This window comes from Coptis chinensis, chromosome 8, assembly GCF_015680905.1.
Source record: "Coptis chinensis isolate HL-2020 chromosome 8, ASM1568090v1, whole genome shotgun sequence".
NCBI lineage: Eukaryota > Viridiplantae > Streptophyta > Magnoliopsida > Ranunculales > Ranunculaceae > Coptis > Coptis chinensis.
The window spans coordinates 67679776-67751181 of NC_141463.1; the positions used below are offsets into that span (position 1 = coordinate 67679776).

The 71406-nt window shown below is 36.3% G+C and overlaps 5 protein-coding genes, 1 long non-coding RNA gene and 1 pseudogene across 15 annotated transcripts; 4 read left to right on the forward strand and 3 right to left on the reverse strand.

Moving 5' to 3' along the window:
* Positions 1-2964: 2964 nt before the first annotated feature.
* Positions 2965-16709, forward strand: OMR1 (L-O-methylthreonine resistant 1). Of its 2 annotated transcripts, none has more exons than XM_086580435.1 (9): positions 2965-3555; positions 4062-4241; positions 4337-4606; positions 5198-5404; positions 7452-7700; positions 7776-7849; positions 8020-8137; positions 8982-9061; positions 15898-16026. In XM_086580435.1, the coding sequence occupies exons 1-8, from the start codon at positions 3133-3135 to the stop codon at positions 9045-9047; spliced, it is 1587 nt and encodes a 528-aa protein (XP_086436561.1). In that variant the 5' UTR covers positions 2965-3132; the 3' UTR covers positions 9048-9061; positions 15898-16026. The 2 variants fall into 2 exon arrangements, with proteins under 2 accessions (XP_086436561.1, XP_086436560.1); XM_086580434.1 differs by lacking the exon at positions 8982-9061 and adding an exon at positions 16208-16709 and having other exon boundaries at positions 2969-3555; positions 15898-16038.
* Positions 16710-17957: 1248 nt separating this feature from the next.
* Positions 17958-20115, forward strand: LOC147482576 (GDSL esterase/lipase At5g22810-like). The gene is made up of 5 exons (XM_086580436.1): positions 17958-18326; positions 18417-18547; positions 18630-18863; positions 19376-19628; positions 19738-20115. The coding sequence occupies exons 1-5, from the start codon at positions 18086-18088 to the stop codon at positions 19929-19931; spliced, it is 1053 nt and encodes a 350-aa protein (XP_086436562.1). The 5' UTR covers positions 17958-18085; the 3' UTR covers positions 19932-20115.
* UPL7 (ubiquitin-protein ligase 7) lies at positions 20082-36762 on the reverse strand. Of its 9 annotated transcripts, none has more exons than XR_015206013.1 (14): positions 36711-36756; positions 36447-36569; positions 35523-35763; positions 32345-32934; positions 30031-31032; positions 29606-29940; positions 27495-27773; positions 27132-27384; positions 26468-26595; positions 26297-26389; positions 22632-22739; positions 21143-21259; positions 20724-20813; positions 20082-20624 (listed from the first exon to the last, which is right to left on the reverse strand). XR_015206013.1 is itself a non-coding variant. In XM_086580430.1 (14 exons), exons 2-14 carry the CDS (start codon positions 36527-36529, stop codon positions 20541-20543), a joined length of 3492 nt encoding a protein of 1163 aa, XP_086436556.1. In that variant the 5' UTR covers positions 36530-36569; positions 36711-36762; the 3' UTR covers positions 20082-20540. The 9 variants fall into 9 exon arrangements, 5 of the variants coding, with proteins under 5 accessions (XP_086436556.1, XP_086436555.1, XP_086436557.1 ...); XM_086580430.1 differs by having other exon boundaries at positions 26468-26638; positions 36401-36569; positions 36711-36762; XM_086580429.1 differs by having other exon boundaries at positions 26468-26638.
* A 702-nt stretch (positions 36763-37464) lies between these two features.
* LOC147482578 (uncharacterized) lies at positions 37465-38389 on the forward strand. The gene is made up of 2 exons (XR_015203472.1): positions 37465-37714; positions 37779-38389. It is a non-coding gene; the product is annotated as an uncharacterized LOC147482578 (long non-coding RNA).
* A 1604-nt stretch (positions 38390-39993) lies between these two features.
* Positions 39994-40856, forward strand: LOC147482579 (chlorophyll a-b binding protein, chloroplastic-like; annotated as a pseudogene).
* A 1547-nt stretch (positions 40857-42403) lies between these two features.
* LOC147482580 (metacaspase-1-like) lies at positions 42404-45385 on the reverse strand. The gene is made up of 5 exons (XM_086580230.1): positions 44747-45385; positions 44115-44451; positions 43773-43893; positions 43437-43631; positions 42404-42645 (listed from the first exon to the last, which is right to left on the reverse strand). The coding sequence occupies exons 1-5, from the start codon at positions 45201-45203 to the stop codon at positions 42586-42588; spliced, it is 1170 nt and encodes a 389-aa protein (XP_086436356.1). The 5' UTR covers positions 45204-45385; the 3' UTR covers positions 42404-42585.
* A 323-nt stretch (positions 45386-45708) lies between these two features.
* Positions 45709-48901, reverse strand: LOC147482581 (putative glycosyltransferase At5g03795). The gene is made up of 4 exons (XM_086577201.1): positions 48424-48901; positions 47668-47891; positions 47241-47589; positions 45709-46629 (listed from the first exon to the last, which is right to left on the reverse strand). The coding sequence occupies exons 1-4, from the start codon at positions 48751-48753 to the stop codon at positions 45934-45936; spliced, it is 1599 nt and encodes a 532-aa protein (XP_086433327.1). The 5' UTR covers positions 48754-48901; the 3' UTR covers positions 45709-45933.
* Positions 48902-71406: the final 22505 nt, after the last annotated feature.

A 71406-nucleotide genomic window follows, 5' to 3' on the forward strand; every position in this document is an offset into this window, starting at 1 on the left:
TTCAAAATCCATTAACTATAAAATTAGAATGTCTAGAACTAAAGACAAAGCAAGGAAAACAGAAAACACTATCTTTTTCTTCAGAGTATTCTAGCCAAGGAAAATCATCAAACCAATGACTATTAAAATACTGGTTTTGTTTTCCATCAATGGTGGGCAGATATTCGTCGAGTCTAGAATGAAGTGGCCCCAATGTGACATAAACTCGTCTAATCTTGTCACACTGATTAATAGGATATATATTCACTTATTTGACGGCATAACCCCGGATCATGTACCAAAGGACTAGTAATACTGGTTTTGCTAGATTCCATCCCTTGAGAGTTGGGACAAACTTGTTTAATGGGTTCAATCCCTTGAGGATTGGGATGAACTTGTTCAATGGGCTCAACTCTTTGGATCTTTGAACGGCCTTGATCTTCATTTTCAATAGTTCTAGCAACATTGGATGTCTCAGTTTCTTTTGGTTTAAAGAATAAATCTATCTTTCGCACTCCCTTTGGCATTTTAGACGTCTGAAACATTAAAATAAAAAGGTAAAAAAACTCACACCTTTATCCATACACTCACACTTTTCGATTCTAACAAGCACCAAAATTCAAATCCAAAGAAGTGCATCTCAACACGATGACACATTAACACATAACATACAAAATTTCACAACTAGCGAACCATATTAACATTTCAATTTTCAAACAACAATTTTCACATATCTAAACCTACAATTCATCAAATCAAGCAATGCAATTTTTAAAAAATAACCAAAATCATTTCTTTCCACAATTTCACAAATCCACAGTAAACAAACTAGCTTACACTAAAAAACTCACCTCTTAAAACTTTATGCTTCTTCCTCAGTTAACTGACCACCAAACAAGTAAACAACACTTTACTAATCTTATCAAATGGCTGCAAATAATCAAAACCAATACCAATTAACCATCAACATTTCATATTTTAAAAAACAATAAAAACTAATAAAAAATAAATAAAAACTAATATATATAAAATATTACCTTAGGAGAACGAATAGTCGAGCTGTAGAAAAAGTGAAGAACGTGGATTAGAATTAGGCAATTAGAGTTGCTAGTTGCCTAGTTAAAGGAGGAATGAAGAATCAAGACTTCAAGTCTTCTGTCTTCAAGACTCAAGAGAATGAAGAGATATCGTCTATATTTCGATTGCTAGTTTATCGTCTGTATTTCCATTTCTTTTGTTTTGGAACTTTTGGGCAACTGCCAACTGGGCTGGGCTTTATAATTTAGATACATACAAATTTTTTTTAACCCAAATAGACTCTGAGCTAAAGCCTGGTGCAGCCCTCTCCTAAGTCCGCCCCTGATCAAAAGTTACTTATGTAGAGAAACCACTGCCATTAGATAGTTCTCCATCTACAACGCTTCCTTTTAAGATTCTTACAGCTGATTCTTTGCAGTATGAAGCTGGATTTCTTGGTGTTGTACTAGAAAAATCACAAAAAGATAGAAATGAGAGTCCAAATTTATTATCTTATCTGACAAATATATTGTCATCCAAGGTTTACGATGTCACCATTGAGCCTCCTTTGCAGCATGCAACTAGACATTCTAAAAGACTTGGTGTAAATTTTCATCTACGTAAATTTTGTGGCCTTTCACTTTGTGCAAAAATTTATTTATTTTTGTGTCCATGATAAGCTTGAGCCACGTATATTTGTAAATTTCAGAAACCATGGGCCAACTGTAAATTTAGATGTCTGAAACATTAAAATAAAAAAGTAAAAAAACTCACATATTCTTCTATACACTCACACACTTCAATTCTAACAAGCACCAAAATTCAAATTTAAAGAAGAAAAACAGTACATCTCGACATGACAACACATTAACACTTAACATACAAAATTTCACAACTAGCGAACCATATTAACATTTCAATTTTCAAACAACAATTTTCACATATCTAAAACCTACAATTCACCAAATCAAGCAATGCAATTTTTAAAAAATAACCAAAATCATTTCTTTCCACAATTTCACAAATCCACAGTAAACAAACTAGCTTACACTAAAAAACCTCACCTCTTAAAATTTTATGCTTCTTTCTCACTTAATTGACCACCAAACAAGTAAACAACACTTTACTAATCTTATCAGATGGCTGCAAATAATCAAAACCAATAACCAATTAACCATCAACATTTCATATTTTAAAAAACAATAAAAATAAATAAAAACTAATATATATAACATATTACCTTAAGAGATCGAACGAATAGTTTAGCTGTAGAAGAAGTGAAGAACGTGGATTACAATTAGGCAATTAGAGTTGCTAGTTGCCTAGTTAAAGGAGGAATGAAGAATCGAGACTTCAAGACTCAAGAGAATAAAGAGATATCGTCTATATTTCGATTGCTAGTTTATCGTCTGTATTTCCATTTCTTTTGTTTTGGAACTTTTGGGCAACTACCAACTGGGCTAGGCTTTATAATTTAGATACATACTAATTTTATTTTTACCCAAATGGGCTCCAAGCTAAAGCCTATTGCAGCCCTCTCCTAGGTCTGTCCCTGATCAAAAGTTACTTATCTAGAGAAACCACTACCATTAGAGAGTTCACCATCTACAATGCTTCTTTTAAGATTCTTACAGCTGATTCTTTGCAGTATGAAGCTAGATTTTTTGGTGTTGTACTAGAAAATTCACAAAAAAATAGAAATGAGAGTTCAAATTTATTATCTTATTTGACAAATATATTGTCATCCAAGGTTTACGATGTCACCATTGAGCCTCCTTTGCAGCATGCAACTAGACATTCTAAAAGAATTGGTGTCCATCGTAAACTTGAGCCACGTATATTTGTAAATTTCAGAAACCATGGGCCAACTGTAGTTCTCCTTGACCTGACCCACTAATGCCTACTTGTCAGCTGGCGGCTAATTTAAAACATCGCATCCAATCCCCGAATCAATAAAAAAACCCTAAATAAACTACACTGATGTCAACCTTTATCCCACCACCAATCTTTCTCGAAATCCACATTGAATGAAAAACATTTTACTTAAACACTCCACAGGTGTATAGTATCACTATTGTCTGCCAACAAAAACAACAGTAGTCTCCTCCTCTTTTCAGTTTCTGCCCCGCCACCAATATGAAGACATGCACAACTTTCTCTTCTTCACCACTCACACGTGTGCATTCATCACCTTCTCTCTTCCTTCACAAACCAAGAGTGCTCTCCATTAAATCAGCAATCACAAACCCGACATTCAAGACATCATCTCAAAACGTAACTGCAACTTCTTCTGTTGAGAAACTACCAACGCCATTATCATCTGCTTCTTTTAACAAGGTTGCAGCTGATTCTTTACAATATGAAACTGGTTTCCTTGGTGCAGTACCTGAAAAGTTAAAAGAAGATGATGATGATTGCCCAAGTGCATTGTGGTATTTGACGAGTATATTGTCTTCAAAAGTTTATGATGTTGCTATTGAATCACCATTAGACCATGCTAAAAAGCTTTCTGATAGACTTGGTGTTAAGTTTTTGCTCAAAAGAGAAGATTTGCAGCCTGTAAGTGTGTGTTTTTTTGCTTAAAGTTTGGTTTTTATGTGGGGCTGTTACAAATGATGGCTTTTTCGCACCTTTTTGGTGTTTACATGTAAATGTCTGCGAGTTAGTCGTAAATTGTTTCTTTGGTATGGAAGTAGTTTCGGGTTGTTGTTAGATGTCTTAACCTATTTGTTTTTGGGAAGTTTTGCTCTCTTTTGTGTTTGCTTCGTGTAAATTTTGTTTCTTTTATTTTCAATGTGGAATTTAGTTCTAATCTGTCGAGAAATGTGGTAAATTTTGTGATTTTTTTTACCCGTTTGCATTGTTCAACTTTTGGTCTTTAATGTTTACTAGTATTTGCTCTTTAACCTGGGATCTTGCTCTGTTTGCAAAAAAGAAATGTTTCACATCTACGTTTTCTATAATACTTGAGGTGTTTCTTATTATTTAAGGAATCCAACTGAATTATTGTATAAGATTAGGGAATGTAGTTGGGTGCAATGGTTGTGTGATTTTTGGTCTCGCAGGTTTTCTCATTTAAGCTGAGAGGAGCTTATAACATGATGGCAAAGCTTCCTAGAGATCAGCTGGACCGTGGAGTTATATGTTCATCTGCTGGAAACCATGCCCAAGGTGTTGCGTTAGCTGCTCGTAAACTAGGCTGTGACGCTGTGATTGTAATGCCTGTTACAACACCAGGGATTAAGGTTAGTTTTGGTTAAGTTGCATGTGTGTCTTATAATTAGTTTGTTTTTCTTATTCTGAGCTGCCTGTTTTATTCTTATGCATGTATTTGTTTTAGGTGGAATCTGTTCAGAAGCTAGGCGCAACTGTTGTCCTTAAAGGCGACTCCTATGACGAAGCACAAGCACATGCTAAACAACGGAGTGACTTGGAAGGTCGCACATTCATACCTCCTTTTGATCATCCAGATGTCATTGCAGGGCAAGGAACAGTTGGGTTGGAGATTTTGCGTCAGGCAAATGGCCCACTGTATGCAGTTTTTGTGCCTGTAGGAGGTGGCGGGTTGATAGCTGGAATTGCTGCATATATCAAGCAGGTTGCACCAGAGGTTTGTCAACTGCAACGTTTCTAGTTCTGATGAAGAACTGTTATATCATATTTTAGCATTGATATCTAATGATAGTACCTCATATTTATTATATTATTTTTTTATTTGTTTTGGGGAATGCCTTTCTAATTGTTTAAGAAGATTTGGTCCAGTAGAATTGTGGCGTCTAATTTGGTAATACTATGATGGGAATAGTTTTTGGAATGCACAATTTTGTGGTAGTCTGCTTGCTTCATTTTGGATAAGGTTCAGTTACGTGAAGTTTGATGGTTGAGGATTTGGCTCGTGCTCACAATGTTTGATTATGATTGCGTTATCTGTGCTTGTTGGTTTTGGAGTCCTGTTAAGCTCTTTGTAATGTTGACATCTAGCAATCTGTAACTGTCTTATGTATTATTGTAGTACGCGATTCTGCCTGTTAGGATAAATTTCCGAATAGGTTTCGGGGAAATGTATGGTGATCATTTGATGCTTGAATTGGCAATAGTTTGTTATGCACATTAAGTTCAGGATTAATCAGCTGCAACATAATTGACTTGCATATTTATGTTTTTATATCATTCCTTAAAATATATTTTTCGTCCTTTGCAGGTAAAGATTATTGGAGTGGAGCCAGCTGATGCAAACGCATTGGCTTTGTCCTTCCATCACGGGCAGAGAGTCATGCTGGAGCAGGCAGGAGGCTTTGCAGATGGTGTAGCTGTGAAGGTTGTCGGAGAGGAAACTTTTCGCTTGTGCAGAGAGTTGGTTGATGGAGTAGTTTTAGTCAGCAAAGATGCTATTTGTGCATCTATAAAGGTTTGTCTCTTTTTATTTGTTAGCTAACACACTGTATTATCACTCTTGAATCGTTTATTTTCCTTTCCACTTGCATGTGTAGTTTAAATTTGGATTCTACATATCATTATTTGAGAAATTTCATGATTACTGAAAATAATGTATATTGGTTAACTATGAAGCACCAGTACGTCCCTAAGGGTGAAGTATCCGTGTCTGACACGGATATGCCCCAATACGCGTCCGATACGTGTCGGATACGCGATTTGGAGTATCCGATTTTATAATTAATTTTTTAATTTTCGACACGCGGGGGATATGCGGGGGACAGTAATCTCACACATACAAAATTTTTTGGAACTTCAACAAAAAAAAAACAAGTGAAATAAAATTCAAGTTAAGAAGAGATGCAAGAGAAGAAAGATGAAGTGAATCCAAGTTATACATGTAAGTTGCTGCTTAATGTGTTTGAATTGGTCATTTTATGAAGTAGAATTGCCATTTTAATTTGAATTTGGTGAAAAATGCTCAATTATATAATATTTATATATATGTTATTCAAATGTGTCCATGACATATCCGTGTCCTATATTTTTGAAAAATGCCGTGTTGCGTATCGGTATCCATGCTTCCTAGTTGGTTAAACATCTGACTATTGCTGCTGGTTCTTGCCAAGCTTTTAGGTATATGGCCTAAGACACCTGCTGCTTTTTTATCGAATTTTGTGATGTTAAATGGAACATGCACTGAAATATTGTGTCATAGTGGATGATTTCTATATACTCAAGACTCATCGAGACCAAACTCTGATAGGACAGTATCTTTTATTATTATTATTATTATTAGTTCACTGAAAAAATGGTTTGTATTATTCAAACTAAATTCAATGGCTGTCAGTGTATAAAATATGATGTTTTGAGGTTTTTAATGGAATTGATAAATCTTCCCACCACTAGTGCTATACAAATTTTCCATCATTTGTATGGTCACAGTATTTAAGTGAAACCCCTCTGCTATGATCTGTTAATCACAATTGCAAGCGTATAGTTTAAGACATTAAGGTATAGTTTTTGGTCTGACTTATTACCGCTTCTCAATAGTACGCTGGGCTAGGTTGACTATGTACATGATTGTATAAGTGGTGTATAGCAATGTTACTTCATCAACAATATGTTCTGCTCATCAATATCTTCTTATCCCTTGAAAGTGCTACCACACTGAGTGTTGTTTTTTATGGTGCAGTTAACAAAGAATGCGACCTTCTAATGCTATAGGTGGTGTAATAACTTTAATAGATTATGTTCCCATGGATTATATCTTACCTGTTTCCTTGTCAACTTGCCTCTATTTCCTTTATCTCCCTGATACGCAAACAAGTTTGAAATGGTTGGGACGTTATGGACCTGTAGAGGGGAAGTGCTGTCTTCCCCAGATTGCACTTAATTAAAGCTTGTGCCACAGGGAAGGAAGTTTGATTTAAATCACCTCCAATACTAGGAAGAGAAGAGATGTAACTTTCTTGTGAACATATGTGAATTTGTCCAATATGAAAAATAAATGAAATAAAACAAAGGACTGTGGTGGAGGAGAGAAAATTCTCTTCCATGGGTGTTACACCAAATAAATGCAATTTCTGTCAGCTCCATTAAAGCATATCTTTCAGATATAGTTTGCTCAGGTTCTTATATATTAAATCCTCTTTGTGTGTATTGCCAAGAGTTTCTTTTGACTCATTTTTTTAATTTATAATAACAGTTGATTATTATTTTTATTGTTACTTTTCTTAATAAAACACAAGTTATTATACCATGGCAGTGTATGTATAACAACCTAGTCTATACTTGTGGAAGGTCAATTTTTCGAGGCTTTCTGTTTTTGAGTTTAGCTCAATGGAATAATGGGTGCACTACTTTTTGTTATGTAATGTGTTGGATGCATGTATTGTATGTGTCTTTCATACCGAAAGTCCTAGAAGTGCAATGCCTTTGCTAGATAGACCAATAGTACTATTGTAGCCTGAGCACGGCTAACTAAAATGAAGGTTAAATGTATGTATGTCACATTGCAGGACATGTTCGAGGAGAAGAGAAGCATATTGGAACCGGCGGGGGCTCTTGCTATAGCTGGAGCAGAAGCGTATTGCAAATATTATGGCCTCAAGAATGAAACTGTTGTTGCAATAGCCAGTGGAGCAAACATGAACTTTTCTACACTGAAGTTGGTAGCTGAACTTGCCGACATTGGTAGGCAGAGAGAGGCTGTTCTATCTACTTGCATGCCAGAGGAGCCAGGGAGCTTTAAACGGTTTTGTGAACTGGTACTTTATATTTGATCTTTTCTGGATAGTAATATCTTGTTCTTTACTTGCTCTAAACTCTATTTCCGTTACCAGGTAGGTCCGAAGATGAATATTACTGAGTTTAAATATAGATGTGATGGTACAGACAAAGCTGTTGTGTTGTATAGGCAAGTATTTCACACTCATTAGAAAGGGAAACTAAATGCAGCAGTCGTTCTGACAATTTTCACTTCTCAACTATTGAGTACATTTACCGCGTTTATATCCATTCTAGTATCGCACCCTTATTGATCTTGTCCCCTATCTTCTTTTAATTTTTTGTGCATCTGTTTTGCAGTGTCGGACTTCATACGGTATCTGAGCTTACAGCACTGGTAAACCGGATGGAATACTCCCAACTTGAAACAGAAAATTACACATCAAATGGTTTGGTTAAAGATCACCTCCGGCATCTGGTAACCTTTTATACTTGTTTTACAAGTTTAACTATGTATACTCTTTCTTTGGCTTCATAATTAGAAATATGTTTGACAAATGATATTTTGCAATGAAAAATGTCCTTGCCATAATGAGAATCACCAGAAGTCTCTATCCTTGCTCAGGAGTCAGGACCAAACACGAAGTTGGTCTAAATTATAATGTTTCATCTTTCCCATGAATTATAACTTTGATGCACGAGTTTAGAATGTCTGCATGACTACTTCTAGTGCAAGGTTTTCCACATTATATACAACAGAGTGTTGTTGGATCATCTAACAGTATTTGCATTGGTGTGACCACTAGGATGAAATGGTTGCAATATTTGCATTCACCCGGAGTCGTTTTACCTATTGTTTATATTTTTATCAATTCGCCATTTTTAAGACAAAATCTCTATTACTCTAGAGCTCTAGGCCCTAATTGCATATAGTAACATGGTTTCTATGCAGTCACTCTTTCAAAAGTTGCCATGGTGCATATTTTACAAATTGGTCACCCCCTATTAGAAACTTGCTCTTCTCCTAATTTATCCTCCCCGAATATTTGCAGCTCCTTTTCTATCCCAAAAGTACCCCAAATTTGACCCCTCATTTTATCGAGTTGAATTTCTTCTATCCTGGAAGTCCACAAGTCCAATTTGCACCACCATTGGTTAAATTCGTTTTTTAACCCAAGTATTTAAAAGTCCAAACTTCCCGCCAAATGCGAATCATTCCTTATCTGTCTCAATCTTTGTCTCAACAAATCAAATTCCTTATTTGTTCATTTCCATGTACTTTATGAAGTAGCTCCTCGACGTGATCATTTCCATCTATATAGGACCATGCACACATCATATCTACACACAATTGGACAGAAGCGTGTGCGGCAACTCATGCAAGTTAGGCGAAGACATGCCCGTAAGTACTGCCTTTTCCAACTCTTTGATGCTCTGCCTTAGTTTTATTCTTCGCCAACTTTCTCACTTTGAGGCTGTGATGCTTTGGTGAATTCTCTGCTTTATCAGTCACTTCTGCAAACTCATCCAAAGGCCATCTCTCGTCTCCTTCACAAAATACTCTGATGTGAGGACGCAATAGATTATCATGTGCACATCACATGCATAATGCTACAGCTAGAGTTTATATTTTATTCTATTTCTATTTTAAATCCTTAGCTAATTAGAATTAGACTAGCTTCTATTTTAGTTTCCCAAGTTCTATTATGATTAGGATTTGTTAACTAGTTCTCTATATAAGCAGATGTAAACCTTAAGATTTTCAGACTTGATTATTATTATTGAATTAAGAGAATTCGTTTTTATTCATTAAACCCTAGTTTTGGGTATTTTTATATATTGTGTATCTATTGTTCTTGCTTCCGCGACAAAGATACATCAAATTGGTATCAGATTTTTAGGTTTTTCCTGGTTTGCTCGTCATGGACACTCAACAAAGAGGACGCGGATGACCACTAACAGTAAATACACGACTACATCGTGTAGAAGAAGCACTACAAGGTAGCAAGATGGAATTGCAAGAGATTAAGGAGATGTTGTCGCAACTCGTACCTAATTATCGACGTACTGCAACTATTGAAGAACAACTCGTGCCAAGGGATGAAGACGATGCCCCTAGTGATCACAGTTTGCATAGTTCCAGTTCCGACGTATACGCGACCCTCCAGCACCTCGCCAACGTAGCCACGCACCTTCTAGAAAGCATTCACCCCCAGTTTCTAGTGATACGGAACATCGTATTGCTCAATGGGTGGCTGCTCCCCCACAATCGCAGCATATCAAACCCACCATCTCCAATTCGTGGAATTCAAACTCCCTACCACACCTACGGAGTTAGAGAGAGAAATCACAGCACTTACAACAACAAAAATCTTGATTTTGAAGGAGAAGGAGAAGATCTAAGAACTCACCACCGCCAAGTTCCGAATTTGGTTCCTCCAAATCAAGTTGGCAACCACCACCATCCCCGTAAGAATCAAGGAGGTCGCCAAGAAAATCAGCAAGCTTACCTCACGGATCAAGCTTTTTGCTCCAAAGGCGGATCATCTTCCACGGCCGGTTAGCCGGGAAAGAAGACCTCTTTCCTTCTATGCGTTAGGTGAGATTGAAACCCCAAATTGGGCTTCTCTTGACCAAGCCCAATATGCTACTAGATTTGGACCGGGTTCTAATTTAGCACCTAATTTCCAACCGTGGGCTTCTCGGACCAGGCCCAAGGCTGAGTTAACCTGGCGTGCTTCGGCCCAATCCTCATGGTCCACGCCCCACAGAATTTGAGGCGCCACCGGGGTGCTACCATAGCCCGTGGTCAACGAGCTTCACCACCAAGTTCTCCATGATGAAATCGGCGACAACCCCACCACATTTGCTCCCGATTTTGATCCACGATCCTTGGACTTCTCATCTAGTCCATCACCCGCCGTCCTGATGGGAGAAATCGGAGAAATCCACGGCATCGAAATTTTCAGCACCAGGGTAATTTTGATATTAATCGTTTATTGCGCATTTTTAGAAGAATCAAATGGGGATATTAAATTAGGCGTGCACGAATTTAATGGAAAATTCTGACTGATGCTTTTCGTCATTTGGTTAAATAAGATTGAAAAAGTTTTTGATTTATAAAATTTTGAGGATCCTAAGTGTGTTAAATTAGTTGCGACTAAATTAGCGGTACATAACTTGTTTGGTGGGATGAACTTCAATTGACTTCGTGCTAAATTGGGTTACAATAAGATTACTACATGGGATAAGATCGCGTAGAGAGTTGAAAAAAGAATTTATTCCTCATGACTATGAAAGGAATTTATTCATGTGCCTCCAAAACTTGAAACAACGGCTTCAAAGTGTGGTGGGTATACTAAGGAGTTTTTCTTTTGTTGTGCACGCGGGCTGATTTATGCGAATCCGTCGATCAAAAAATTGGCGTTATTTGAATGAGTTCGCGAAAACCAGCGAGGCATTAGCTTTCAAAGATGTTTATGATATGTCCGATGCTATTAAATATGCTCTCAAAGTGAAGATCGCCAGCTCATCCCGCCGACTCTTGCTAATGCCACTTCTACCCATGTTCCTTCATCATCCAAACCTCCTCCTACCAGAGTGGGTCCAATCACATGCTATGAGTGTAAGGAAATTGGACATGTTCGTAGTGACTGTCCTAAACGCAAACGCGTGGGTTTAACACAGGATGAAGAAAATCTCACCCATCCGGAAGAAGACGTCATTGAGATTGATGGCTTTTTAACTTATGCAGATTCCGGTTGCCCCAATTGATTGTTCGCCGTTCTTTAGTTATTCCAGTTATTAAGCATGATCCTACGTCATGGCTTCGTCATAATATCTTCCGTACTTCATTTGCGACCGAATGGCATGTTGTGTAATGTTATCATTGACAGCGGTTCCAGTGATAATATTGTTTCTAAAGATATGGTAGACAAGCTGAAACTCAAAAATGAGCCACATCTTGAACCTTACACTATTTCTTGGTTACAGGATGATGCCACAGTCAAGGTTACTCGCCGTTGTCTAATTTCGTTCTCCATTGGTCCTAAATACAAGGATGATGTTTGGTGTTCTGTTGCACCCATGGACACATGCCACTTGTTACTTGGTCGTCCCTGGCAGTATGATCTCCTTGTTACTCATAATGGGCGTGAGAACATTTATACTTTCACTTCTGGTGGCGAGAAAATTGTTTTGGCACCATCGACTCCATTCGCCCCCACTTCACCACCGCCCACCAGTGAAACCAAGTTTTCTAGCAAACGGACGTCATTGCGGTATGTTTCTTGCTCTTACTGCGTCATTTCTTGCAAACCATACTACTATACCACCTGTGTTATAACCAATGCTAGATTCATATTCTGATGTTTGTACTGAGTCTGCTAATGGCGGATTGCCCCCTTTATGAGATATCCAACATGCTATTGATCTTATTCCTGGAGCTCCCCTCCCTAACTTACCTCATTATCGCATGGCTCCGCCGAACCGCGCGAATTACGGATGCAAGTTCTTGAGTTATTAGCTAAGGGATTTGTCGGAGAGTATGTCCCCTTGTGCTGTGCCAGCTTTACTTACTCCTAAGAAAGATGGGAGTTGGAGGATGTGTGTTGATAGCAAGGCTATTAACAAAATCACTGTGAAATATCGTTTTCTCATTCCACGCCTTGAGGATATGCTTGATTCATTGCATGGTGCTAATGTGTTTTCCAAGCTTGATTTGCGATCTGAATTTCATCACATTAAATTATCCGCGCTTGGAGATGAATGGAAAAGCGCCTTTAAAACAAAAGGCGGTTTATATGAGTGGTTGGTCATGCCCTCTTTCTAATGCTCCTTCTACCTTCATACGTCTTATGATTCAGGTTTTGAAGCCTTATCTGAATAAATTTTGTGTTGTCTACTTTGATGATATTTTGATTTACAGTTTTTCTGAGTCTGAACATATCAAGCATATTGAGATTCTTTTGAGTGTTTTGCGTACTGAGAAGTTTTATTTACAACTTAAGAAATGTTCTTTCATGGTTGACTCTGTGGTATTTTTGGGTTTCGTGGTTTCTGCCAATGGTATTCGTGTTGATGATTCCAAAGTCCAAGCTATTATTGAGTGGCCTATTCCTTCTACAGTGACTCAGGTTCGTAGTTTTCATGGTTTAGCTTCTTTCTATAGAAGGTTCATTCATAATTTCAGCAGTATTATGACTCCTTTAACTGCTTTGACGTGTGAGAAAGCTTTCAAATGGACTCTTGAAGCTAATGCGGCATTTGACTTGATTAAGAAGAAGATGACTTCTGCTCCTGTTTTAGTTTTGCCAGATTTCACTCAACTCTTTGAGATAACATGTGATGCTTGTAAGTGCGGCATTGTAGTCTTTTTTTGAGCCAAAATGGCAAACTGGTTGCTTTCTATAGTGGAAACTTACTGGTGCTAAATTGAATTATTCTACATATGACTTGGAGTACTATGCAGTTGTCCAAGCTGTACGACATTGGCATCATTATCTTGTTCATCGTGAATTCCTTATAAAGTCTAACCATGAAGCTCTTCGTTATCTTAATACTCAGAAGGATGTCAGTACTCGACATATCAAGTGGAACTCTTTCTTGCAGAAATATACTTTCCACTTACAGTTTCAGGCTGGAAAGGATAATCGAGTTGCTGATGCTTTGAGTCGTTGTTCACATCTCTTGGTTACTCTCCGTACCTCTTTGTTTGGTTTTGATGAGTTATGCGACTTATATGCTCAGGATGCCTATTTTAGTCCTATTCATGCCGACTGTTTAGTACATCATGGTGTATCTGGTGAATTTTTTCTCCATGATGGTTTCATATTTCGGGGTTCACAGCTTTGTATTCCCGTTTCTTCCCTCCGTGATCAGATTATGATTGAAATGCATGATGGGGGGTTGAGTGGTCACTTTGGGATCATAAAGACCATTACCTCTATCAGGGAGAAGTACTTTTGGCCTACTATGCGTAGAGATATTAACCGGTTTATTGAGCGATGTTATGTGTGCCAGACAGCGAAAGGTAAGCACACTACTGCTGGTTTGTATAACCTTGGGTTGATGTTTCCATGGATTTTGTGTTGGGTTTACCACGTTCTACTCACGGAAAGGATTCTATTTTTGTGGTTGTGGATCGTTTCTCCAAAATGGCTCATTTCATTCCCTGCACTCGTACTACAGATATTGCACAGGTTGTTCATTTATACTTCCGTGAGATAGTTCGTTTGCATGGTTTACCTCGCACTATCACTTCTAACAAAGATGTCAAGTTTACTAGCTATTTTTGGAAAACATTATGGAAGCTTTTTAAGAGTAAGCTCCAATTTTCTCTGACTTTCCACCCTTGGGTGATGGGCGACCGAGGTTGTAAATCGTAGTTTGGGTGACCTATTGAGGTGTTTGATTGATGATAATCCCAAATCTTGGGAGTTTGTTCTAGCACAAGCAGAGTTTGTTTATAATAACTCTGTCAACCGTTCTACAGGCCTTTCTCCTTTCATGATTGTAACTGGAATAACTCCTCTTACTGTTCTTGATCTTGCTCTTATTCCATCATTTCGTTCCGTTTTGTGCATCTGCAAAGGAATTTGCTTCCCAGATTCACCTTATTCATGAGGATGTTAAGAAGCATTTGGAGAAATCTTATGTCATGTACAAGACTAATGCAGACAAACACAAGCGCTTGGTGACTTTCGAGGTTGGTGATTTGGTGATGGTTTATTTGAGAAAAGAACGTCGGCTTTCATCTCACAAGTTAATGATGCAACGATTTGGCCCATTTCCCATTGTCGCCCGTCATGGAGAAAATGCTTATGAATTGGACCTCCCTCCCGAGATGCGTATATCTCGCACTCATAATATAGCAGATCTCACTCCTTTTGTTGGCAATAGTATTCCACCTATTCCCCTACCTATAGATCATAGTATTATTCCTGCTACTGCTACAGATCGGATTGAAACTATCATTGATGTTTCTACTACTACGACTCACCAGGGTATTTATGATCGTTATTTGGTGAAGTGGTGTGACCGTCCATTCTCAGAAAATTCATGGATTTCTGATGCTACATTTCAACTCATGGATCCTACTTTCCACTAGAAGTACAAGGACTTAATCTCGAGGATGAGCTCTTCTCAAGCTGGGGGGATTGATGCGAGGACGCAATAGATTATCATGTGCACATCACATGCATAATGCTACAGCTAGAGTTTATATTTTATTCTATTTCTATTTTAAATTCTTAGTTAATTAGAATTAGACTAGCTTCTATTTTAGTTTCTCAAGTTCTATTATGATTAGGATTTGTTAACTAGTTCTCTATATAAGCAGATGTAAACCTTAAGATTTTCAGACTTGATTATTATTATTGAATTAAGAGAATTCGTTTTTATTCATTAAACCCTAGTTTTGGGTATTTTTATATATTGTGTATTTATTGTTCTTGCTTCCGCGACAAAGATACATCATACTCATATAAGCATCAATTGAAATCTCCAAAGCTAGTAAGGAACAGTAACTCGTGAAGAGGAGCATATCCCTGTTACTGCATCAATGAGTTCTGGTTTGCTAATTTGGTCAGTTGTAAATGTGTTAATGTGTACATTTCTTCAGTGCCAGAACAACTCCTCTGGCCCTCTGTGAAATTCAATTAAGTGCAGTCACAGCTCTCATATCTGGATGCAATTTCTCATAATAGGTCATCCCAATTGGTCTCCTGTTAGTAAGACCTATTGAAGCAATCAATGTTTTCGATCACAGTTCCTCATTCCAAATGTATTCTCATGGTAGCGTTTGTGATATTAACTTCAGTTAATTCAAGATTATAGATATCACAACCAAATTTTTATGCCTTGGCTGTAGACATGCTTGACTTTCAATTACATTGGGGACCGTAATTCCCTAAAGAAGGTAACCTCAGTTTCCTGGTGAAAGGATTGCCCACCTGCAAAATGTTGTTAGACTAGGGATGTGGCATTGACGACAAAAAAGTAGGAAGAAATAATGGCGAACATAATGACAGTGATAAAAGAGTGAAAACAGTAATGGCGTGTGAATTAGTGTTGTGCTAATAAGAGTTGAAAATAAAATAAAATAAAATAAACAAAAAAGTACTGCTAATGAAAGGCGACTGCAGATAGAATAGTAATGTTTTTATTTTTTATATACTTGACATGATCTTATTTTTTATTAGTAACAGTAACTGAAATTTGTTATGATTTGTTTTTTAGATTGGTAGTGGCCGGTCAATGCTTCCCAGAGATGAGCGCCTTTTTCGATTTGTCTTCCCAGAGAGACCTGGTGCTCTAATGAAATTCTTAGACGCTTTCAGTCCAAGATGGAACATCAGCTTGTTCCATTATCGAGCACAGGTGGTTATCTAGAACTCCTTTGTCAGCATCTCTTGCCTTAACTAGATTTATCTAAGTATAAGTCCATTTCCTTTTCTTATTCTCTTTTCCATAGTGGAAGGAATCCAAACTTCGGATTAACATTTACTTTGGTATCTTGCTCTCTAAACTCTTTGTTTTCACTCAACAGGGGGAAACAGGAGCAAATGTCTTGGTGGGCATGCAAGTTCTAGATTCAGAGTTGGATGAGTTCCATAGTTGTGCTAATTGTCTTGGATTTGATTACACCGACGAGACGTATAATCCAGGAAGAGATCTTTTAATGATGTGATTGTTACCCAGATCACAAGCAAGTTGGGAAAAATAGTCAATGCAGCTGATTGATTTCTTCCATTACCTTTCATTCTCACTCCAGTCTTACTGGAGCAATGGGATAAAAGTAACCTCGGCTCATTCGGCTTCGGGATAGACAGGGGAAGTGTTTTTTTTTCTATTTGTCCCCTTGCCTTCTGTGTTTGTAAATTTAATAAATGTAGGTGTTCCATTTACATTTCTCCATTAGATCTGTCGTAGTTGTTGTTGTTGTTGTTTTTTGTTAACTTATTAGTTTGGGATTTATTTGCTTTGGTGGGCTCTCTGGAGTCTGAACCATTGCTAATCTTAACTACGTCAATATAAATGCCGATTCCGCATATGTTAGTTGAAAAATTAGAGAGTTGGACACACAAGTATCCAGCACAGAAGTGTCGAACTAAATACAAACAACAGAAGGTTGTGATATCATGTATATGCCAAAAGAGTAGCTTGTTTCGAAGTTTCTGAAGAGGATGTATGAAGATTCATGGCAAGTTAATAGCAAAAACTGTGGACAAATTGCATTGCGATTAAAAATTGCTAAAAGTAATCCAATGTACTGGTACATTATGCGTTTATCCATGAAGTATGAGAGTTCCTTCTTGTTTACTCATTAGGTTTAGTTTACACTATTTTCTCTATTTCGACAAGTTTTGTAATTAGTAGTGCTGTATGCCTTTATTTTTGAGAGTTGGTGTTGTAAAAGACAAAGATTTGCTTACATCTATGCTTAAAGAAAATTCATATTACCCGCTGTTAAGTCAAATGCATGTGGTTAAGCATGAGCCAGATGCACCACTATTAAATTAAATAAGTACGTAATGTGTTAATGATTGCACTGTTTACCCAAGGAAAAAAAAATCAGAAAAAGAAATTGGGGATGCGAGCACGTAGAAAAATTACAAGAATGTAACTAAACCATGGATTGTCCAAATGGTATCAAAATCAATTAATGAGCTTACGAGAAAAGTTTGCCCTAAGTTTATGCAAATCTTTTGGAGAGTGAATTGAATGTGTAAGACTATTACATTTTCTAGCTATCAATTCTGGTGGATAATTGGGCTTAAGAAGTTCATTAAGAGCTGAGTTTTAGGTGATGGAGTAGGGTCCGTTTTAGCAAAACAAGATGGAGTGAGTCTGCCATGGGATATTATAGACGATATGAAGAAGTATATGTGAACACTGAACACGAACACAGCTTACCCTTAGCTTTCTAATGCCACCCCTAAATTTGTTGTAACTGATCCTTATTTTAGGTGATATAAGAAGGGCACCTGACAACAGCTAGAAACATACTTTGTCAAGACACGCCATTCGAGTTGGAGGGTTACCTTACATAAAATGTGATTTACTACTAGAAGTTGAAACCACCACCTTTTTTCTTTTCCCTTCTTTGAGTGTCTTACATTAACAAGGTCCTGATCTCCTCCTAAAAATACAAACTCCTAAAAATGGACAAAGATATAACCCCTTTATGACGATATAAAGTTCTGAAATCACCAGCTTTAAGAGGTGCCAAACATACTCCCTTAGCTGATCAGCAGGAAAAGAGAAGGTTTCTTGGATCACTAGACTTACTACAAGTTAGTGCGCACTTCAACCACCTCTCACTCACTTAAATACGCCACTTAGCAACTACCTCATTTACATTTTCCCTCTCCACTTCCCAATCGTATATATACCCGTCATTAGCACTTTGATCAAGTACCTTAACATGGGGTTTTCAAGTAATATCTTGGGTGTTTCTCTTCTAGTTGCTATATGCTTCTCTATGGTTCATGGACAACCACTTGTTCCTGGAATGTTTATCTTTGGAGACTCTGTGGCTGATGCGGGTAATAACAACAAACTCTTCACTATTGTCAAGGCAAATTTCCTTCCTTATGGAAGAGACTTTGTAACGCACAAACCAACAGGAAGGTTCTGCAATGGAAAGCTGGCAACAGACTTTACTGGTACAGAATCTCAGGACCTCACTTCTCTTTGATTACATCTTCTCCAATACCCTCTAATCAATTTATGTTGTTTGACATTGTGAAACTCAGCTGAGAACCTTGGATTCACGTCATACCCACCGCCTTACCTTAGCCAACAAGCTCAAGGGAAGAACCTCTTGACTGGAGTCAACTTTGCGTCAGCTGCTTCTGGTTATAATGATGGGACAGCACAATTATATGTAAATATTTATTTTGAAACATGGCTCTCACTCTCATCTATTCATTCATAATAATATACATGGACTTTTTTCGTTGGTGTAGCGTGCAGTCTCATTGACCCAACAGCTGGAGTACTTTAAGGAGTATAAAACGAAGTTGGCCACTGTTGCAGGCCAATCCCAAGCTGCTTCCATCATCAATGGTTCAATCTATCTTATTAGTGCTGGAAGCAGTGATTATGTTCAGAACTACTACATCAGACCTTCTGTCAACTTACTTTATTCAGTTGATCAGTACTCAGACCTTCTAGTGCAATCCTTCTCTACTTTCGTCCAGGTCATTGATTATTTTTTATGTCGTATACTCCTGCTCATGACTTATGGTACACCATACTAAATAATATGACATACACCCAGGCACAAGAACACGGTGTAACAGTACAACAGAACACAGAGTTATAGAGGCCCCTCAATTATTCTGGGCTGAGCTATATCTACTAACTGATCATTGTTGATTCCTATCTAGATACACGCCCATGTTCATTGTTGATTTGCAGTGATTATCTCAATGCAATCAGCGTGATCCAAGCTGGGAGTCGTAATAGTAGGTCAGAGTGGAACTGTGGAAATGCTACTTCATTTTTATACAACATGTAACTTGGGACGTATCAGTCTATGAAGTATAAACAAGTTACTCAGTAGAAAAATAGTGTAAAACCTGTTCTTCACATCATGCAGCATTCTATCCGCGAGAAAAATTATTTTACGGCACTCAATTTTATCTCCATATTTGATATAATCAAATCATCAATTAGGTTATAACTTATTAACCTATTGATACTGTGGCAGAACCTGTACGGATTAGGGGCAAGGAGGATTGGAGTGACATCTTTACCACCATTAGGCTGCTTGCCAGCAGCCATTACTCTGTTTGGGGATAGCAACGAATGTGTGGAAAGGTTGAACAAAGATGCTGTGTCCTTCAATAACAGGATAAATGTTACGGCTCAGACCTTGAAGGGTAAGCTCTCTGGGCTGAAGATTGTGGTTTTTGATATCTACCAGCCTCTTTTCGACCTTGCCACAAAGCCTTCAGAAAACGGTAAGATTGTCTTCAATGTCAAAATGTAAATAACATTTGTACTGAAGTTTGTTTGTGATGAGTACAAGTTTTATTTTGGTTTGGTGGGGGGGACCCATACTATGTGCAGGATTTGCCGAGGGAAGGAAGGGATGCTGTGGAACAGGTGTTATTGAGACATCATTCCTTTGCAACAAAAGGTCAATTGGAACATGTGCAAATGCGAGTCAATATGTTTTCTGGGATGGATTTCATCCCACAGAGGCTGCAAACAACATATTAGCAAATGATCTTCTTATCCAAGGCATAGACCTCATCTCTTAAGCCGCACTTCATAAGATGTCACGAGCACATCGTTGTTCTAAATGCATGAAGTTACTAGATATATACACTGGTAAGTTGAAACATGGATGTCTCACACATATGCAATCTGCTTATTGTGTAGCGGGATCTACGAACTTGTTTATGTAAACATTTTTATGAATAAAATGACTTCTATAGTGGGCAATGTATTGACTACTTTATAATGCATATTTATGAACACAAATGTATTACAACGGAAGTCACTTGATCCAAAACTGTCAACCATTTACATTGTAGGAACTACTTACACGGAAGAGAGATGGAAAACCTGGCAGTGACAGGTACGAGTTAAAACTCTGGGAATGTAGACAGATGTTTTGGCCGGCTATATCTTGTTGCCCTAACAGCTGGACTGTCTAAAACAACATCCTTTGGCAAAGATATGGCTTGAGATAGCATATTATCTAGTTAAATAGGTCTATGCGGCCGGCCACTTGACCCTAAAACTTGGTATTAGGTATGCAATTTATGAAGACAGAAAAACATTTACCGGAAAACATTGGTCAACAAACCAGATTTGAACCAGGAAATTAGGATCCCACTAGATCAGGAGCAGAGACCACTTTTTTTCTAAGATAGCTCAAACCCTGCATTGGAACTGATTGCATAGAGAAGCTTTGTCCTCAATGTACTCGCACGTTTATATGTAGGAAGCTGTATATTAAAGCAAATACCAAAATCACTCTCTCCTTCAGAAATAAGGAAACAATTACTCTGATTATGAATTAAGGAGGCTTTTCTCTCATGTATTACCTTGAGTGTATTGTAGCATGTGGAAGCCGAGGGAAGCCGATCAACATCCTGTCCTCCAATTGCTGCCCAAACAGGGACAGCACATGCAACCTAAATAGAACCAAGTTCTCTAAATCAGTTTCTTTTATACAAAAGACCCGAAGGAAACTAGCTAACCATGAAGATTTCACGAGGCAAATATATTTTTCACATCATGGTGCAAACTCTATTTTTTTAACTGGTAAGCTTAATGTGCTATTCAAGTTTAATACAATTGAATGTTGGGCTAAGCTCTAACCGTGTTTGAGGAATAGGTCTTGTTAAGTCAAAGCTGATGACATATTTAAATGCATACAAATTCAACAGATGTATACTGTTAAAACATATGCAATAGACACAAAAATCAGCCAAGCAGATGACATTTACACTCAAAATCATACCTTATGAATCGTAAAAGATGGATGCAAGTGTTTAAAACCAAGAAGTGGAGCCCTAGAACAACTTGTCACAAACTTTAGAAGCATACATCGCTGATTTGGTTCAAATCCTACAAGAACCTGCAATGAGATATTATGAAGAATTATGGTAATGCCTTGATCGAGAAGGTTATGATTAGGAGAATGAAGACATCTCAAGAGAAATTAAATGCGAGTAGAATGAAGACAACAATATTTCAGCCTTGTATTTGCGTTGTAGACTTGGTGTTTATATATATATATATATATATATATATATGGGCAGGCTCGCGACATACAGAAATGACATACGCAATCCAAAAGTGGGTTTGCACGTTGCACTAAGAGCTGATTTTTGGTAGAGATGACCTCCCTACCAAATTTAGTATCTCCACCAAAAATCAGATCAATTGGATGTGTCTAGCCTTGCCAAAAGAGTGTTAAAATTCTGAACAGTTAGATAAATTTCGAACTTGAACTCAACTTTTGGTAGGGTTAGACATGTTCAAAGGAGCTGATTTTTTTGGGAATGATCTCCATAACATTGAGATCACATCCCCAGAAAATCAGCTCTTAAATAATTGTGTAGGCAGGTAGGATTGTGTATGTCATTTCTGTACAACTGAATATATTTTTAGTTTTTAATCTGGAAAAAAAACTCAGATATGTTAAGGTTGCAGGAAATAACATCAGTACGAGATAGAGACGGTATTAAGTGACCACTTCTTGCTCTCTTAGCACGACGCCAAAAAATGCAAAGAGCTGATGAAAACAAAGCAATACCATGATCTACCAACCATTTACAAAATTAGAGACTTTACGCCCTCATAAGTGAATGTTCCCGAGGCACAATCAATAGAAACTCCTTGATCTTAAGAATGATTCAATGACCCTCACAACCTAACCTTGTACTGCTAACAGAATGTTGTTGTATCAAGAAACGCAAAAAATGTAATCGCATAAGTTGCAGGGATAGGGCTAACAGAATGCTCTACTCGTTCTTTCACTAGTAAAATCTGTGTTGCCAATCTTTTGCTGTAAAATTTAATTATTTTTTGTCTTTCATGTTAGATATCACGACAATCATACTTTGGTTTTGTTGCAGACTTAAAAAGTATTGATATCTGAGACCTAAGTGGTTAAGCGTAAAGTTACAGTTAACTGAAATGCCAGGGCTTGGCTTAAACATTCAAACCATCGTTGATCGACTAGGCATCTTGTTGACTTGTTGTGTCCAGGCCATAATAAATATCAATAACAATGACAGAAGAACTATTGGGAATGGAATCAAATTAGCTGCGGTGCTAAAGTAACAAACAACATTTTAAGGAGTTTCAGTTCTTGGCTTAAGCTGCAATGCTGCATAAATGTTGATAGGCCATAAAAGAAAAAAGGTAAAAACAAAACGATAACTGAATAATACAAAATTCAAACCAGAAAAGAAAATTAAGGCAATCAAATAAAGAGTAAATACCTCCCAAAAGATTCTAATAGTCCGACTACCTCCAGAATAACCACCAGTGTACCTCGTGTTATTTCTTAGATCATCAACATCAATGTCATGGTCTCCACCTGAAAGTAACTGCATGTGAAAAAGTCAGACAATAACCAATTGAAATACAGATACATTGTATACACTCATGTACTGTTATTCCACACAAGATATTCGAGATCTACCATGACTGGGTTACAACACCAGACCAATTGAACAATAAATTCTCAAAGCTCATATTGTTCAGTTCATGACCAAACTGTTTTTTTCCCCTAATCTATTGGTATGAATAATTTCTTTCCCTCTACAGCCTCCAGCATTTGGCACGAGGGTTGACTTCCCAAAGGCTGCTATCCACATATGCATTGAAATGAAGCCCCCTTAGATTGGTTTCTTGCAGACAAAATATGACAAGAAGGTAATCTACATCTTCCTGATATCACGACATTCGGTCAAAATATGCATCACAGCCTCATCATGGAACCAACTATCACAAATCTATTCTTACTTCTTTATCATTTTCTAAGATCGTCACAGACACATGCAGTTTGCAAGAAAATTTTGCATGCCACTCTAAGTGAATGGACACGGGCACGAGTACAGTATCAAACTCGAGCATGACGTATCTAATACTGTGAATTACCAAAGAATTTAGGTATATCACCTTCAATTAAGGCTGTCAATGGGTCGGGCCAGGCCCGAAGCCCGATTGAATCCGAACCGATAAGATAGGGACTTAGAACTTAAATGTTGTCCGATAAGACTATTGGGCCAGTTATGGACATACCCCCGTCCGACCCGATAATGGCCCGGCCCGAAAACTAAGGTTATTTTTTTAGTTTTTCAAATAAGTACTATTAAATTTGTAACTACTAATATACATAAAATGTTAAAAGGCTTGATGGATTCGTGTTGTAGTGCCGCATATAAGGCTTGGGTTTGAGTCTTACTACACTCTATTTCAGTTTTTTTTAGAGAAATAATAAAAAAATACACTATTTCCATGTAACCTTATTGGACCTAGGCCAGGCCCGAATCCGATCATGTCCAACGGGACCTAGACCAGGACTTGGACCTTCTAAATGTAAATATAATTTGGACGGGACTTAGACATAGGTGAGTCTTGTTCAAGTCCGGCCCGTTGACAGCCCTACCTTCAATACGTCCTTGTCTCATTCCGACACAGATTTCCTTTCAAAAATCTGGTTTGTCATTTTACATAGTATTCACTTCATCTTGGTTCGGTAGTGTATTTTTCTTCAAGGGGTCTCTCACTAGAAGGCATCACAAGACCTCTAACAAAAACTACAACAGTCAGTTTCAATGTGAATGAAGACTTGAGAGTTAAGTGAATTTTACCGATGAAAAAGAAAAAAAATATAAAAACCCAAAAGTTAAGAACAATAACATAATTTCCTTTTCCTTTTTCCTTTTTCCTTTTTAAGGAACTGGTACTTGGAAGTGCATCTACTATGCTAGAATGATTGTGGTAGGCTGAACAAATTCTTTTCCACCATTCAATATCCCCAAAAACCATGAGCTAGCTTACTTAACAAGGCCTGTAAGCATGTTTCAAAAAAAAAGGAAAAAAAAAAAGTAGGGTATGTGCTATTAAATGGTAAAGCTCGCAGCTGGCTGCAAACCTGCTCCTCCATTGACTGACTGACTAGAACAAAGAGTTATATCTTACTCTTATTAGCATAAATTTTGTTAGTTCCCAATGCCCAAGCAATAGCATAGTATTACAACTTATACTCGGCTGGTTCTGGGGATACATCATGCATTCATGCCTCCCATGAAAATTTGTTGTCGGTCCCAAATACAATATTCACCTGTTGATAATCAAAGATGACATGGCCGTTTAGTAGATCATACCTTAAAACATATTGAAGGGACAGGCACGACCTGATTGACCATAAATGCTATCATACTTAGATACATTGTAATGAACCTTCTGAAAATTCGCAAAATCCCTTGGGAATCCCCAGACTCTTCAACTGTGTAAATACATTGTACTCTCTTGACGAGATCTCCTGGGATAGGGGATTGACATATTTAATGAGTGTTTAAGGCAAGGTGGGTAAGACAATCTTTATGTTTTTGCATAAACTAAGAATTCAATTGCCGGACAAGTAAACCAATGAGCCAAGAAGTGGGGTGACGGTAACTAAGACAACCAAACTAGATTGGCACCCCCTTAGCCAATTCATCCATTTGTCACAAGTCACAACAAGAAAAACAGGTAGTGAGGCAGTCGATAGATGATATTAAGACCGCCCTCCACCGTGCTAAACTAGTGTACAATCATCATGAAGTCGAAGTCAAAACCTATAAATTAAACCCAATGCTCAGAATTAGTGATGAAGAGGATGATGGTGATTTAGACAGTTAGACTTCTCCTTTAATAATTAATATGCATGCAATGACATAAAACAAAATGCCATGAAATACCGTGATGTTCACAAAATCTGCCGGTTTTTCACACTATCAGCATCATTGGTTGAAATTACATTGGCAGCGGCTTTTTGCCTTTGATTAAATGTAAAATGCCAACAAATGGAAAATATATACAATATCTACCGAGACTTTCAGGGGTCACTATTTCTCCATCCCTGATATTTGAACCATGCATACGCCTTGAACACACAGTAGTCTTCATTATGTTATCTTACTAAACGGCATATCCAAAGGTTCAAAGATAACGAAAAAGCAAAAACAATGTAGCGGTTGTAGCCTTATAATTTTTTTTTCCAGAAAATGAAAATGAAAATCTGGAAAAGAGTTGGTGCAGTCATTTTTTAAATACCCTGAGTGGGTTTAGTCCCACATCTGACAGGAAGCCATCTTGGAGCTTGGATATATTAGATTGCGTCCCACTTACTAATGTCGAGGCCTTTTGAGTTGAAACCCCACACCTATGGATGGGCAGGTTTTGGACCTAGGTCTTTGGGTGACGTAAGTGGAGACAACATCGACATGTGGTGAGTGGTGGGGCGTTACAAGTAGTACCAGAACCGATGACGACTCTCTCCTAAAGTGATGAGATTGTAATACCTACATTAGATAGGAAGCCGTCATGGAGCCTTTGATATATTGGATTGCTTCACACTTACTAATGTCGAGACCTTTGATTTAAAACCCCACAGACCCACACCCATGGATTGGCATGCTTTGGACCTGGGCCTTTGGGTGAAATTAGGGACAGAGGACGGTATCGACATGTGGTGAGTGGTGGGAATTTACATGTTTCCTTATACATAAGTTGTTTGTTTTTCCGATAGATAGGACTTTTATTCCCTATACCCCTTAAATCCCCTTTCCCCGATGAAGGTGGGAACCGAACCTAAGACATTGGGCCCAACCTCCTAAGTCTTGACCAGTAGCCCATTGGACACGTTCCAAACAACAACTGTATGATATCAGAGATCTTAAAGTATATTACACGCAGAGATATGTCTGAGTAAGATTTAGAATAGGCAACGTGGCAGAATATTTCTACGCTTTTCGCACACCTAAAGGCGAAAAATTGTCCATTTTACGTAGCTTCCAATCTAAAAAGATTGATTTCATCTAGGTATCCACAAAAAATAGTAAACAAGAAGATAAACCAAAATATTTTGATCGACGTAAGCGAATAGGGAAATTACCTGATTGAATTCGCCTGCATTAAATAAGCTCAACCAAGATGGTGATATAAGATCTATCAAGCCTGTAAAAAATGATTTCGCCAAAGGCAATATCTGCAGGACAGCACTCAAAGTTAAAACGTGGACATGTTTAAACATTAATAATCAGCAAACCAGGACTACAATACATACTTGTCGGTTCAGTTTATAGTCTGCAATTGCATGAATATACTGCAACTTGTTCTCATTTGTCACAGCTACATCTTTCCCTCCAGGTATAAGCTCAGTGACGACATGCTTTCCATAGTATTCGTCCGTGACTGTGAAATCCAAAGAAAGCTCCATGACTTCGCCATTATAATTCTGTGTTAAGGTGTATCAGTATTTTAAGCATGTAATAGATGCATTCAGCAGAAAAGAAAAGAGGTGGGGATAAATTATATTGCAACGAGGTACCAAGAGAACACCACAAACTTTTCCTGATGCAACACTTTGAAAGACACATAGAGAAAACTCTACCTCTTTTGATTCTTCTTTCATAACGAATAAGATAAAAAAGAAAGATTCCAAACGTTGAATTTCTTCAAACACCACCACCAACAAGGAAATTCCAAGGAAGTCTACTAACTAGATTCCAATTAAGGTGTTTCAGCATCCTGATTATAGATGCTCAGTATATGATTGATTCTTTGCAGAACCCATCCATATAGTAAGTTAAAAAGATAATTAGTCTGCTAAACCTCACCAACGATCTTATTCTTACTTTCTTTTTTGGTAGGACCACTAGACAGAACCTAAAGGATACAAATAACTAATGTAACTATAGCTTTTATACATATAGGAATAGGAATTTTACCTTTACATACATAAGATTTCTGTAGAGCTCTGGATCTAGAGTTGATAGTTCATCAAGAAAGCTATACCGTCCTAAGAGCTTCTGAACAAAAACATGTGAGAAAGAATAATCTAATAGTATTCCTTCATAGAGCGCTTTGCCAACAATCCTGCCTAGGAATTCAATCATTTGCATGCCATTGTCTACTGATCTTGCAGATATGTTAGGGACTAAGTGTCTTTCAGAAGTTGAGCTCTGAGCGAATAGTCCATAGCTGCAACAACAACAAACAAAGTAATTCCAGATATCACAACAGGAAAAATATAGAAAAAATGGAATTCAAAAGCTGGAACAACTAGTAGTCAAGAACTATTTTGAACTTACTCAGGGTCAAAAGCTGTTCTTGTTATATCAGTTAAGAACTCCTTAGACAGCCCTCCGTAGTCCAGACCAGCCTCTGGAAGGCCACATTCACTGACAAATGAGACATGAATATTCGATTTTAACCTTGATCCAAGGGAGTTTAGCTGTTTAAATCCGTCTTCCACGATATGACTGCGGCGTATTACTATCTCTACTGATCCTGGACCTGGTCCAGCTACTTCACCTGCCATCTTTCGAGAAACTTTGTCTAACTTGATGAATTCTCTGAACATCTGAACTCTGGAAAAATCAATGACATTAGTACATGATCTTTGGGCAAGAAATACAGTGAGTCCCCCCCAAGAGGAAAAAAAACAAATAAACATTGTTCTTTGGCGAAAATAGCTATGCGACTCTCACTGGAAAGTAAACGAACAACTTCAAGCCCCATCAAAATGTGGAATTATTTTATGAAGAACAGATGACTCCGAGGTTTTTCCTATTCTTTTTCTTTTCATCAACAGAGATAAATTACTATATTCAATGGATGACTCAGGTTTTTAGTTCTGCTATCCCCTTTTGACAACAGTAGGTATGTCTGCGACTTTATATGCTGGGAGGACGGGACATCACCATAGCTCTGTACTTAGCTCATTGACTTATCAAGCATAATGAGGGGAATCAAATAGAAAGGATCCACAACAAATCAACAATATAAACACACATATGGGGTACTTTGGGTAAGATATGGGTGCCTTTCGGCGCTTCCTCACCAGATGTGACTCTAAGAGGCCATTCAAACCCCTTCTCACAATCCATTATGAGCCCCATTATCAGCTATTCCTGACGTAATCTACTATGAGTATCCATCACCAAAGTGATTTGAAAGCATTAAGCCCCCTAAGAGCCTCATCCAATAATGCACCGAGTCTACAGCCTCACAAGTAGTGTTTTAAAATGAGACGTGAGAAAGGGGGAGAAACAACAAACGCTACTTTAAGCATCTATGAAACACGGATGCGGATGTGGACAGCGACGCGGCGACACGGTCATATCCTAAAAAGTAAGACGCACACACGGCAAGGACACGGATATTAAATAATATTTCAAAATTTCGTTTACATTGATGTAACATAAGATTTTAAATCATATCATAATAATTAAAGATTCATAAAAGTAGTTACAACAAAAAGAGTCATAAAGACATCTCACACAACTATATAAGTCATGTCTGTGTCCAAACCACATCCAAACTGTGTCCAGGCCGTGTCTCAACTAACTAGCACGTTGGACACGTGTCTAAGCCGCGTCCGACAAGGACACAGTGGAATTTTAGAGGTGTATGTGCTTTGGAGCTAAGCATCTTCTTAGTTTTTAAGCATTAGCCACTAAGCGAGAGAATTATTTTTAGAACTTTTTGGATTTCGATAGCCAATATTAAAAATGACACAAACATATAACAAATAAATAAAAATAAAAATTATACCAATTTGGTGCTTTGTAGATGAGCCAAAGGCTAGCGATATTGTGCCTAAGGCATGACCTTTGTGGGTGCACAGCAGGCACCAGTAGTGTCATGGACTCATGGGTGGTGTATCCTTGGGTGGGGGTGCCAAAGGAATCTGTAATTTTATCGGAGGCATTGCGAAGGATGCCAAAGGCACAGGTAATGTCCAAACTCCAAAGTGGTATAGCCACAGGGTACCTCTAGTTAGAACTATCAATTAAGGCCTATTATTGTAAACTAAAAACCACCTTTTAATAATCTATTTAATCAACTAAAGATTTTAAGTATTTAACTAGTTGGCTACCTCTTAATTCTGAAGTTCATTGTAGTCGGATTTCGAATTTGGATACGGGTTCGTAGATCATTTTTGTATTCAGGTTCGGTAATTTCAACCTGAGTTGGTTCAGGTTCGTGTGGGCTGTTGAGTATTCAGGTTCCCGTCCACCCAAACCTGACCTGTTTCCTGCCCTACCAAATATCAGCCACTATAATAAGACACCACAGTCTCTCTACAAAGGAGGACTCGAGATCAGAAGCAGTTCACCTCATCAACAAAACAAAATAAGTATAATCCCAGCAACCCAAAGTCCAAACATGCTACCCAAACTTCTCTATAAATTTTTACCTTTCTTCAAAAGGAAAAACATGTGGGGTAACACTGATGACGGATCCCATGGTAGGATTGCTCAAATCATATCCCGCACTTGGGTTAACAGATACAGCTTCATGAGCTCTAGCAGCGGCTGCAATTGGAGGACGACTCTTTCTTGCAGGTGAAAGCCACAGATGAGGTGGACAAAATTGTCTCCTGCAGTCCCTCTCATATAACAAATGAAGACATCTGACTGAAGCATCCATCAAGGGTAGATTCTTCTCGTTACTGCTATGAGAAAACTCATTATATACCAATGTATTTAGCACTGATGTTATTCTTCTCTGTTGCCCCAGTGTGAAGGGAACCTAGCTTGTATCAAGAAATAAGAAAATATCAGTTAGAAACGGCTAAGGACTTCAAAACATAACGCAACACTGGCATCAACAGAGATACACCTGTTTTTCATAAAATTCAATGTCATCAAGAACCAACAATAGATGCGCATATGTAGAACAGAACAGATGCAGCATACATGCCACGTCTTTTGAAATCCCTTGAAGTCCCTGCTTAAAAGGCTCAACATCCCATATATCATAAGAATACTCGTTCTCCTCAGAAAGTCCAGGTGGAATATCTGGTGAATCCCCGCACTCTTCATTTGTTGGGGGCTTCCTGGATACTTTCTGCAGTACATTCACCCACTTATTTCCCATGTCCTTTGAGATTCTTTTTTTACTTTTCTCGAAGTTCCCATCAGTTTCACCAATGGAAAGTCCACTTGTGCTAGGCTTATCATTCATTGCTTGACCACCTCCAAAGAAAATAGAACCTTCCAGTGCACCCCACAGATCGGGAAGAAATCCAGGAGTAAAAGATAGTACGTTGAGAATAGGCAATGATCCAGTATTAGGGTTTAAGAATGCTAATATTCTCAAAGTGTATGAATATAAGTATGCAATATCCAGCAATTTCAACTTCCCCAACGCTTCCAGGCTTGAGTTTGGTGAATTACCAGTGGCAATCTGAATTGAACTATCCTTCTTTGATATGGCCAGTAGCATCATAAGATGCCATTGCTGAAAAACAGGCCTAAATAGGTCTCTGTATAAGAGCTTCAACGATCCAATACTTATTTCCCCTTCCAAAAATTCTGGGTCAGTAATATCAGTAGAAGCATTCACATTATCCACGGCATCGTGGTTCTTCCTTGCACGTCCCAATCTCTCAAGCCATGTCAATAACTTTTCTGCCAGCATGGTTACGGCATGAACATATGCCGCGCAGTTTAGTCCTTGAGAGAACTTCCCAGCATTCAAAGAATCATTCTCATACTCTGATGCCAAGTTGATTATATTTGCAAGAGCCCAACCAACACATGGAATACGCTTCGGAAAACAATCAGTTGTCTGCAATTGATCTAACTTTGACATCTCCAAAAATATTTTATCCTTAGCGATCTGCCACCACCTGCCATAGCTTGATCAGTCCTCGTATCTTAAGTATTCAACAGTTTTGAATATCAAAATAGGTTATAAGATCAAGGAGAAATAGCGCTGTCTGATGAAAAAGTGCAAGTAACAACAACAACCCACCAGATGCAAAGTGAAGACACCATTACTAGTTTATTTACTTCATCCACACAGTAAGATTATACTATTGCTAATGAAGAAGATAGTTTGGAGTGGAAAAAGAGAATTATGGCCTTTATTAGTCTCAGCCCTAAGTTATATTGACACGGATAGGTATGTTCGTATCCGACACAGCTACGAAGAATCTGGCACGGCAAATTTTCAAAAATTGAGGCATATCACATACAATAAATGTGTCCGATATGTGTCTGACACGGACATGTAGAAATGTATCCGAGACAGATTATTTTCAAAATATGGTGTGTCATGTTACATTGGTTCCAGCCTTCTCTCACACATTTCATATAGGGAAGTAGTAGGTTTTACATCATAGAAACATTTAAAAAGACAGAATAAAAAAAACAACAATGCTGTACATTAGTTGAAAGAACTCTGGAACAGTAAGTTTTGTTGATCAAATCTCAAGGACATTGGAATTTTGATCAGTGCAATTTGATAGTTTACATACCAAATAATATGTTTAAAACTTCAACATGGGATATAAAGAAAGCACTAATACTGTAAATAATCCTAAAAAAAGAAAAAAATAGAAAATTCAAGATGAAACATCAGCTAAACCTAACCCAATAATTAACACCTGGTGCTACAACTAGTCAGTATTTCACAGCTTGGGCGTTTTCTAGTATACACAAAGATAGTTTATAGATACATCAACGTTGGAAGAGAGACAAAAAGCTCAGCTCAAACAAATTGAAAAGTTGTTGAACTGCAGATGGAAGCATAGAAAATATTATCTCTGTTAACCTTCAATAGAATGTATATCGAATTATTTTACTAGAAAAATGTATGTAATTGTACAAAAAATATCTAACAACCTCACAAGTTAAAGCCTTTTCCTAGACACTTTTCAATTTGCATTTCCACCTTCCAGAAGGAGAGAAAGAAATTGGATATTAAAATCAATTACGAATATTTATTGCAAACTGTTCTCTTTAGTTGGATCACGAAATTTGTGCAATCTCAAAATTTAACTGAGAAGTCAGTTTAAAAGAGCATTACAAAAAATTGAGTTCTCATTTTAGGTTATAAAGTGGTTTGGCGAAATGAGAATGAGTTCATATATTGCGAGCTCAACAGAATATGTTTTCGGATAACCTTGAGGAGGTTTGAGGAGCCTTACCAGCAGAGTTCTGAGGCAAGGTGTCAGCACAGAATTGTGCTTCAGAGCAGGTAGGAGAACTCTTGGTAGGCGTTGAACCAACCAGGGAACTGTGAGTAGGTAAACACTATATTGCTCCACAACATCTATCTCCATTGAGACAGCACCCTTTACATCTAACTCTGCAATTTGAAAAGGCCGCAAGGCTATTGTTACTGCACTTGCCGTAATTAGAAGCTGATCATCTGTTTCTAAACTGCAGTTTCTTTGAGGGGTAATATAAAATTTCAAATTAAGAATGTAGTTCCTGATACAGCTGTAGAGGCAAAGCTTCCCAGTTGCACTAGACAAGATTAGATCTTTTACTGCATTATCAGCATCTCTAAAATTTTCATTGGTGACACATTTCCACAATTTCCGATCAGTTAAGGCAAGAACCATGCGCATAGCCAAAGAAGTAAGAGCAGTTGTATCTTGACTCCCTAGAGAGGTGGAACTGAATTCGGCAAGTATAGATAGGCATACTGAAACCAGCTTCTTTGCTTGATAGAGCCAAATACCTCTCTCCTCAACAGAAGCCATAGCCAAACAGCAGAAATTCTTCTGTGGCTCTATGTCAAGATCAATGGCAAGATTAGTACAGATATTTAATGAGAATGGAGAAGTTCCAATGCAATCAACACTAACAAAAGAAAGTACCGAACTATCCAAAGCACCTCGATTTGTTTCCGCTCAGAAGCAGCATACAAAGTTGAGGATGGATATAAAGAGTAAAGGCAAGACCAAAAAGACTTTTCGAGGTTGAGAGACTTAAAAAACAAACCAATGTACTTAGATCTATTAGAATGAGCTCTTCAAATTTCTGAGTAAGTTTGTTAGGAAAACCGCACCAATGCTTACGTCTCAAGGCACCCCTCAAGCCTCATGGAGAAAAATCGCACTGATACTATATAGCCTCAACGCTAGTTGAAGAGGCTTACGCCACACACTAATGAGGCGAACACCTCGAGGCTTAATCCTCACTGAAGCCCTTATTTCAGCTCTTTTTTTCTCCCCATTTCTTTTGACAAACCTATCCTTTAAAATTTTGAAATCACATACAAAGTCCCAATCTAAAAATAGGCTATGTGTTATCAACTTTTGGTTGGAAATTAAAATATGGGATACTTTTTTTCTTTTTTTGACAGTAAAGCTAGGTTTAGGCAGACCCTCACCTGTTTTAACCTTTACCACCTCCCTTACAATTCTATCTGATTCCATTTCAAGAGGAGGGGCGAAGTACACAGTTGAGTATTGCCTAGTATTTAGTCTATCTGTGTTGTGATCTTACTAGTTGAGTATCTAAGACCTCAGAAATTTTTTGATGTATCTGAAAGCGGAAGCAACTTCAAATCAATAACACCAAAGAATAAAATTGATAAACAACCAAAAACTAGGGTTTCAAAGGGAAAAAACGAAATTCCTTTAATTGAATCTCTCAATTAAACAATCAATCAATAAACCAAAACCATAACAATGAGGCTTCCAAGACTATTTATAATAAAACCTTACTTCTAATTCTAGTCCTAATAGGAAACTCCTATTAACCTAATAAATAAAAATAGAAACTAACGAAATAGACTAATTAAATAAACCAAGTACTAAGTATTCCATGCCCATGCCCATGCATCATTTTTAATTTTTCATACAAGATTATGCCTCTTGCATTTCGCAAGCATCTTTTTATGCACTTGATCAGTTCACAAGTAAATTTCTTCATATGAAATGTACTTATTTATATGTCTCGAGTTATCTATGATCTTTTCTCGAATATTTGAAAATTTTATTTTTTCACTAGAGGCTTGCCTCGAGGCTTAAAGGGTGTTTTTTAAACATTGAAACAGACTTATCAGAAACATTACCTTTGTAGAACCTAGTAGAGGAACAAGAGTAATGAAAACTACAAAATCTCCTGCCATTGAAATGTTACTTTTCAATCAAAGCAATGCACAGGTTTGTTGTGAATGCCTACAGGAGATCACATTGAACAAGATTCATCGTCTCACCAAAAAAAATGTGACTTTTTATTGATTGCAGCACAAAGACACAGTAAAAAAGAGTGGCAAAGAGGTGCACTCGAAAAAAACAGCCAATGAAAAACATGAGCTTTGTTCCCTAATAATAAAACCTCCGAATTGAGGTTATTTTATTTTAAAATATATATATAATAAAATTAAAAAAAAAAAAAATCAGCTCGTGTTTCCCATGTGATACATGATTAAATCTGCAATCTACCTCAACATCCCATGCGATCAAATCTGACAAATGAACTTCCCTCACAAAATTATAAAAATCACTCTTTCAACAGTCACAGAAATAATAATAAACTTGGTCACCCTCAAAGCCAAGAAGCTGTTTCCTAGCTTTCCTTTGTTCAACCAAATAACCATCAGGCATGAATTTCAAAATATCCCACATAACAGGTCAACATCCTTGATCAAGTACTGAGAAAATCCACATAACTGAAAGAATATGAATTTCAATCTATCCCACATAACAGATCAACATCCTTTATCACGCTCTAAGAAAAGCCACATCATTGAAAGAATATATGACTAATGGTATCCTGCTACCTTCTACAATTACACATCAAGCGAGCTTGCTACTCTGGCCCTATTTAAGTTAACAACTCTACTAGGGAGTAGGGACCCAAGTTCATCAGAAGCAATACATATAGGGGGCACTGTCACCCCTGAAATGGAAGACCAAAGCGCAAGCATACTAAAAAACTCCTGATATAAAATTATAACTAAAACCAAGTATCTCCATTGATAGGATGAGTAAGGAACTCCAGCAGATCCTAAATTGAATCAGACACTAACCTGGTATTGGACCCTAATTGCGTGAAAGACTACATCACCTCATTTTCTCATTTTATTAATAAATCACATATTGCTGGCTTTCAAATAAAAAGACTAAAACCTTAACCTACACAACAAGTAAAAATTGGTGCCACTGTGCCGAACTCTTATCCACAAGTTGAACATGAAGTAAGTCAACTAGTCAAGAAACAATGTGTGGGACAGTACTATCAGAGTCGAAACTCAGTAATATATCTTTCGTTTTTCCAAAATAAAAATGTCAAAAACACCAAAACTAAAACTAAAAACAGAAAGCAAAAAAAATACAACTAGGAGTGAAATATGGACGGTATACATACCAGTAAAATTCATGCTTTGCAGAAGAACTTTGAAGCAGGTGAGCATGCACCTTATGTTTGTAGTCTGCTTCTTTTGATGTGCAATGGATGGGCAAGTGATAAAGAAAAGAAAGGGTCTTAACAAGCTACTAGAAACCCATGTCCTCGTAATAGAGAATTTTTTATTATGAACAAGCAATTCCCATTCTTCTTGAACGTCCATGGCCACCTTCTTCCTAACATAGTAGCTCCTCCAGACTCTCTGAAAGAACAAGAAACCAGATCATTTTCTCTGCTCATTTGAAAAAACAAAAATTGAAATTCTTTTTTATAAGCAACATATAGATCAGAAGTCTCACAACACATTTTCAAGAGAGATGAAGGTTAGTTTGGTAAGTTGAAATAATGGATAATCTCGCTAGTTAAGCAGAGGCGAGCACTTGATTCATTAACTTTATTGGATCAGTCACAGTCAGTTTTTCCCTGAGAGAGATGCAAGAGGGGATATAATGGAAAAGATTGTGCTAAAAAAGAATAGTGGCCAACAACAATAACTAAAACAAATTGATTTGATAATACCGTTAATAACCAAAAAAGTGTTGATAATACAGTCATTGTAATCCCAAACAATCTCAGCTATACAATACCAAGAATAATGGAGGAGTACACCAATTGATCATAAATCGATTCTAGTTGCAAAGCTTAATTACATTTGTGGTTCTCGCATACTATAACAAAACAAACAACTTCCAACTCTGATTTCTTCGACCTTGCACTCCTTTTGTAATATTTTTCCTTGTTTTAAATTAAGCAAACATTCGAGATTTAAGTAGTAAAAAAACATAATTCTTCCACTGGGTATAAAATAATACAGTAGCAGCAATCAACTCAAATCTTACCCTTAAAGCATCAAAACTTGTATAAATTGATGTTCCAATGTCAAACCTGGATGAAGAGAGCAGAAACAGAAGCTCGCCTTGCATAATTACGTACTTGTCTCTCTTTAGAGACTTTTTCAAGAAGGGCATCTCTTGAAATCTCTTTCACACTTGCTCCTCTTAATGAGACCTGCATGCCAAGCAAAATTCAAACAATATGATCACTGAAATGAATAAACTTAGATATTTCAAAGAAAGAAATATACTTTTTCACTTTTCAAGTGAAATGGAACGACGGGTCGAATGTCAAACGAGAGAAAAAGGGATGGACCTGTTGTTTTCCAACTTCTGCCATGGAAGAAGAAGAATCATTTTCTAGATTTGTGTTTCTTTTATTTTTAAGGAAGCTGAGGCCCAATGGGCTTTTGAGCCCATAGTTTCTCCCAATCGTTGTTGCCACCTTTGTGCTCGTGGGCTCGTGGCTCATTCTACATTCAGTATTTGGGCCGTGACTCACTTTATGGGATTGGCACTCTTTAATAAAGGGGTATATGAATAATGGTTATTCTCTATGGATTTGCCATCTCTCAACAATTTCTTGTTGTGGATATTACTTTTTTGCGATAACTTCTTGTTGTGGGTAATTTTTTATCTCTATTAGTAAAATACACCATAATTAACCTGGCCTTTTAAATTAGACCAGCCTTTTTTCTACCACCTAATACCCCTAATTAAATACAAAAAAATATTATTCAATGTCTTTAAAAAGGACTATTTCGTCATTTAATTTTTTATTTCTATTTATACCTTTCAATTACAACACACAGACAAAGGAGTTTTATGTAAATTCAGGGCAAAAACCAAATCCACGCCTATATTGACATGTACGCGGTGTTGCCTTGCCATTAATACCCACTTAAATACCATTAATACTGAGTTCTTTCAACTTCCCCTCCTTTTTTCATGAACTCTTTCCAGTACTGGTTTTTGTTTTATGCTTCCAATTCCGGTTAGATCGAACAGAACTTAAGAAGGACTTCAGACAAATTTCACTGTTATGCGTGGTGGTTTCTACTCAGTGATAGTTTTATGGGTTATAGTTTTAATATCTGTTGTTATTACTTTAAATATTGTATTTCCAAATCATCAAGGGAAACGCCCTAGCTTTCTGTAATGATGCATCATTACTTCACCCTTTTTCGATTAATCTTACTGCTACTGTCGATTCCGGGGCTTTTTATTTGACTGAGAAAGAAGCTGCTGATTTTTTCTGGATGGTTGTGTTTCTTCCTTCTTCCATTATTTTCTTCGCCTCCCTCATTTACCTTATTGTCGGTCAGTTTTTTTCACTTTACTATATTAATTTGATTGCCAATTCTCCTAATTTTATATGTCATAGGGATCTTCGTTGCATATTCTGCACCTGTGAGACATGGATGCTTAAGAGTTGTGGAAAATAATTATTGTGCATCAAAAAGAGGTGTGTTCTATGTTTCAGTCAACTATTTTATTCTACTCTTCATGGAATTACTGAATCATGCAATCTGTACATTTCTAATTCTAAGTGATTATTTTGGTCACATTTTGTGTGATGTCCAGGACCTACCATGCTTATACCACATGCATTTTCTACGAAAAGGAATATAGTTTTTCCTGTCCGTTTGTGTGCCTGCATGTGTGTTCTTTTTGGATTATTTACTTACTATTTCCAGAGGTTTTAAGTTATGTTTGATCAGTAATTCAGTATCAATGAGTCATTGTCAGACTCTTCCTTAGGTAGCATTTTATTCTCCTTACTACTCTGCACGAGCATGCTTAGACAAACTAATTCCTCCAAAGTATCTTCTGTGACAAGATTTGTAAATGTCATTTCTTGGATTATAAGATACAAGGGGTTATTCTTTTTAGCTCGATGAATGATTTCAAGATGTAAAGGATCGTTCCATTTATAACCTCATTGTTAAGCACTTAACTGTGCCTAAATGTAGAGAGTATAAGGGATTTTTTTTTTTTTTTTAAAAAAAAGTTTAATTATTATTATTACTATTTATATTTGGGTTTGGGTATCTAATTAATATGAACTAAAGATCTACCATTAGAAAAATAATTCTAGACTCTTTTAGGATAGATGAGATAGTTAGATGTTTAGTTAAATTAGAAACCCAATGAAAGATGTCCTATAGATTTCTAGGTTTTTTAGGAGTATTTAGATTTTAGCTTGCGTAATTTGACTCCATAGGAGTTCAGTGATCGAGTTAAAAAGGATATGAAGTGTAGGAGGAACACTACTGATTTTGGATGAGAGTTACCAAGTGTAATAGGCACAATAGAGTTGAACTTGAAGAAATAGTAAGGAGTGACCAAGAGCGATCTAAACTTACAGAAGGTAATAGACTAAAAGCCTAGGACATGGAGTGAGAATCGAAAAAGAAAGGACAATGATCGAGAAAAGGAGCCCCTCTAATAATTTGTTTATGTTGCGGCGGGCATCATGTGCCAATCTCGTGATTGGAAAAGTTGGTTTGAGAATTGCTGTGAGTTCTAAGAATACCATCACATGCTCAGATCAGGTTGGTGCCTCATGTGGCAGCTCTATCGTCTATCCTAACACCACGTGTCTGGTATCTTTGATGCGGTGTACGATGCTAGCTGATGTGGCAGCTAGGTGTAGAACTATTTTGGCGTTTGTAGCATCCCCGACCATTAAATCCTTACTCATGAATTCATCCCTTCAAAGATCCCCCGACTATTTTTTGCTTTAGCTACAAAAGAAATGATTAGCTACAAGCTCCATCTATAGCAAGTTGTAGTATACAAGGTATGTCACCTTCATTTTCTATAGATATTCATGTATTATTTCCATGTAAATTGTGTATAATAGGGTATATATTTATATAATCTACATTGGAGTTTTATGCTCAAATGGTATCTAATTATTTCTGTTAGTGGAAGCTATCTTAGATACTGTGATGATCCACCAAGTTCTGCCAAGACATGTGCACTTCATTTCTTATATGAACTAACTACATTGGGCATGTCTGTGGTTGGTTTTATTATTATTAAATTACAAAAGTTATTCAACATTTTTAAAATGAACCTTACTTTCTTACACTATATAAACACATGCTACTCCAAAACAAAAGCCAAGACTTAAGTCACATTATATTTGTAATACTGTATGGTTGCTATATGGTTGCTAATTTTCTAAGTAGTTACGAATGGTGATGGTCCGAGAAGAAGGCAAGATAAAGCTAGCAAAGGTGACTCGACTTCACCAGAAATAGATTAACAATAGAACTCCAATGGATGACCGGGTATGCTATTGTTTTCGGGTTATCTGTACCTTTACCGGTTAGATCTTTAAATTTGTCTTATTTGTGGGCCTTTACTTCCCATGTTTTCCATTATGTTGTGATTTCCCCTCTCAATAACGTTTTTAAACGGGTTTGTTTCCTTCAATTAGTGTTCTTGACATTTGTTTTAGAGCATTATGATATGGATATGGATATGGGTATACATACAAATAAGAAGAAACATAAATCCCTTTCAACCAATGAGAAAAGATATTCAGATTTTTGGTAAAAATTTCTGTACTGCCAACTCCTATAAATGCAAAACACTTGACAACAGCTAGAAACACAACTTGAGTAACAAGCATACATATTTTTCTTTCTCCGCAGTTTTCACTTCCTCCAGTACCATGGCTGCTTCATCGATGGCTCTAACTTCTCCCTTTCTAGCTGGAAAGGCAGTAAAGCTTGCTCCATCAAAATCTGAGCTTCTAGGTGAAGGAAGGGTCACCATGAGAAAGACAGTGGGCAAGCCAACCCAATGGTATGGTCCCGATAGAGTCAGGTACTTGGGACCATTTTCTGGTGAGCCGCCATCTTATCTAACCGGTGAATTCCCCGGTGACTATGGTTGGGACACCGGGCCTCTCACGACCCCGAGACATTCTCCAAGAACCGTGAACTTGAGGTCATTCACTCAAGATGGGCAATGCTTGGTGCCCTTGGGATCGTCTTCCCCGAACTTCTTTCACGCCAATGGGGTCAAGTTCGTGAAGCGACCGGGTTCAAGGTGGTGCACAAATTTTCAGATGAAGGTGGATTGGATTACTTGGGTAACCCGGTTTGGTTCATGCTCAAAGTATTCTAGCCATCCGGGCTACACAAGTTATATTGATGGGTGTTGTTGAGGGCTACCGCATTCTTTGGTGGACCACTAGGTGAGGTAGTCGACCCATTGTACCCCGGTGGCGGTTCGACCCTCTAGGATTGGTGATGATCCCGAGGCTTTTCTTTGAATTGAAGGTAAAAGGAGCTTAAGAGCGGAGATTAGCTATGTTCTCGTGTTTGAATTTTTGTTCAAGCAATTGTAACTGGGAAGGGACCTTTGGAGAACTTGGTGACCACTTGGTCGACCAGTTAACAATAATGTTTGGGCATATGCCACAAACTTTGTCCCCGACAAGTGATCCGACATTCCGACCTATAAATTTGAGCGGGGCATTTGGATTCTTATGTATGATGTAAATTCTTATGTATGGATATTTATTTGTTACATGTTGTTGTGCCTTCTCTTAGTGTTGTAGAAGTCTTGCCTTATCCTAAGATTTATTTATTTTTAAAAACAATAATACTCTTCGTGGGTTGGCTTGCACATGCAATCCATTTGCCGTGTTTACGTGAAAGGGCTATGCATCACCTTAAGTTGTTTCATTCATATATATTTTTGTGTATAGTCTTTTGATGATGCCCAATTGTTTGGCTATTGGAACTTATTTTCTCATTGCACCTCATATCCATATGTACAACATGGAATGGAACATGAACATATTCTGTTAAATACATATATGTTAGTATTAACAAAGGATCTATCTTTCACTTGGTTTTCTTAACCATCCTCATCACTGATAGCTTGCACTTTGCAAATGGGGCAGACATTCTTCACTTGCAGCCATTTTTTAATGCAGTCTGCATGGTATTCATGCCCACAACGATACTCAACCTATTCTGGTTTAAGACTACGAAATACTTTAAAGAACAAGCTGCGTGAGTTTTGCAAACAACTTTGGACCATCATTGGCAATTAAGTTAAAAAAAAACTCAGATAAAAATATCAAACCTTGCATGAGGATAACAAAGTAGTAGTATAAACAATTTCGCAATTTTGGACTGAACTTTACTTCTGTTATATAGGCATGAAAGCCTAAATTTTGTAATCTAATGTTGATGCATGTTGCTTTTATATTATTTTGACATATGTAAATACTCAAAATTCATCCTACACTTTTATTTTCCATCCACGTGCGAGCACGTGCATTTTAGCTAGTATGATTAATAGAGGGATGTCAATATCTTGGAATTGGTCAAATGGGTGTCATAAAGTGAGGGGTTCGTCCCTTAATTATTGAAGATTAATGCTTTTATGGAGTAATGTTTGGCCTAAGACAATAAAATATTTTTCAATCAATACATTGCAAGACTAGAATGCTTTACCATTCTGCTTTAAAAAGGAATTCAGTGTTGCTAATGCTCTTGCTTTGGCAGAGAGGTTACTGGGATACCTACCAAACTAGGCTGAATTTCGTATTTTCATATTCCATGGAAAGTTGTTGCTGTGAGTTTTTTTTTTGTTTTAAACTTTTTTTTTATAGCCACTGTAAAAAAAAGTCAATTACGTTAAAATAGTTATGTTTATCAAAATGGAGTTTTTGCTTGTATTAATTACTAAAATTCTTTTTCATCAACTTGATCACAAGTTTTTTTTAGAACGTATAAAAAAATTTGCCGCGAAATAACAAGACTATAACTCAATTGCACATATTTTTTTTCATGGGTTTGGTGTTGTTTTTGGAACATATGGAGAAACTCTAAAGAAGAAGATGGTATATCCATATGTCATGTGTATTCAAAATTTGAAGTGAAAAAAAAATAAATAACAAAAAAATTCTCAGCTATAGAGATGATTAAAACAACACTGTTGTTCTTCTTCTCATACTATATATAGATATAGAGATGATTAAAACAACATGATGAGGATGTATTATTAATCACTAAAATCGTCCACATCAAATGACTAGTGCATATATTACATTATTTTTCTTTGAATACATTTTACACTTACCTAGCAATAAAAAAAGTATGTAGCGTCTACAATGACTCGTGCATTTAGTACATTTATCTATAAAGTCATTCTTAAATTTACAACACAAATTGTTTCGTGTAAATGTCAAATTTCTCCGCGGATGACAACTGAGGCTCCTGCACAAATCCATAAGTTCATTCAAATTCAATTTATTTTATCATTATAAAGTAATAGATATAACTTTAAAATCAAATGTACATAAAGTAGTTTGATAAATATTTTATGTCTTTTAGCAATTTATCGGTATTTTTTTACAGGTGCTTGCTAAGCAGGGTGATGATACCAGAGACTTGGAGTTTGAACCCGCTGTATCTGAGTTGAACGAGTTACTAATCTCATTTAAAACAGGCTTATCCAAAAAAAAAAAAAAAAAAGATTTATGAAACATTGTAGACGTACTCAAAGCTGGTTTGATAAATTGCAACCATGAGATTACAACTCCAATGTCATACTTGATTTATTATTGGGTCGTATGTTGGACTTTGATTGAATCGTTGATTTATTATTGGTTGGAGACATATATATATATAAATTAGGATTGATCTCAAATATTTGGAACAAAATTAGTCCATTTGCTGACATCTAAGAGTCTAAGACCCACTTGATAACAAATTTTAAGTTATATATTATCTATTAAGCTTTAAGGGGCTAGAGTTAGAGTGTGGTCTTGTATTGGTGTGAAGCGTGAACATCTGGCACAACTAGAATTAGCATACTATTCCAATTCCTGTCTTATAACTTACAGGCATTGAGCAACATGGATCTGCAGGACGGGCATCACCAAGTTTTTGAGAAGGACATTTTTTCTTGCACGCTAGTTTCAATTATTTACGGAAAATGCTTATTAAAATTAAAAAATAATGGTTTTAAAGAAAGTAGTATGCAGCCTTGGAAGAGGTATATATACCTGGGATAAGCCAGTGAAAAATACTTTTCTTAGGAGGGATGAAATCGGGCCATTGCAACGTATTCCAATGTTAGCCTCACGTATTGCAAGCCGCATTGCATTGAGCAGATTCCCATATGTTAATCCAGGTGCGCTTTGCGCAGCGTGGATGAAACTGTAGGTCATAGCACCAGTCATAGTGTCACCTGAGAAAGCCTATATATAGAAGATCGGACACCAAGAAATTGAATTAAAAGCAAGAACGCATGCATCAACAAAATGACTCGTTAAACATACCAATAGGGCTGATAAAATGCCCCAATACAAAATATTGTTGTTAATGAGATGACTACTTACTGAGGTATCAGCAGAGGTTTGATGATCATCACAAGCACTGAAGGATACAGCCAATCCACCACTTGTACCTTTATAAGCACCTGATCGAGGACTGTGGTTCTCCCACAGGTAGCGTCCATTTCTGCACAACAACGTTAAGTTTAGTGTGTTGTAGCACAATTATTTTAGTCTGCGTTGTTCACCTGCAATAGCCGTTTGCGAACAATATATATAATTGGCCAAGCAGGAGCCAAGCATGCCGCTAGTTAGTATTTACTACTGGTCTGTGCAACTGTGCAAGTAAACAAAATTGTTACAGGGTTCATTGACTAGGATAATTAGAACTGAGTTCAACAGATTAACTGATCGCGAGTCATCCTGCACAAGTAGGGCAGATCAAGAACCGTTCCACTGTGACAGGCATCAATGATGGCATGAAGTGTGACCCCTTTAGGAAGAGGCCTAACTATAGTAGCATTGATCTCATCATCGACAATCATCCCCTCAGTCTCGTAATCAAGAGGACATAATGTCTCATCATAACCATCTATCTCATCTCCATTTATATTTGGTTGTTGTGAACCATGGCCTGAGTAATGGAACACCAGTGAGTCCCCTGATCGACAACCTTGAACAAGCCACTGCAACGCCATTCGTATGTTTTGTTTTGTTGGAATCCGATAGGGGTCTCGCTCATTCTCTGCATACAGCATGGTTTTAAATTGTTAAACCATAACAGAAACTGAAATCACAATGACCTCTAGGATACTTGTTAGTATATAATCAAACTGCATATTTATAGCTCTGCTATCTGCCTAATGCCTATATATTTCCAACAATTGAAATCCATTTTGCAAGTAACAAAATCCTATGTTTAGAAAAAATTAATCTTGTTAGTCTCATGATTAAAAATAGTGAATCCAAAATTTTAGTAAGTAAGGATATGATGCATTTCTATCCCTTTCAACTAGGAACTTGAATGTCGCAGCCTGTACCTGTTAGTATGAGTATTGTGTCATTTGGGAAACCAAGCTTCTCCATTAGAAAGTACTTCATGCAATGAACATCATTGATGCTTCCCTTGAGCTCATACCTCTTTGTCCTATAACACAATCCACATAGAACAGCCCTTCTCCTCCCATGCACTGATGGAAACGAAAAGGGTCGAGAAACAGGAGGGTTATAGGCATAGTTAGCATAAGAAGGGGCAGTTGTTGTTCCTGGGTAGCTGTTAATTTGCGTAGCAATAGTGTCAATTTTGTTAGACACATTGCTTAACAACCCCTTCATCCAGGTAGCTGCTTGTCTAACTGGGTCTTCTGTTCGGCCATACGGATCATATGGTTTAACAGGAGTGACGGCTTGACACCAAGGGCATCGCATGGTTCTTGCCTCTGGTGGCACCACTAGCTGCATACCACAACCATTGCATTTCATTTTTCTACCAGCCATTAATCGTTTGGAGTTCTAATAGTTTGCAACAACGAAGTCTTCTCCCAAATGATGGAGATAGGCTAAGATGGAGGAGACTAGAGAAGTGGACGATTGTAAATTTAATGGAAATATTAAGAATACTTGAAAGCTTTTGAGTGGTAATGGTGAGTTTAATCAGAATAATGTTCATATATAGATTCGATCAGTCTCTGTCCTTTTCTCCATCTTTTATTTTTTTTCTAATATTCTTTTGTAAGTGGCTTAGTGCTATGAATTATTTGATCTTTCGGAGCAATTTGTTCTTTGCATATATTCTCTTCTATAGAAAACAATATCTTCTACGATTTAAAGGTATTGTTCGTTATTCTAAGAAATATATACAGTTTTCATGTCAATACCAATTATTTTTTAGTTACTGCAAAGAAGTAATGGCATTGCATGTAACAAGATATTACACCGGTGTCTGATTTGAGTCCAGTCCGATGTAGAAATTAAAATTTAACAGTTAACATGAATGCAACAACAAAAACAGAGAAAATATATATAAGCAGGTTACCATATGCAATTTGTAGTTAATGCTGTAGAGGAAAGAGAAATTTTAAGGAACATTAACCTAGACATACACCATCTAAACTTCCAGAATTTTCCAGAATCCCTCAAAATTCTTTATCAAAACGTATACACAGCTTGTCCTTGTCGCAGGAAAATCAATAGATCAACTGATCACGAAATATACTTCAGTACAGCGTTAGGATCCCAACTCGATTCCTCTTTTAAACAACTGATCATGAATTTGAATATTCAGTCTTCTAAGCCAAATAGAATGAAGAATCATACTGAAGACATCAAATCTTTTTGATGGCGAATTTACCTCAAAGTGTCTCCTTACCTGAACAACTCTTCTCTGCATCCTAATGTACTTTCTTGGAGATATTGCCATTAATATTCTCTTCAGGTTAGGAATCTCTTGTGATGAGATGACAACAGAAAAAGATTTCCAATTGAGAACATCACTGAAAGGAGATACATAATGGTCGGAAATCAGAACTGGGACACAACCTGTATATATAGCTTCCACGATTCTTGGACTCGCAACTTCATAACCACTTGGGCAAATGCAGTACTTACTCTTCTGCATCATGTCATAGTAAAGCATCCCCTTTGGGAGGTACTCATAAACTTGGATGTCTTCGTCTACTTTCTTCCAGTGCTTGAGAAGTATTGGCCGAATGGGACCGTGAAGTCCTCCTGCGAAAAATGCAATGATAGGTCGACGAGATGGAGGTGGCCCTCCAATCCTGCCCTTTGCATCACCAGTTTTGAGATTGATTTCTGGAAATGACACATCCTTGGAAGGCTTGAACCCTTCTGAGGTATTTGCATTGCAAAGAACTCGTATGGAATTCGAGGAAAGAGAAGGAACAAAGGAAGAAGCGAGCGGCCCCTGTAAGAAAAAAACAAATTATATTGCGTCATTGCCCATCAGCATTGAAAGAAACAAGGTGATATTGGACTCTGATTGGAATTATGGCGACCATTCAGAATATGAGTTCAATAATCCAAGAAAATATAATCTACTCAAACTCATTCCAATGTGCTACTATTTATGACTGCTAACAAAGATACAACCGTGGACTGGATAGGAATGAATAGAGTGGCAGAACGTGATTGACTAGGTGAAACCAAACACTTGAACTAAGGAGGTTTCATAAGGCACAAGTCCAACATAAACCAGCATTTAGAACTGGGCATTATTGTTCATTCATCTGGCCCAAAGGATTGGGAATAGGAAAATATGGTTTGTCAAGCGGCGCCCAAAGATTTCTAAAGGGATAATTGATCGTTTAGCTGACCTCAAAGACCAGAGATAAAATGTGGTTGTTGCATGTAATAAAAAAAAATCTAATATCTAAGTTACAGATAAGTTCCACCAAAAGGACTTCCGATTTTTATAACCGAATCCTTTCAAAATTAACCATTCTATTAAGTGTGGCGAAATAATTAAACATTATTACATGTTAAACAGAATGAAAGGTAACTGTTAGTGTCTCTTACCCAGTCATGGCAAGAAAGCATGAAGTGATCAGCTCCAAGACTTCTATTCCAATACGGATATTTCTTTGCGATGACATTGACATAATCAGAAATTGTTTGTCGTATAGGATTAGTATCATGTGAGTTTGATACATAGATGAACTGAACCATCATTGCTACACTGAATGGAAGGAAGAAAACATGAGCTTTCTCAGGATCTCGAGTTCGGTATTGAGGATTTATCTCCAATTCATGAATGAAGTTTCCTTCCATTGAATATATGCTCTTGCATGGTCCATTGTGGAACAGTGGCGGCTCTCCTTCTTCATAGATAAAGACCTTAAATTGTTTTTCCATTTCAAGATAGCTCCTGTATATATTTGCACCAAAATGCATTTAGCAATGTACACAGAGTAGCATACGTACTTACGAGAAAGTAGGTGTGTACCTTTGAAAGGCGCTCGGGTTCTTGTAAATTGGACCTTGTGGCATATAGTAATGATCTGTTGTTTGGTTCCCATTTCTAGCAACTTCTCTGATTGCAGTTCTAGCTCTAGCTAGGCCTAATTCAAGCTTCCCTAATTTGCTACTTCTAATGTGCACTCTTCTTCTTCTAGGAATAAAACTAGACTCATTCACAGAACCTGTCAGTTCCTCAGGCTTACCTTGATCCTACAGAACATTTAACTACTTATTTAACTCAAGGATACTAAAATTTCAAGTATTAAAATCTTATTTTAACTTACAAGGAACTTTAAAAGAATTACTAATTTCACTAGGAAAAAATCTACAATTGTATTTAGCATAAAACGATATCTGCAATGAATTTATACCTCTCTATTGCTCTACACCTGTACAAAAAAGTTAGATGAAAGAGAAACTCAAAAATTTCCATGAAAATGTAGCAATAAAATGTAAGGCATTTTTGGATACATTTACTAGAAATAAAAACTAAGATGCATCCTACAAGTGTATATCCTTCAAATTAGATCACATAGGGTTATTAATCTTACACATCACTATAAGTATTAATCGGGTAGTTCTCACTTGTAGTTTTGCCAATACGTGTTTAAAAAGTAAACAAAAAAATAAAAATAAGCCTGGCCAATCAAGAAAAAATAAAAGAAAAAGTATAGTACTTAAGTTTATTAGAAGATTAGAAACAAATTTGACAGAAAAGGATAAATAATTAAGAAATTCTTACAGATTGATGAATTTGGAGAGTTTTATCAGGAACAAGTATTGAAGAAGAGTGATTAAAAGTAACAGCACCTAAGAGAACTTCTTCCTTGTAAGGGACATCAGCCACATTTGCATGGAAATCAACATGATTACCACTTTCTGTAGAAGAAAGAGTAGGAATAGTTCTAGTCGTCCATAACCATGGAGTGTAAGAAATAGTAGACCAAGATGTCCTAACAACCAATACACATATAGCCCCAGACAATAAAATCAAAGGAGCTAGAACTAGAAACAACAATAACGATGGAGATGATGAAGTTGAACGTGACAAAGACTTGTTACATTCCTTCATTTTCTTCCTATATTAGTTCTTCTCTGTTCTCCCCTTCTCTCTCTGCTCTCAATCTTGCATGTGTTTTGTTTATTATGCTGCAGAAAGAGTGATGTTGTGGAAAAGAATCATTTGGTAGCAGGTCATAAAAGGTGCTTAAATCAACTAATTAAATGCCAAGCGTGAAGCGTCTCCTTGGTATGTTGTCTCACAAATACTCTCTTCATGCAAATTTCCTTGATCCCATTTACATAATTCTTTTGGGAACAAGCAATAAGATGGTAGTGGGTTACTGTGGACACGTTAGAGTTTAGATTGTTTGACACTTTGACTATAGATTTTTTTCTGTCGATAATCTACACTTTGACTATAGACGACTCTTTGTTGTATTTATTGATGTATCATGTTAGGTGTAACTAGTTCATACATCTTTTTGTTTTTCTTATAAATTTTATTTAATTAATCCTTATACAAGATATATATATAAATATAATATTTATTGGCGCTCTAGATCATATAGCTTCTCAACATGGGTGATCTTAAGCAGTCCATCCAGGTGATCTAAAGTCTAAACAACAAGTGGGTGGGTTTGAGACACCCCCAGCTTCATAAAGTGCTGCTCTAATGCTCTTCTCATCATGGTAATGGAGATTGCACGGTTTGAGGAATTGCTTCTATTCCTCTATTCTTGCATCCGTTTAGTAAAGTGGCAGCTGAATGAAACACGTGTAGGGAAGAAACAGAGATCTCAGTTAAAAAGGAAGTTAAGGCGAGTCTTTCTCTGGTATTTCCAATGCCTCGAAGAATGATTACCAAAAATATGAATTACTAACATCTTTTTTTGGGTTAGTCAAACTCTGTATTGGGCCATTTTTGGCGGTCTATTGTCAATTCAATTACTGAGCGGTTCATTAATCTCATGCATCTCATCCTAAAGTCCTAATTAAATATGTTCACGTACTTGCAAAATATTTCATTCAATGTCTTGTTTTGACACTTGGACGGTACCACAGCCGAATAATAGCCGATCAAAGTTATGGCATGTGATGATATCAGTATCTTATGAACTATGAACTATATCTAAATTCAACATTTCCAGTGCCAAAATATTGCTTGACCTTTTAATGCTCGAAATCAAACGCGTGGAAGCTCAAATTTCACTGCTATGGCAAGGAAGAAACTGGTATTGATACTCCTAAAAATCTATAGCATGTTAAAATGCATTTACAATTTCTTTGAAAAAATTGGTACAAATATGTGAATGGCACACCGCCACTCCATACCGTGACATCAACTAAATTCGGAAAATTACAACGAATTTCAAGAATCGCTTCGCTCGTTGAAGCGGTAGTGTTAATCGAAGCGTGAAATACTGGAATAGCCTTGAATCTCGACGGTTCACGCAACAAAATCACATCTCGAACGTGCCCCTTTAGGTACTGAAACTAGTGACTCGTTTTCTTTTTGTTTTTGTTTTTTTATCTAAGGCAAAACATTGTGAGCTGTGATCAGTAACTAAGGAGTTGTTTGTTTTTTTTGTTTTTTTTTAATTCAGCATTCAGACCCTCTTAAATTTAAGAGGGTGTTTGGATCTTATTTATTTATTGCCAAAAAGTGTTTATTAATGAAAAGATATTTAAAAAAAAATAAATGTGTTTGGTTTCTATTTAAAAATAAAATAGTTTTTCATTCAAAACACACTTTTTGGTCCCAAAAACTTGTTTTATGATAATTAGGTAAAACTTGTTTTTCAAGTTAAAAAAATATTTTTCTTTGAAAGAAACATTTTGGGTGCTTAAGGCAAATAAACTCCCCTGATGTTTTAGACTTTAGTGATTTACTAGATTTTGGACCCAGGCATACGCCCGTGATCTATTAAGTATTTTGTGTCTAGAAAAGGCTTTCCAAAATGTCTCACACAAATTTTCGAATCAAAATATATTTTTATTTAAAACAAATTGAAATACATTAATGAGCAGCGATTATGGTGCATAAATACTTGAAAACTAAGGGATCAAATTGAGATAGCCTATTCCTACTTTGTGGTTTAGGATATTAATTCGTAATTTTCAAATGGAATTATCTTAAACTTGATCTAGCTTGTATAATAGTTTTCTTATATTTATGGTGATTTAGCGGTAAATCATTACCGCTCGGCTTACGTACTAATGTGTACAAATCATTAAAATATCTATCAAATCACTAAAATAGATTGATTGTTTTCATATTCTCAAATAATACACTACTTCTACTTGAAAAGATTTATCACATGAACGTGTTCTACGATGAATTGATGAATACAAAAATAATTATCTTTCAAGAAAATGCGTTCACCTACTTAGAATACTCCCCTAAGTATTTTCTCTTTTTCTAGGTAATTATTTATATACATGCAAAATATACTTATTCAATTCCAACATAAATAACAGAGAAGATCGTGTCGTTCTATGTCTTTCGTCAATGTGAACATGTCAAAGTGTTAACGTAAAATTGGATGGATAAAATGAGTAATGACTATTAAATTTTTAGATTTGAACAATCTAATAATCAAATGGATGGAAGAAGAGTGTGCCTTTCAAATAGGGCAGAGAATCGGGTCTAGTTTGACCCGAATCTGAATAGTTCGGGTTCGGGTTGATTTTCATATCCGTTTATTTATTCGGATTCGGGTTCGGACATATTTTTTGGGTTTTTTTTTTGCATTTTTAGTGTTATCCGATCGGGTTGGTCGGGTTCGGTTCAGATTTGGGTCGGATTCGGATGTCAGATTTCGGTTTTATTCAGATTCGAGTTCGGTTTCGGATATTGTCAAACTATTCGGGTTCGGATTCGGATATAGCCACATCTTACCCGAACCCGTTCCCGTTCCTCTACTTTCAAATAACATTCTCTTTTCAAACTTGAAGCTTCTAACACACACATTGAACTTACAATAAAATGCTCAAATATTCCATCTTATTCCACATTTTTTGTTGTTTCTTATAGTAGATTTATCTATTCTCAATATTTCTGCAAGCACATTGCAAAACAAAGTTCAGATGAGAAGAAATAGTACCACAAAGTTCTTCCAATATTACATTAATGTTAAAAAGGTTAAGTTTGATGGTATTAATAAAGTGCTACAAAAAATAAATATAACAATATTTCACACAAACACTCTTTCATTCTTTTGGACCAAAGAATCATTATCCATCAATTATCGGTAGAGACACACTTGTAAGAATTTTTTAAGCGATATATTTTACTCCAAAATTATTAAAATTCCTACAACAAAAAATGTTTTAGGTGGCTCTCTTTGCAACCAAAGTTTGTTGCATATCGAATAAGGGTTGTTGAGCTACTGCAAATTCAACTGTAGTTCCATCGCTTTGAAATGCTTATCACAATGCAAACTCAATATTAGCTTTCTTTGCAATACCAAGAGTAGCTCATATAGTACATCATATTATTATACAATTTGGCAAGATCTTACTCCATGATGATATGGACATTCTATAGTATCCACACCCATTTATGAAGTTAGAGAGGTAAAACATACTTAGCAGGATCCTACTCCATGATATGGACATTCTATAAGCATCCTGACCTATATTGTTTAATACTATCACATCTTCCTGCACTCATAATGATCATATTTTGAAATTTTATTTTTAGCACTATCCCATCTTCTTGTACTCAGGAAAAAAAAGAACAAAACTTAAGAAACCAAAGACAGCCGCCTCGATCAGTTAATTTAATCCTCGCTCCTGAATGAAGTGATTTCACTCACTGTATCTTGTATTTGTTATAAAAGTCAGTTCTAATTTCTGTTCCAAGAGCTAAAATAAAATGTAAGAAGGTTGTATATATTCAGTTCAAAGAAAGTAAATGTATTGTTTATAAATGAAATTAGTTAAGTACATATATTTAAGGTTTTGCTGACCATTTGGGCCCTAAAGGAAACCGCCCAAAGTGCTAAATACAATTTTGCTTTTGAGTTCATTTGTGTTTTCTGATGATATCCGAATACAAAATCTAGATTGTTATAGTAAGCTCATTGTGATGGAAAAAACTCTATGGATTCACATGTAAATGTACTTTATTGCTCTATATACATTGAATAGAAAAACAACATTACGTGTATAACCATGTATTACATCTATCTGTCTTTCAAATATGACTATCGGTGATCGTCTGATCCCTTTCATAGTGTTCTTAAACCAATAGAAGCACGATTCTTTACATTAATGAGAAAGAACTTGGGAGAGCTTGCACCTTAACATTTGATCTCGTGTTAACTTTGACATTTTCTGAATCGAGTGTTCGAGTGTATATATATGAGAGGTTATGTTTGGATGATTATTAAATATATCATTAGATTGTCTAAAAAAACAATGTCATACAAAGAAACATAAATCAAGTGTGCAAATAAAATAACCCCTTCATAATAAGCCGGTATTCTTTTTACAGGTTTAAACTTTCAATATGTATTATCATATTGTAGCCTGCATGTGTTTGAAAATCAAAATGAGATCCAAGAAAGAAAAACGAAAAAGAAAGAAAAGTGCATATGTTAAAAATGTGAGAGTGTATGATGGGTATTCGGATACTTACTCAGGAAATATATTGGTCTACTTCTTAAGAAGTTAATAACCAACAATAAATGCAAATTGCAGGTATATGGAAGGGTTATGCGAATAACATTTTAAGTGTTCTAATTTGGTATATCTCACATAATCCTTAGATAATGTAGGGAACCGCCAGAAGCTGATTTTACACCCCCATAATAAATTATTAACTGAAGAATATGTAGTGTTTTTTAGGTCGTGTTAATGATATATTCGAAATAAATTGGTGTTTTATCATAGACACTAAAAGTGCATGATTTGTAATAGAAAATTAGCTTATACACATCACCTATTTTTTAACATTTTTTTTATTTGATCAAATATATAAGAATTGGAATAATAAAAGTGTTTGATTCGTAATACGAAATTACCTTCTACAAATCACCTATTTTTTAACAATTTTTTTTTATTTAATCAAATATATAAGAATTGGAACACTAAAAGTGTTTGATTCGTAATAGGAAATTACCTTATACAAATCACCTATTTTTTAGCAATATTTTTTTATTTAATCAAATATATAAGAATTGGAACACTAAAAGTGTTTGATTCGTAATAGGAAATTACCTTATACAAATCATATATTTTTTAATTAGCAATTATTTTTATTTGATCAAATATATAAAAATTGGAAATACACTCAAACTCTCCAAATATAAGAATTAGAAATATACTCAAACTCTCCAAAGAGGTTCCTAGAAAATACTATATTCATATTAGATTGCCACATAGGAAAGAGAAAATGCTAACTCTCATATTAGAGTGCCACATAGGAAAAATAAAATCCTTTATTGGAGGTCTCTGCTTTAGTATATAGATAGTAGATGCCACGATAAGCCAAAATATATCAAAAAACATAATGCGAAATCTGATTTGATAAAATAGCTTTTAAGAAAAATCACAACCAAACATGTTTATTGAAAAACTGTTTTTAGAATAAATATTTTTTCATAAAAATATTTTTTAAGAAAAAATGATTTTTTGAAAAAATGAGAACCAAACACCCACTAAGTTTTAAGCATTCAGAGGCTCAAAACTTGTTTTTTTAAAAAAAAGTAGTTTAAGCATTCAAAGCATTCCCAATGCAGGTGAATATCAAAGGGATGTGACAATATTTATCTCCAAATGGTCAAAAACATTTGCCCAATGCAAAGGTGAATATCAAGGTGACTATTTTCCCAAGTCAAAACGAGAGTGAAACCTTCAACCGAGATAGTGGTTGAGTTGTGAACTTCAAATGGAATGTTGGATTCAGTCTGGATTACAAAACTCATCAGACGGAATCCAACATCCCGTCCCGCTATATTTCTTTTTTTCTAGACGGAATCAAACATCCTGTCCGGAGTCCTAACGGCTAGTTCACCAACGGTCAGAACGGTCAAAAATAAAAAAAATTAGTATATATACAACATTTGTTCCATTTTAACTCACACTTCTAACAATCATATTTATTCTTTTTCAAAATCAATTCTTCAAAAAAAAAAAAAATCAAATGGCAGCTCAAGCATCTCAAACAACTCAAGCAAGTAGTAGCACTCAAGCAAAAGCAAAGACTCACTTTAACATATTCGAATATCAAGCTCTATGTCTTGCTTGGATAAAAATTAGTGAAGACTCTCGTTGTTGGTGCTTTCCAAAATGCAAAAGGATTTTGGAATCATGTAACAAACGAGTTCAATGAAATATGTGGGTCGGATAGGTCTTCCGATTCAATTTGTAGTAGATGGAAATATATTTCAAAAATGATGAACAAATTTGTTGCAATTATGAATGCGGTGGAAGCTCGAAATGCAAGTGGTACTACAATACAAAGTCGGGTAATTACAATTTCGTCAATTTGTCAATTTATAAATTTCGTTTATGATTATCTTAGTCTAATTCTTATTTTTTTTTAGTTGTTCGAGACAAGGATGACGTACCAACAAAAAAAAACGTGTTTTTCACTTGATCATTGCTATGTTATACTCAAGGATAATCCAAAGTAGAGTAGCATTTTTGAGACAAGGTCAAGCCACCCCACAAAGGGAAAAAGTCGCAAAAGTGATGGTGAAGATTTAACTTCTAATTCACCAAGTGTTGGCGGAGTTGAATTGGAGGGTTCTAAAGAAATTGAGCGTCCTCTTGGATCGAAGAAAGGCAAGTTCAAAAGGAACCAAGAAAAATCAGTTGGTATGTTGGAGGGTTTATTTACACGTTTAGATGATACATTTGTAAATTATGCAAATGAAACACAAAAGTGCATAAAACTTAGGGAAAGGGAGCTTGCACATGGTCAAAGAACTGTGATGGCAAGAGAAAAAAAAATCGGGTTCAAATGGAAAAACTCGGCTTCAAAAGATGCAATATGAATCTAAGATTTTAGCTACCGATACAAGTATCATCCATCCCAATACCGCTTTTATAATCGAGCAACAACAAACTAAAATACGTGTTGAATGGGCAAGGGCTAGAGGTGGTTCTAACTCTAACTAAGCTTATATAATATCTAGTATTTTATTTTAATTAATGCATTATGTATTTTTATTTCAATGTATTTTTAATTAATGAACTATGTATTTTAATTTCACTGTCTTTTTAATTAATAAACTATGTATTTTAATTTAATTGTTTTTTTAATTAATGAACTATGTATTTTAATTTCATTGTGTTTTTAATTAATGCACTATGTATGTTCTTTTCAATGTATGTATAATTAATGAAATATGCACTATGTTTAATTAACCAATATAATTTTTTCATAGAAATACAATTACCAATAAAATTAAAATACATTGTAATATAGTTCATTAAAACACAACTCATAAAACGCATAGTAACTTTATAGTTCACTTTTGCAAAATACATCACACTTTGGAACTTCATAGTTCACTTTTGGAATTACATAGGAAATACATCACACTTTGGAACTTCATAGTTCACTCACTTTCATTTCTATTTTCCCCTCCTTCTCCCTCTGCATCATCCGACCAATTTGGATCATAAATTGGTATTGGTGTTTCTTCAATACCAGTTCAATTCCACACATGCTCAACTAAGTCCTTTTGAAGATTAGTATGTGTAACTTTATTTCTGATTTTATTTTTTGCTTGAATCATCTGATAGACAAAATGATAACCGCCATCCTCTTGAAAAAGCTTAGGTATTTTTTCATTCCTATGACCTTTCCAATTCCACACTCCACTTTCACGTTCATTCTCAACAATCATATTATGCATTATAATGCATGCCTTCATTATGTCCCCAAGAACAACAACACTATAACAACGCGCAGAAGCCTTAAAAATATGTCATCTTGCCTGCAAAACTCCAAACGTCCTATCAATATCTTTTCTTGCAGCTTATTGACGTTGACTAAAGATCTTTTCATGCTTATTTCTTGGATAACAAATGGATTGAACAAATGTGCCCCATTTTGGGATAAATACTATCAGCAAGATAATATCCCATATCGTAGGCATTACCATTCATATTAAAATTAACAGTAGGAGCCTCACCTTACTCTAATGATTCAAAAAACATGAGAACGATGAAATACGTTAATGTCATTATGCAAACTTGGTAAGCCGAAGAAGCAATGCCATATCTAATAATGTTTGTCTGCAACGACTTCAAGTACCAAAGTTGGTTCCTTCTTGTACCCCACATGTTGTCCAGCCCATCTAGTTGGACAATTCTTCCATACCCAGTGCATACAGTCGATTGATCCAAACATTCCTGGAAAACCCCTTTCCGCATTTTCATCTAATATCCTAGCCGTGTCTACCTGAGTTGGTCATCTCAAGTACTCTTCCTCAAATGCCGTGATTATTGCAGTGCACCAACGCTTCATAGATAGATACAGCTGTTGTGGAATCTCCAATTTAAAAATACTGATCTGTTGAATCAGATGAACAACTAGTTGCTAATTGTTCAACTGCAGTTAATCCCTTCTGCAACCCAGAAGTTGCTTGCCGACCCAATCCATCCACCTTGTCTTGGAAGTAGTCGTCAAATGTTGCAACAGTTTTCAACATATACGTAAAAAGCTCTCTTTGCATCCTGTACCTTCGCTTAAACTTATGAGGAGGCCATCTACAAGGTGTTGTGAAGTAATCCCTCAGTATCTATTGTTTACGTACATCACCACCATCTCTAAACGTATATGCTCTACCCATCACAGATCCACCGCGTTTGTCTGTATCCACATCTTCAGTGGCTGCTTGAGCCATTAATGCCCCAATAGTGTATAATAAATGTTGCCTCCTCCTCCTCCTTCGCTTCATCATATCATTATGCTCATCTCTTACTTTTTCCATGTAGTCATCTTCAGTGGAAGTACTAGAAGATGCGGTAGTACCAGAAGACGAACTATTACTACTAGATCCCTATAAACTTTGGTTGTATGCAATCTATCTTGTCTAGACATTTTTTTCAATATTTAGTTTGGTTGTGGGGAAGAAGATGGTGTTTGTTTGATCTGGAAGAAGAATAAAACGAAATATGTAAGATAAGGTCACATGTGATAGCTAGATTTTGGTCTACTCTCCAATTGACAACACATTCTATCCAAATGTACCATTAGCTAGATTTTTGTTCACTTTCCAATTGACAACACATTCTATCCAAATGTACCATAGTGCAATCCATGGAAGCCGCAGTTGGATGGACCTATTAACAAGACGGGATGTTTCATTCCGTCTCGGTCTCCCCATATGCAAAACCCGAGTATTGAAAACAGATACAGGTTATAGGGACTACAACAATACAACATATACAGGTTCTAACACAAAAACCCTATATAAAAACTAACTTATAATTCCTGAATTTTTTTTTGTCATAACCTCCTTTGTTTTATTGACATATTCATATCCAAAACCTGCTAATATTTTCATAAATAATAAATAAGTTATTACAAACAACAATCTCAAACATCATATTACAAGTAATAGCGCACAATTATTACAAACAATAAAAATTTAACTATGAATAACTATTGAGACCTCCTCCCCTTACCAGAAGCCTGGCTCAAAGAGCTCTCCCTCTTACGTCGTTGTCGCCTCTTTGGTTGAGATTGAGCTTGAACTTGAGGTGTGGCACTTCCTAACATAGCAGCGTTCTCCAACTCTTGCACACGTCTCTGAAGCTGCAATGTTTGATTTCGCTCTTGCTGTAAGTACTCAAAACTTTGACGAGAGGACTCCATGAACGACTCACACATGGCATAACTTAGAGAGCTATAGTTAAGGAGCTCCAACCTTACTTCCTCCTGTTTAACAAAATAAATACTTGTTACATGTTATAGTGAATAATAATAACAAATAATTTTTAAATTTAAATCATACTAACCATGGCTAACTGCTCAAACTGTTCTGACAAATCTGTGACCAATGCGGCATTTGCTGGTGGAATAGGTATGCTCATCTCTTGCCCCTGAGAATTAATCATGCTCCAGTGCTAAAGGTTAGACTCATCAAATATTGGTGGAGTTCTTTGCGGCATCTCAATATCATTAAACACCCTGGGCTATGACTATGGCAACTCTACTCATTCTGGGAAATGAATGTCAAGAATCAATGCTTTGGAAGTAACCCCTTCAAAGTTGGTGCCCCGATATAACGCACTTAGCAAGAGACCTCGACCAACCCTCTTCCAATACAAGTCATAGTCTCCTATAAAAATGAAAGCTGCTACGTTCGGCCAATCATTTGGGTTTGCTCTATAGTGTGCAAGAGTTGCAAGAAGAATATCTTGCAAGAAGAATATCAGAGTTTGTCATATCTATGGGTGGTGGGTAAGGTATAACAATCTCTCCAGATACTTGACGCCAACCAGTCCCCAAGGTACCATGCAATTACTGACCCTACAAGTATCACACACGGCTGAGAAATAAACATTGCTCTATGACACATATATGACAATCTACGGTGCTCAGTGTTCTTTGGAACATCTGGAATATCCTCGGGGTCTAAAAGATGAAGGAAGAGGCCCAAGGTTGCCACTCAATTCGTGTAGCTCCTAAAAGCTCAATCTGTTGACGAGTGTTATGAATATTATGAGATAGATCATTATACCCCCTCTAGCCTACGATGAAGTCACCATGCTTGAATACGTTGAATTAGGTCATGAGTCTCATTCTCTTGCAACGTCTTCAACACAGGATGCATTACACGAAAATATTCGTACCACTAATACTAAATCAATAGATAAAATAAAATATCAACATAAATATAAACATGTCGACATTAATGACTAGATAAATAAATGAGATAAAACAATAACTTAATAAATAAGACTTACCAGTATAATCCAAACAAAACCGCACAAATTGCCTTTAATTGCTTTTGTCTCAACTGGGAGGTCTAGCTAATGGTAAAGGTACGTGTTTCGACCCCCACCTACGTGGCAAACGTCAATTGGTAGGAGTCTTTACTTTATTCGTTTAATCAATAGGGCTAAAGCCCAATTTGCAATATCATAGATCAATGTACATGCCCATTAACTCATGTGTTAGGGCTGAACCTTAGCCACATGGCTTGCCACTTACATACATTAATTTATGTCTAGATTCGTTTCGTATCAAAGAGATAATCATCAATTAAGAGTCATGATCAATTACAATTACTTGAGTTATAATAAATCTCTACTCTACACATATAAATACAAAACTATTTTTTCATAAAGAACTACGTTCTTGAGACTTGATCTCATCGATAATTTGGGTACGTAGGCAACCGAAAGGTACAGTCTCATCATTCACTCAATCACCATCACTTTTCTCACTACTCTTCTATGTTATTCACCTCTTTCGTCATCACTTAATGTTTTGATCATATTTGGTCGAAACATAATTCGCGTCGTCTGCGGTTCTTATTCAACACCCTCGATCACGTTCTGTGAAAGTTATGATGCATACTTGAAGAGCTTAAGGTCCCGATATAATTACTGACGATCATCACGAACATGATGGTTAAGGTCAACTTGGCGATGACGGAATAATACCTCCTAATACTGTCGTTCCACCAATGCGCCAAATTATTCAGCGCGAGGTTATTGCCTTTGACGATTCTCCATTATCTGATGCGGATAATGTAAGTCATATGTCTCGCGAAGCACTTTTTCAAAAGTTAAAGATTGTCCGCAAACCGAACAACTACTACAGGCATTGTCTTAAACGACCCCCTCCACTGGCAGGAGATTGTATATGTCACACCACAATGTAACACACGCCAACGACATAATAGTGTGTGGGATTGTTTAAGTGGTAAGGATGAGATTCACGATATTCCTAACAACCATCAACGAGTTCCAAGTAATGGGCGACAAATTCCCCGACCTCCGCCGAGAAACTTCCAACCACTTGGTCACGTTCTCGGTAGGCAAGGTACTGCTAATAACCGTCCGACTGCACCCCACGGTCCTCCAGATTATCGGCAAGTCCTAAGGAATTCGGGTGGCGAACAGAATAATGGTCGCACTCGTGATCAGAACCTTCAATATGGTGAAACACTTCAGCAACGCGATTCTTATCATTCCAAACATTATCGTATTGAAGGTCCAACGTACCAACCACATTCCACTCGACACAGTCACGATGAATCTTCATCATTTTTTTCTCCTTCCGTTCGTTCCCATAGGCGTCATCGCGATCATAATTATGAGCCAACCGATATGGATCTGAAGACTCCTCAACGTGCCCGATAAATAATTTAAAAAGCTCTTCTTGATAGTGATCCTTTCGAATCGACATTAGAGAATTTTGCAATTGAAGATGGTATTTTGGACAAATTTTCTCTCGTCGTCCAATATGCTACTCACAGCAAACATTTTCAAACAACCTGAGTTTGATCAATATGATAATGTCGAGGGATGTCCTATGCTTCATGTGATTAATTTCACCAACAAACTGGTTTTATCGGGTGGTGACGATGCTTTGAAATGTAAACTTTTCCCTTCTACATTAAAGGGGGAAACATTGGTATGGTTTAGCGAATTACCCCCATGATCTATTCATCGGTTCAAGGACTTAACTAAAAAGTTTGCGAATCATTTTCATCATAATCTGAAAGGTCCAAATGGTGTCCGGGTTCTTTTCAACATCAAACAACAACGTGATGAAACTTCCGTAGTTTTTTCACTTGTTTCCGCCAAGTTGCAGTTGAGATTTCGCTAGCAGTCCGATCTGATGGTGGTCTATGCTTTTAAAGAAGCTATCTTATTTGATAAAGACGGGTTGTACAACTCTCTTGTTCGGGACATTCCGTCTTCCCGACGTGTGTTATACCAGCGAGTTCAACAATTTATCAATGCTGAGGACGACACGGCTACTCGAACTTCTCGTGACAACGATAAGAAAGGAAAGGATTTCAACGATCAACGAAACAAACAGAAGAATCCAACTTTTGATCAACAACAACCCAGTCAGAAGCCTCCGTATAAGAAAGAAGACTCCACGAGCAGGACCGGAAAGCCTTTTACTGATTTTGAATTAACTCCGCTTAATACTAAATATGTGGTAGTTTACGACAAAATCAAGGATAAAAATCCGTCTCACTCCTCTTCAGCGCCGCGCGACATTACTACTTTTCCACGAAGATATGATCTCCATAATCTGATACTGATAATATAAGTCAAATGTCTCGAGAAACACTTCTTCAAAAGTTCAAGTGTGTACGGATTGGAAATAGAACAATTACTACAAGCGTTATCTGAAATGAACCATTCCTCTCAAAGATGATGTGACATTTATCGCACCACAACATAACACATGCCAACGATATTGTAGCGTATGGGATCGTTTACGTGGTGAGGATGAGATTCTCATTGTTCCTAACGTTCAGTAATCTACGAGTTCTCGAATATGGTGTTGTATCTGTCACACCACAACGTAACACACGCTAACAACATAATTGCGTGTGAGATCGTTTACATGGTGAAGATTAGATTCTCGTTGTTCGCAATAGTTACCCACAAGTTTAAGACAATAAATACAGACTTCGCAGTGGTTACTTTTCATGAATCTCAACAAAATATTTCCAATTCATATTTGTTCATTGTCATTTGATAGTGCCGATAGTCGTCTCATATTCTTTGTTAGCAAGACCCTTATATCAGTTGAATCGAGGTATTCTTGCATTGAGAAAATTGCATTGGCCTTGTTTCTTGCTGCCAGACATCTTAAGCTTATTTCCAGTAAGAAATCATCGAAGTTTATACTGACTATCCGCTGCACAAGTTTTTTCGCAATGTCTACGAATTGAGTCGCAGAATGGAAAAGTTACCTTATTGCTTACAACATTGTCTCTGACACTCATACAGTTAAAAAGAGACAAACTTTGGTTTCGCTAATGGTTGATTTTCTTATCGATGATATTCCTATGTCGAACGCATTACTCGATAAGGAACACGACGATCCCTAATTGTCATTACCTCTCGGGGGCGCTAACTTGAAATACTTATCGGATATATCAGCTGATTGTTAGATTTACACCGATAATTTGCATAATAAGTCTGGCTCTGGTCTTGGTTTTGTCATCTTGAAGTTGAATAAAGACATAATTAAGAGGTCTCTACGTTTGGGTTTTTGACGCTTCACATTATATGGCCAAGTACGAAACTATCATTTGCAGTATACGCACAACTCTTTAGCTGGGGGTGACTAAGTTACGATTAATTATTCTAAGTCAGTCGCTAACCACTTTGAATGATAATATGCGGCTCGCGATGATAGAATGAACGTTTATTTGGACTTAGTTCAATGAATTGCCTAAAATTTTACATCTATAAGTATTGTACAGTATCCGCATTATGATGTAAGGCATCCTGATTCTATTGCATACTTATCCGTGGAAAATCAAGTTGTCGATGTCACGACAACACTGGATTAATCACTTATGCTGTCAGATGATTCCAACGAGCTTGACACTGATAATGTCTCGGTATCTACCGACGACGATCATACAGCTGACGATGCCGAGAATTCCTAATGACCAAACACTCTATCGCAACGGCACAAGTTTCAATCCTATCATTCGTTGTTTGGGCAGAAGGTGTTTCGACCCCCACCTACGTGGCAAACGTCCATTGGTAGGAGTCTCCACTTTATTTGTTTAATCAACAGGGCTAAAGCCCAATTTGCAATATCATAGATCAATGTACAGGCCCATTAACTCATGTGTCTAGGGCTGAACCCTAGCCACCTGGCTTGCCACTTACGTACATTAATTTATGTCTAGATTTATTTCATATCAAAAGATAATCATCAATTAAGAGTCATGATCAATTACAATTACTTGAGCTACAATAAATCTCTATTCTACATATATAAATACAAAACTATTTTTTCATAAAGAACTACGTTCTTGAGACTTGATCTCATCGATAATTTGGGTACGTAGGCAACCGAAAGGTACAGTCTCATCATTCACTCAATCACCATCACTTTTCTCACTACTCTTCTATGTTATTCACCTCATTCGTCATCAGTTAGTGTTTTGATCATATTTGGTCGAAACAGTACGCTAAGATCGATTGACCCCAGTCATAATCCTACATCCTCTTTATGTCTAAGATAGCGGCCATCCACCCGATACATAAGAAACTATCACAGTATCCAAATAGTATCGCAGCAACAAAGTAAAAGAGGAAGGCACGTACATATTCTTCGATCAACTCAATGCCAATATGATAGTCTATCTGCTTCTCCTTTAGTCTATTCAAGTATCTCGAAGTAAACCAACTCATATTTATAGCTCCTTTCTTAAAGTGCTCAGCTGATAATCTCAAGAACCTGTCTTTCTCATCATCTTCTACCAAATCAAAACTTTCAAAGAAACTTATTACAATAGTAAAAACCTCCAAATTTTCATCAAAAGGAACGACATCTCCACACTACTAAAAAAATGGCTTATAAGCTCAGCTAAAATGTGAGATGTTAGAGCTTTTACCTCGGTTTTCTAGGAAAAACAAATTGAGGTAAAAACCACTGAGATAATAGAGTTTTATAAAATCGAGATAATAAGCTACTAAATTATCTCATAAGTTTGACATCTTAGCTAAATCTATTATCTTAGTTTTCTAAATGAAACCGAAATTATATAGAAGAAAACTGAGATTAATTATGGTTGAAACCAATTAGTTTAGAAAGAATCTGAGATGTTTTCATTGAAACCGAGATAATATGTGCAACCTTTTATCTCATCTTTTTATTTAGCCGACATAGTTTGTCATTTTTTATTTTTTATTTTTCAATTGTGTTTGCATTGTTCACTTTATTATGAGAAGATGACAACCTACAAATACAAACCACTCCCCAAACAACCACATTCCACTTCATGTTTATAAACATTAACACCAGTCAACAAAAGCAAGCCAACACAAGTAAATTTCTGTGAAGAATCTGATTCCATTAAGATAACAATTGAACGAACAATGTCAAACAATAACAGAACTAATTGTTACATCAAGTCATAAAGTAGCTAAGCTAAAAAGTTATTCATATATTTTCCAAAAAAGCTAATAGAAACTCAAACATATTCTCTTTAAAATTGGCACGCATGGAACCTATCAAACTAAGATGAAGATATTAAATGATTAGTTTGACAATTAACATATTTCAATAATCCAAATACCAAAATAAGTTTTATTTCTCACTCTTTAACAACATATAATAAAGTATAACAAATACTTACTCTTTGGTAATTGAAGTATAACAGATAAAACCAGTGTAAGAAATGCCCACCATAAACCGAAAGTTTATCACACCCCAACGCCTTCCACCACTTCAAATTTAAGTACATTTTGTTATTGATTTTTATGCATGATCATCATTGCAAAGTTCTTGACTTGGTTACTCTGCACAAGGATAAATATTAGGTCTAGCCTCATACATATATGCTCTTGCTCTCATTATCTATTTCGCTAAAATGATGACAACATAGACTAATTAAACTTTGATGGTTGTGTGATCAATAAAACTTTTCGATTAACCAACGACTAGCAAGGGAAGCTAATATTATGTATATGTACAAAAATAGAAAGTTGACCTGTTTGCCTCTTTTGATAGCATCCCTTCTAGTCTTCTTTGATGCAACAAAATCATCCGTTTCCTCCTACAAGAATAAAAAGAAGTCAAAAAATAAAGAATTCGATAAATGCAAGTCAACATGAAATATCATTATTTTTCATCAAATACTTTACCATGCATATTGCTTCGGTATGTATGTAAAGAAACCTAACTTGAGAAAAAAAAGTTATACCCAATTGTTACAATTAGGCAAATTAAGTCGTGGCTTATAAAATATGGTGTTCACATGCCTTTACCTCGATAGTCGCTTTTAACTTGTGTGTGTGCCTTCAGAGCTAGTCCTTAACCCATCTGTACGTGTTCAATGCACTAGAAGCAAAAACCTGCATGTCAGATGTTGGTTAATATATCACCTGATGAAAATTTTGTTCATGTAACAATGACAATAAACTAACTAGAAATGAAGTAAAAACTAAAATCAATGTCACACCCCAATTTTTCAGACAAATGTTCAGATAAAAGAGCTCAATCCGTATATTCAACAATCTAATAAACCAAGACGTGAGTGGATTTGACTCACATGAATCCAAACTAGAACTAAGATATAAAGCAACCTCTGAACATCGCATTCTAAAAAAATTCGATAGAGTTTCCTCTGTATTTCCAACATTTCATAAATTTAAAATATGTCAGAGCCTGAAACTCAAATAATATACTTCCATTTAATATATTAAAATCTCAGCCGTAAACCTAACTACTAAAAGATACTGATTCGAAGAATCGGCTACTTAACCATCTCGACAAATGCTAGTTAAATAAAGTAGCCAATCCTCGAATAAAAAGAAAACGATTTATATACGAACAACATCCTAGATACCTTAATACATGTCTTATATAATACAAATAGAATTATGAAAACAATAAACCATTATTCAATCATAATGTAACTTTCTCCAATTTCATTCTCCATGCCACTTTGGAAACCCGTAGTTTCTCTGGGTATCACAACTACTAGCAATATATAAACATTCAGTACCATTTTGACATAAATAACACGACATGGTCCCAGTTTAATTTCAACAAAAAAAGTCATTAATGCTATTGAACTACTCACGTGCATCAAGACGTGTAGTTCCTCTTACCTTTCGAGACTCACTAGATAGTTTCTCACTTAAGTAGAGGCATGTAGTTTCTTGCCAAATAAGCAGAACACTCACTACTAAAAAAAGGGTTTATAAGCTCAGCTAAAAGGTGAGATGTTAGAGTTTTTACCTCGGTTTTCTAGAAAAAAACAACCGAGGTAAAATCCACTGAGATAATAGAGTTCTATAAAACCGAGATAATAAGCTACTAAATTATCTCAGAAGTCTGACATCTTATCTAAATATATTATCTCAGTTTTCTAAATTAAATTGATATTATATAGAATAAAACCGAGATGAATTGTGTTTGAAACCAATTAGTATAGAAGGAATCTGAGATGTTTTTATTGAAACCGAGATAATATGCACAACTTTTTATCTCATCTCTTTATTTAGCCGACATAGTTTGTCATTTTTTATTTTTCAATTGTGCTTGCATTGTTCACTTTATTATGAGAAGTTGACAACCTGAAAATACAAACCACTCCCCAAACAACCATATATCCTTTCATGTTCATAAACATTAACACCAATCAACAAAAGCAAGCCAACACAAATAAATTTCTGTGAAGAATCTGATTTTATTAAGGTAGCAATTGAATGAACAATGTCAAACACTAACAAAACTAATTGTTACATCAAGCCATAAATTAGCTAAGCTAAAAAGTGATTCACATATTTTCCAAAAAAGCTAATAGAAGCTAATAGATGTGACCTGAACTACACTTGATGAATTTGATATATCAGGCTTTTTCTTCCGCTCATCACCCTCCTGAGTTTTAAACTTGCCTTTACCTCGATAGTCATTTTTAACTTGTGTGCCTTGAGAGCTCTTGTGGATGTGGGAGCTAGTCCTTAACCCATATATACGTGTTCAATGCACTAGAAGCAAAAACCTGCATGTCAGATGTTGGTTAATATATCACCTAATGAAAATTTTGTTTATGTAACAATGGCAATAAACTAACTAGAAATTAAGTAAAAACTACAATCAGTGTCACACCCCAATTTTTCAGACAATTGAATGTTCAGATAAAATAGCTCAATCCGAATATTCAAAAATCTAATAAACCAAGACGTGAGAGGGTTTGAGTCACACGAGTCTAAACTAGAACTAAAATATAAAACCTCTGAACATTGCATTCTAAAAAAATTCAACAGAATTTCCTCTGTATTTCCAACATTTCATAAATTTAAAATCTATCAGAATATGAAAATCAAATAATATACTTCCATTTAATATATTAAAACCTCAGTTGTAAACCTAACTACTAAAAGATATACTGATTCGTGAAACTGGCTACTTAACCATCTCGACAAATGCCAGTTAAATCAAGTAGCCAATCCTCGAATAAAAAGAAAATGATTTATATACGAACAACATCCCAGATACCCTAATACATGTCTTATACAATTCAAATATAATTATTCAAACAATAAACCATTATTCAAACATAATATAACTTTCTCCAATTTCATTCTTCATGTCCACTTTGGAAACCCGTAGTTTCTATGGGTATCATAACCACTAGCAATATATAAATATTCAGTACCATTTCGACATAAATAACATGGCATGTCCCAGTTTAATTTCAACAAAAGAAGTCATTAATGTTATTGAACCACTCACGTGCATCAAGACGTGTAGTTCCTCTTACCTTTCGAGACTCACTAGATAGTTTCTCACTTAAGTAGAGGCATTTAATTTTTTGCCACGTAAGCAGAACACTTCACATCATATCTGTAAATGTCTAACTATCATAAGCATTAGTTACACCAATAAATACACTAATTACATAATCTTATCAAACCAAATACAATACAAAACACCAAAACACATTCAACTTCACAAACAAAGTATACCCAGCATCAGACCCCGCCCATCACATTAGACAACCCATAAACCAAAAACATAAAGAAATGCCCAATTTTATACTAAGGATTAACAATAAAAGAAATTCTAGCAATTCCTGAATTCCATAGCCATAGATTTCAATTCTTATACGCCGTAAACTAGAAATGAAACTCACAAAGAATAAGCAATTAAAGAGCCAGAATCCAATATTCGTATACAAATAAAATTGAAATTCAATTGACCTTACAACAGAAGCAAACAAGTGATCTCATCGATGATCTAGATTGTGCTACTAGTTTGTGTATATTCTCAATAAAACAGCTCGGTAACAGATTGCTAACCAATTAAAATTAGAATAAAAAGAAGTAGAAGCTCCCATTTGGGCGGTTCATTCCAGCTTTCCTCCCATTCTTTTCTTGCTGCTTGCCCGCACTTTTTTCAATACTCCTTCTCCCCTTTCACTAAAAGTGGCAACCCATCATGTCCTTACACAAGACTACTTTGGTGCAAACTTGAGGTTCAACAAAAGAGAGATACCCTCATATGTAACCAATGGGTTCTCTTATATGTCCAACACCTAATTCCAACAAGCAAGAGGTGTAAGATATTCCAAACTTATTAACTTTGCCCATGGCCCATGCACATGTTCTCTGGTGGCTACCCAATTCATGTTACCTATACACTAATTAAGTAAAACAAGTGAAAATTTCAGATGCAACTAGTTTCACAAATATTGTCGTTAAAAAATATACTAGTTAATTAACCATAACTAATCTATATGATAAAACCTAATTATATTATATATATATATATACAACTAGTTGCACAAATATTGTCATTAAACCTCAACCGACTTCCACAAATGCTAACCAAAATGTCATTGTGCAATAAGGATTATCCAAGTAAACCTAAAACACGTCTTCTTTTTCTAGACGAAGCAGTATTCTAACTATCCCTGTAATTGAGAAGTGTATAACACAGATGGATGAATTGGATTGTCCATGAAAATCAATAAAATACACATAAGCCACTCAACTAATGGGGATAAGTTCATTTAGATGACTTTCGAGATAAGATAGACTCTTTTAAGACCGTTCCCACCATCAAGAATCTGAGAGCCCTTGTGGAGACAATAAGAATTACAGAGTTGGAAAGATGTTTGTTAAAGATAAAACATGATATCCCAAAGAAAACAAGGAGAGCTATCGAATACCTTAGCCGTGGTATGATGAACAAAGTTCTTCATGGTCCCATGGAACATTTAAGATGCGACGAGAGTAACAGTAGGCCTTTGAGCGAGATCCTCGAAAACATGCATGCACTTAACAGGATGTTTAGCCTTGAAACAGATGCCTCCATTTTGGAACAAAAGATTCAAGCCAAGATGGAACAATCCCGGAAAGAATCTTAGTGATGACTTGTTTCATACCATCATTTTCCAATAATAAGATAAGAAGCCCTAATTCAGTCTTCAAAGGGGCATTCAATTCGTATTGTAGAAATTCAGTAGAATTTTTGAGGTTTTGATTGCATCTTTGTATGTAATGTAATATAGTGGCCATCAGGCTCGGTAGTAAACAAGTGAGGCGTATTGAGTATTGACTCGGCTTGATTTATCATATATCCAGAAGTGCGTTTGTGTAAGCTGGTAGGAGGGATGTTTTGTTTGTTAGAATATATAATATGTACAAGAAGTTCTCGACTCGACAAAGGTCTTTAGAATAGGATGTTTTGGTGGTTTGTCGTGTCATACTTTGCACAATGGCCAAGCTGATGGCCAATCTCTATATGTTGTTCCCATATCAACTTCTCTTTAAACAGTAGGATAAATTAAGATGATAGCACGCAAATAGCTGATGACTGATCTTTACATAGACATATGGTGTTGGAAGATGGTTTGAAATCGAAGGATCACACCTTCCCAATAGCTGACCTAAGGGCTTTTCACCTATCGTGTGGGAACATTTTCCAAATTTCAACATTTTATTACACTATGAAATGAAGGTTAACTGGACATTTTATTTATTACCAAATGATCCGCCAACAAAATTAATTACTCGTGCAATGATTTCTAGTGTCTGTATGGCAAATAAACTTGCATCTATAGTGTCGCTGTTATATTTTCATTTCTCCAACACTACGATTGTGTGATGATTTGCCAAGTAAATTAGTTGCACAAATCTAGTTTGCCAACCATTTTGCCATAGAAACAACACCTATAAATAATATTGGATAAAACAAATTAGTGTAAGCTGGGGTTAGGCAGACTCTATCGTTTTATTGATTCGACATGAGATATCATCCTATAGTAGAAGTACCAAGAAGATCGTGAATAATCCTGCTTCGCAAGATCACTCTCTTGAGATCAAGAACTGCAAAGTATACTAGATCTCTCCAGGAGCCTGCCTTGCAAACAAAAGTCATCGCTGAAAACCGTCTTTCAGAGGTAGGTGCAACTTTTAAACTGGGTACTTAACTAGCCACTAAACATTTCTCCATAAATCTTCGAGTGCTTTTCTTTGAAGACGACAAAAAGGGCGTCTGTGTGTGTGTGGGTGTGTTTAGATTCTCACAAGATAGAGAATGCTATCTTGGAACTTGTGGTTGCTATATATGGTCATATGGATTCCTTGGATAACTAACATTGTAGGGGATATGCTTAGACAGCTATATCTAGAGGTACTCTTTGGAAGTTTTTGTTGTAACTTGGGGAGTGTCCAGAACACAAACGAATATGAGTATATCACAGATGACGTCAGATTTTCAGCGATAGTATAGAATAATAGGAACGAGTCATCTGATTTTTGGATCAGAAGTTCCAAATCTGGCCCTTCTGATCTCTTAAAATTTGACAAACACGAGAGAACTTTCACTCCACAAGCCATTATATGAAAGTGACATAGTGTTATACCAAACAGTGGAGCCTTGTATAGAAAATTGCTAAACCCAACCAATAAAATACTATTCTGGATTCAACCTTAAGTGTGTTAAAGGATTAATTTCAGAAAATTGCAGATCACTCCTAGCTTGTCCATTTACATGTCTATAAAAACATACATACACAATTTA

What these genes read in the sequence shown, in the direction of transcription:
- OMR1 (XM_086580434.1), top strand. Translation starts at nt 3,133, where the DNA reads ATGAAGACATGCACAACTTTCTCTTCTTCACCACTCACACGTGTGCAT. An exon ending in TCAAGCAGGTTGCACCAGAG is followed by an intron (nt 4,607 to 5,197) that starts GTTTGTCAACTG and finishes CGTCCTTTGCAG; the next exon opens with GTAAAGATTATTGGAGTGGA. An exon ending in CTATTTGTGCATCTATAAAG is followed by an intron (nt 5,405 to 7,451) that starts GTTTGTCTCTTT and finishes GTCACATTGCAG; the next exon opens with GACATGTTCGAGGAGAAGAG.
- LOC147482576 (XM_086580436.1), top strand. Translation starts at nt 18,086, where the DNA reads ATGGGGTTTTCAAGTAATATCTTGGGTGTTTCTCTTCTAGTTGCTATA. An exon ending in GCTGGCAACAGACTTTACTG is followed by an intron (nt 18,327 to 18,416) that starts GTACAGAATCTC and finishes TGTGAAACTCAG; the next exon opens with CTGAGAACCTTGGATTCACG. An exon ending in ATGGGACAGCACAATTATAT is followed by an intron (nt 18,548 to 18,629) that starts GTAAATATTTAT and finishes TCGTTGGTGTAG; the next exon opens with CGTGCAGTCTCATTGACCCA.
- UPL7 (XM_086580429.1), bottom strand. Translation starts at nt 36,734, where the DNA reads ATGGCAGAAGTTGGAAAACAACAG. An exon ending in AGAACAGCTTTTGACCCTGA is followed by an intron (nt 27,385 to 27,494) that starts GTAAGTTCAAAA and finishes TTGTTGTTGCAG; the next exon opens with CTATGGACTATTCGCTCAGA. An exon ending in CTATTAGAATCTTTTGGGAG is followed by an intron (nt 21,260 to 22,631) that starts GTATTTACTCTT and finishes ATCTCATTGCAG; the next exon opens with GTTCTTGTAGGATTTGAACC.
- LOC147482580 (XM_086580230.1), bottom strand. Translation starts at nt 45,203, where the DNA reads ATGGCTGGTAGAAAAATGAAATGCAATGGTTGTGGTATGCAGCTAGTG. An exon ending in CACAATACTCATACTAACAG is followed by an intron (nt 44,452 to 44,746) that starts GTACAGGCTGCG and finishes TGCTGTATGCAG; the next exon opens with AGAATGAGCGAGACCCCTAT. An exon ending in AAACCTCTGCTGATACCTCA is followed by an intron (nt 43,632 to 43,772) that starts GTAAGTAGTCAT and finishes TTCTATATATAG; the next exon opens with GCTTTCTCAGGTGACACTAT.
- LOC147482581 (XM_086577201.1), bottom strand. Translation starts at nt 48,753, where the DNA reads ATGAAGGAATGTAACAAGTCTTTGTCACGTTCAACTTCATCATCTCCA. An exon ending in CTCTCCAAATTCATCAATCT is followed by an intron (nt 47,892 to 48,423) that starts GTAAGAATTTCT and finishes AATGTTCTGTAG; the next exon opens with GATCAAGGTAAGCCTGAGGA. An exon ending in AACCCGAGCGCCTTTCAAAG is followed by an intron (nt 47,590 to 47,667) that starts GTACACACCTAC and finishes AAATATATACAG; the next exon opens with GAGCTATCTTGAAATGGAAA.